The 72,089-nt window shown below is 39.8% G+C and overlaps 1 long non-coding RNA gene across 4 annotated transcripts; it reads left to right on the top strand.

Annotated features, from left to right (window-relative positions):
- Positions 1–3,640: 3,640 nt before the first annotated feature.
- LOC123329476 lies at positions 3,641–59,164 on the top strand. Of its 4 annotated transcripts, XR_006544953.2 has the most exons (5): positions 3,653–3,864; positions 9,110–9,335; positions 54,067–54,504; positions 55,935–56,011; positions 58,525–58,602. It is a non-coding gene; the product is annotated as an uncharacterized LOC123329476 (long non-coding RNA). The 4 variants fall into 4 exon arrangements; XR_006544954.1 differs by lacking the exons at positions 55,935–56,011; positions 58,525–58,602 and adding an exon at positions 59,115–59,164 and having other exon boundaries at positions 3,657–3,864; XR_006544951.1 differs by lacking the exons at positions 55,935–56,011; positions 58,525–58,602 and having other exon boundaries at positions 3,641–3,864.
- Positions 59,165–72,089: the final 12,925 nt, after the last annotated feature.

Here is a 72,089-nt window from a genome sequence, read left to right on the forward strand (position 1 = left end):
CATCAGAGATGTGTTCAAATAAGGCAAGAGTATAAATAAGGGAGCTGGAGATGGGGAACCATCAGAGTGAAGTAGGAAGAGATGGATGAGCCTGATCCACAGGTGGAAGTTATTTACCCTGATTCCCTTTGTCCACCTGTTAGGGGTAGTTGAGTCAAGCACAAAGGCCTGTAGACAGAGGACAATAACATCAACATATTCTGATTGAAACAGTTGCAAAGGGCCTAGACTTGGTTCAGAGACTTCTTGAAGTCCTGGCTCAGTAGTGAAGGTATAGAGGGTACTAACTATTAATTATAAACCTAGAATTGTGAACAAGTAAAATAAAATCTGCCTGCAATGTGGGAGGAGAAGGAAATGGCAACCCACTCCAGTATTCTTGCCTGGAGAATCCCAGGGACAGAGGAGCCTGGTGGCCTGCTGTCTATGGGGTCGCACAGAGTCAGACACGGCTGAAGCGACTCGGAGGCGGCAATGCCAGAGACCCAGGTTTGATCCCTGGGTAGGGAAGATCCCCTGGAGAAGGAAATGGCAACTGTCTTCAGTATTCCTGCCTGTAGAATTCCATGGACAGAGGAGCCTGACAGGCTACAGTCCATGGGGTCACAAAGAGTCAGACACAACTGAGTAAATAACACTTTCACTTTCAAAATAAGCCGAATTGTGGAGGAACCAGGGTTGGCCAATAGGCCAGATCAATAGGGGGAAAATATCTAAGGACTTAGCCTGTCCTTATGTAAGAGCAAAAATATTTGAATCAAAAGTTTGAGAATTAGCAGCCACTGATTCAGATGCTGGCTCTCATGACATAGTTTGGCATGGTGTAGAACAAACACCTGGGTAATTGAAAATTTGACTTCTCTCCCCCTTGTACAGCAAAGAGATCAAAGCAGCCAATCCTAAAAAAAATCAACCCTGAATATACATTGGAAGGACTAATGCTGAAGCTGAAGCTGCAATGCTTTGGCCACCTGATACGAAGAGCGGACTTATTGGAAAAGACCCTGATGCTGGGAAAGATTGAAAGCAGAAGGAGAAAGGGATGACAGCGGATGAGATGGTTGGATGGCATCATCAACTCAATGGACATGAGTCTGAGCAAATTCCGGGAGATGGTGAAGGACAAGGAAGCCTGGCGTGCTGTAGTCTATGGGATCACCAAGAGTCAGAGATGACTGAGCGACTGAACAACGACTATAACCTGGTTGTTTTGGTCTTTTGGAAAATAAAATCTCACTAAATCGTGTAGTCAAGAATTGGAAGGAAAAGTGACATGACAATGAATCAGAAAACAGACCAGATTGCCTACAGTAAGAGAAAGAGGTCCTTGCTAGGAGTGTGGTTTGTGGACCAGCATGAGCATCACCTGGGAAAGTATTGTCTAAACAGCCTCTCAGACGTATCACCAGTCCTACTGAATTAGAATTCATTCTAACTGCTTCTCCTTCAGGTGATTCATGTGAAATTAATGTGCAAAAGCTCCTCTAGAGCATTTGACATTATTACTACCTCCATCATAGCTAACATTTATTTAGCATTTGGCTTCCCTTGTGGCTCAAATGGTAAAGAATCTGTCTGCAATGCAGCAGACCTGGGTTTGATCCCTCGGTTAGGAAGATCCCCTGCAGAAGGAAATGGCAACCCACTCCAGTATTCTTGCCTGGAGAATTCCATGGATGGGCTACAATACATGGGCTTGCAGAGAGTCGGACATGACTGAGCGATAAACACACACATTTATCATTTACCATATGCTAATACTGTTTCTTCACATGAGTTCTTTCAATAGGACTATGCGAAGAAATTGCTATCATTATTCCCATTTTAGAGACGAGATAACTGCCATCCAAAATATTTTTAAACTGGAAAAGGTACATGGCTTGTAACTGGTGGATCTGGGATTTAAGCTCAGGTTCTCAGAACCCAAAAGTATGAACCTTAATTACAATTCTGTTATCCTCAGAAATGGTCATATGCATGAGTAGAAACCCCACTGATGCCATTATGTTTGATTATAAAGAATGAGTATATTCCAGAGACAAATGAAAGAAAGAAGGCAAGAGAAAGATACAGCATCACCACTAAAGAATTTTCAAAGTAAGACCAGATTTAAAAAAACAGTGAAGTCGAACAGGAAAGGCAGATCACCATAAAAACTGTTAGATGTCTTTCTTTACTGATTATTCTAACATTAAAAGAGTCCTTGTTCCACAGAAATATTTATCAGAGAGAAAAACAAAATTACCATTTTAGGTTTCATCTGTTTTTGACAAATACTTAACTGCCCTTAGCCTGGCAAAGATTTTCCCTGTTGTCCCAAATGAAAACTGACTAAATTTGACATGAGTTTAGAATTAATCCCTACTGTAGTTAGGAATTGCTACAAAGCAGCTGTTTCTTATTCTCATTTCTTGTGGATCATGCGCTGATTATGACAGACTTATTAGATGTCTTCAGGAGGCTATCTGTGAAGCTGTTTCTGGCTGTTTGTGAGTAGTTCCTGAGTTTTATCACAAAATTTCTGCCTGATTCTCTTGATCTAGGGGTGGTTTATATTAGGTAACCGAGAGATAATAATCAGAAAGAAATGGCATGTTTCAAAATCTGAAACAGGGCTATTTTAATCAGTACATTTTAATTTAAATTACTTTTAGCTTATTTTTCAAAGGGAGATCCCAGATTTCTGGTGTTTATAATTCTTTCTCTTTAAAATAGGACTTTGAAGTGTGGGCAAAACACAGACGATTGCTGCATCTGCATGATGCAATCATAGGTTTTTAAAAGAGGGTATTCAAGTCAAAATGACTTCCTGCCACTGTCCAAGGCAACTCAAAGTATCCCAAATAGCGCTGCCCTCCATCACAAGCTCATCTGCAGGGAGGTGCTTTTAAAGGTTTCTTCTGGTTCCCAAACCTTTTATCTCACTTTTTTCAACTCCCTATTACTAACTTTTTCACTTTAAATCCTTCCTTGTTTTTTTCCTCTACGAAGACCTTAATTTAGACTGTCCCCACTTAACTCACTAAGATGGTAAAGAATCTGCCTGCAGTGCAGGAGACTCTGGTTCAATCCCCAGGTCAGGAAGATCCCCTGGAGTGGGGAATGGCAACCGACTCCAGTATTCTTGCCAGGAGAATCCCATAGACAGAAGAGCCTGATGGCCTACAGTCCATGGGGTTGCAAAGAGTTGGACACAACTGAGCGACTGACACCTTAGTACAGAGACACCCCTTAACTCAGGGAGGCCCCCACATATTACTGGCACTAATTCGCCATTGTTTCTGCCATTGCATCTTGATAACATTTTACTTTTTGTTGTTGTTCAGTCCATAAGTCATGTCTGACTCTTTGTGACCCCATGAGCTACAGCACACCAGGTTTCCCTGCCCTTCACTATCTCCCGGAGTTTGCTCAAACTCATGTCCATTGAGTCAGTGATGCCATCCAACCATCCCATTCTCTGACACCCCCCTTCCCGTCTTGCCCTCAATCTTTCCCAACATCAGGGTCTTTTCCAATGAATTGGCTCTTTACATCAGGTGGCCCTGCATTTTCCTTACAAGAGGTGAAAAAACATGTTTGGTTAGTGGAGGCCACTACAGCATTTCAGTAGCTTCACTCCAGTTGAGCTGACCCCAACCCCCTTGGCCTGGCTGAGACCTTGTCCCCAACTTAGTACATGTACTCATAATTCTTTCCTTTTTCTGGTAGGGTAGTTCCAACAGAGCTCACCTAGTCCAATGGGGAGTGGGAATTATTTGCTCCAAAGTCTACCCTACAGGCCTGAAGATTCCCATAATCCATAGGCAGTATTCTTCAACCACTATGAAGCTAGAACAGACCTGGGAACCCAGTTGGTTACAGGTATGTCGTAGATCTCTCTTACTTGTTTATGTGCAAATTACATTTTTAAAATTTTAATGAGGTATAGTTTATACACCTCAGATCTTAAGTTTACACTATGAAAACACCCCTAACAAGTTTAAAATACCTTCTTGACAAAAATACCAACTTCATCTTTAGTATCAAGGATTGTCCGAAATGGTACCACAAATCTGTTAATATTCAACATATTTAGTAACCTGCTGCATAAAAGTGTATAGGAAGTATATTAAAAGTTTTTAAAATATTGAATTGCTTCATCTGAAATATAACTTCTAACATTTCTGCTCTGTAGTGGAGATTTATTTGTAAGGATGATAAGAGGCAAAGGATGTTAGAAACACAAAAAATGTTTTATGAATGAATTAATCTTTTAACTTTTAATGGCAACTATATGTGGTCCCATCACTTCATGGGAAATAGATGGGGAAACAGTGGAAACTGTGTCAGACTTTATTTTTTCGGGCTCCAAAATCATTGCGGATGGTGACTGCAGCCATGAAATTAAAAGACGCTTACTCCTTGGAAGAAAAGTTATGACCAACCTAGATAGCATATTGAAATGCAGAGACATTACTTTGCCAACAAAGGTTTGTCTAGTCAAGGCTATGGTTTTTCCAGTAGTCATGTATGGATGTGAGAGTTGGACTGTGAAGAAAGCTGAGCACTGAAGAATTGATGCTTTTGAACTGTGGTGTTGGAGAAGACTCTTGAGAGTCCCTTGGACTGCAAGGAGATCCAACCAGTCCATTCTAAAGGAGATCAGTCCTGGGTGTTCTTTGGAAGGAATGATGCTAAAGCTGAAACTCCAGTACTTTGGCCACCTCATGCAAAGAGTTGACTCATTGGAAAAGACTCTGATAGTGGGAGGGATTGGGGGCAGGAGGAGAAGGGGACGACAGAGGATGAGATGGCTGGATGGCATCACCAACTCGATAGATGTGAGTTTGAGTGAACTCCTGGAGTTGGTGATGGACAGGGAGGCCTGGCGTGCTGCAATTCATGGGGTCGCAAAGAGTCGGACACAACGGAAGGACTGAACTGAACTAATTGACAGATACATGGGTTGCTTCCAATTTTTCACTATTATAAATTATATACATCATGGGTAAGGCCTTTTGTGGACATCTGTTTTCATTGCTCTTGGGCCTATGAGTGGAATTGTTGAATCACACAATAGTTGTATGATTATCTTTATTAGAAACTGTCAAACTGTTTTCCAAAGTGGTTATATCATTTTTTTTAACTTCCAATAGCAAGGTTTGAGAGTTCTGATTGTTCCTTTTTCTTGTCAATACTTGGTACTGTCAGTGTTTTAAAATCTCAGCCATTCTAGTGGGTAGGTAATATTTTCTCATATGGTCTAAATTTTAATTCCCCTCATAAATAATGATTTTGTGTGCTTATTAGCATTTGTAGTCTTATTTGGTGAAGTGTCTATTTAGATCATTATTTTAAATTCAGGTTTCCTATCTCACATTCATAAAACTGATAGATATGCATTTCCTCTCAGAAATGCAGAGAGATCCTCTGCTTGAACTCCTTGAAGCTACTTTTTGCTTTTTTAATTGAATTGGAATTGATATAACATATTATATTAGTTTTATATGCACCATATAGTGATTCAATATTTTTATACATTACAAAATGATCACCACAATGTCTAGCTGCCATCTTTTACCATATAAAGATATTACAATATTATTGACTATATTCCTTATGCTGTACATTCCATCCTTGTGGTTTATTTACTTTGTAGCTGGAAGTTTGTACATACTAATCCCCTTTACCTATTTTAACCCTGTCCGCACTCCTCTCCTCTCTGGCAACCACCAGTTTGTTCTCTGTGTCTATGAGGCGGTTTCTCTTTTGTTTTGTTTTTTTAGATTCCCCAAATAAGTAAAATCATACAATATTTGTCTTTCTCTGTCTGACTTTTTTCACTTAGCATAATACCTTCTATGTCCATTCATGTTGTCACAAATGGAAAGATTTCAATCTTTTCATGGCTGGGTAATATTCCATTATTTTTATCTTGTATATTAAATATGAGATATATGGTGTCACATATAATATTATATATAATACATATCATATATCATATATATATATATATCACTTCTCCTTTATAATGGGAGAAACTTTGAATATACTTTTCCCCACTGTTACTCAGATCCCAGTACTTTTCTACCCCTAGGCTTCCTCCCCTTTGACCCCAGATATCATAAAACTGGCAGAGCCATTTGCTCAGGGCTCCCTAAAGAGTGAGCTGATGCCCACATCAGTATGGATCCACTGACCCTCAATTAGTATGCCCTTCCATGGGTAAGAGGGAGTCGGTGCTTTCTCTGGTTTTAGCCTCTTGCTTAGACCATCACAGGAAGTAGCGGAAGGCTTTACTTTTTCATTTTTGGCTTGTAACTTTAATTGGCTACTCTGACACCGGACAGCTTCCCTCACTCACTCCAGCTCAGTTGTGTTTTTAACAGAATGGCTTTCCAGAATTGTTTCTCATGGAGGGAAAGGGGGTTAGGCTGTACCCTCACATCAGTTGGTTATTGGCTATGGGCCACCCTCTGGGAAGGCAGGTCCCTGTGGTGGGGGGTCAGAGGGGGTTGGGGAGGGGGGCAATGCCCAGTGAAGGGCAAAGCTGTGAGGCATCAGCAGCCCATATTCACAGCAGCTTGGGATGGTTTTTTGGCCCCGAGGAAGAACCTTTTTGGAATACCATGGTATCAATTGGGCTTTCCCAGGTGGTACAGAAGTTAAGAATCCGCCTGCCAGTGCAGGAGACACAAGAGGTGTGGGTTTGATCCCTGGGTTGGTAAGACCTCCTGGAGGAGGAAATGGCAACCCACTCCAGTATTCTTGCCTGAAAAATTCCACAGACAGAGGAGCCTGGTGGGCTACAGTCCATGGTCGGTGTGTGGCGGGCGGTTGGGGAGGGGGGGCAGGGAGGCAGTCACAAAGAATCCAACACGACTAAACACAACACACACAATGGTATCAACTACAGTCACCTCTTGTACTGCCTGGACCTACTTTCCTCTTATAATAAGTTTATTATACCTGGGAACAGGGTTTCTAAAACTCTGATTGGGCCTATTTCCTGGGAAATTTGGGGTTAAGAGGATGAACTGTAGACCCCTCAGCCATTCTAATTAAAGCTGTAACTGAAACTCATCCTTCCTTCCCTTACCACCATTTCTGGATTCCTCTCCCCCTTGGCAAGCACCTCTACTAGACTAAGCAGTTAGCTGGGGTGTGGTAATCCAGACTTTGATCTTTGAGGGGTCTGAGCCCCCGGTTCCCAAGTGCCTAACAGGCTGTGATGACTGTACTCATCCATTTAACATTAAAACCAGGCCCAGGAGTGCCAAGAGATATACTTGGTATTTTGCTGAATACCAGACATCTTCTCTGTTCCCTGTGTCTGAAGGCAATTCTCAGCGAGCGGCACATCTGTGAGCTTTCAGCTTTCAACTCTCAAGAGTTAGGAGATGCATTAACTGGCCCTGAGGCAGGGATCTAATACCACAGTATCTACTGGAAAAAGAAGTCAGAATTTCCAGGACTCATGAATTCCAAAAATCTTAAGTTACTTCCTATTTTCACAACACTTTGTAGATGTTTAAAAGGTATATAAAGAGAAATATTTCCACCTCTGACCAAGATGGAGAGACAAGAACCAGAATTACCTTCCTGCCTAAAACAACCAACACACAAATCTGACAACATATATAAAACAATTGTTTTCAAGACCCTGGCCTCCAGGAAACAAATGATCTGCAGAGGGCCCTCCTCAAGTATGGATCAGCACATTTGTGTGAGGAAGGGAACTGGGGCTGTGGAAAGAACCACCAGGAAGGATTGGAGGCAACAGTGCCCAGCATTCACAGGAGGTTGGGATAGTGCTGCCAACAGTCAGACTGGAAACCTCATAACACATGGGCCATAAAGCACTCAGAAGGGTTTCCCTCAATAATGGGGAATATTCATTGGAAGAACTGATGCTGAAGCTGAAGCTTCTATACTTTGGCCACCTAATGGGAAGAGCTGACTCACTGGAAAAGACCCTGATGCTGGGAAAGATTGAAGGCAGAAGGAGAAGGGGACGACAGAGGATGAGATGGTTGGATGGCATCACCGACTCAATGGACATGAGTTTGAGCAAACTCCTGGAGATGGTGAAGGACAGGGAAGCCTGGCATGCTGGAGTCCATGGGGTCGCAAAGAGCTGGAAACAACCTTAGCGACTAGACAACAACAATAGTGGGAGAAAATCAGCTGTAGAACAAACGTTCTTCTAGTCCTGACTAATGAATCTTAAATGCAAAAACTGAAAGGATCACACTATTTCTAAATAATTTAATTGTATCTCTGAACAAATCCAAGGATGTTTACAGGCAGACAAAATACCCAGCACTCAACAAGGTAGGACTCACAATGTATGTTATATAATCAAAAATGACCAGGCATGCAAACTGCCAGGCAGGAAAATAAGACCCATAATGGGAAAAATCAATCACTCTAAACCAAACCAGAATAAACATACATGTTAGAACTAGTAAACAAGGACGTTAAGAGTGTTATAATTAACTGTATTCAGTATATTAAAAATTAAATAAGGACATGAGAGATACTTATAAAGACCCAAATCTAAATTCTAGAGCTGAAAACAATAATGTGTGAGATGAGAAACGCATTGATTAGGATTAAGGAATGATTATACGCTACAGTAGGAAAGGTTAGTAAACTTGAAGACATCACAATTGAAACTGTCCAAAATGAAATACAGTGAGAAGAATTTCTAACATGAATGGAGCATCTATGAGGTGTGGGACAACTTCAGACAGCCATGTAATCAGATTAGGGATCCTCATTTGTGAAAGGAAGACAACAGAGGCAAGATTGAGCGGTTAGAGATCTAATGGTGGTGCAGAGCTGAGAAAAACTTGGCCAGCATGGCAGGAAGCACTGGGTTGAATGTGCCCATCGAATGTTCTGAGTGGGGACTTCCCTGGTGGTCAGTGGTTAAGACTTCACTGTCCAATGAAGGGGGTTCAGGTTCAGTTCCTTACTGGGAAGCTAAGATCCCACGTGCCTCTTGGCCAAAAAGCCAAAATGTAAAACAGAAGCAATATTGCAACAAATCCAATAAAGACTTTAAAAAAAAAAGAAGAATGTTCTGAGTGATCTTTATAACCTCACATTGCTCACTCACTAGATCCACCCACCTCCCCCATGCCTCGGAAGTATATGATCCTGGGTAAGGGGTCTCTCTGCAGGAGAGAGAGTCCTTCGTCAGGTCAAGCTGGAGGCCTTCGGCTGCTGCTGATCAACAAGACATTGCTTAAAGAGGAATCTTGAAGCAAACCTCCAGATCAACCACAAAGAGCATGAGCTTCAGAATTAGACGACTCAGGTTTAAAGACCTGATTCTGCCATTTCAGGTAAGGTCTTAACTTCTCTGTTCTTTGTTTCCCCAAGTGTATGATGGAGTTGGTAACAAGTGTTCCTACTTCGTGGGGTTATGTGAAGATTAAGTAGAACCCGACTGGGCAAGTGTTAAGGATTCTACAAATATTTGCTATGATTGTTCTCATTGCCTCATTTAATATTCCCACTGTCCCTACAAAATAGGTATTCTTATCTTCATTTTGAAAATCAGAAAACAGATCTTTTATTTTTTAATTTGATCACATCCCTCGGCTTGCAAGATGTTAGTTTCCTGACCAGGGATTGAAGCCACGCCCTGGGCAGTGAAAGCATGGAGTCCTAACCACTGGGCTGCCAGGGAATTAGTTAAAAGGTCAAGTAAATTCCCTAAGGTCACCCAGATGGGACTAAGTAGGATCAGAATCCTAACCTGGGTCTCTTTGAGCCCAAAAGTTACCTGTATGCTTACCTTTTTTATGATTGTCATTATTATTTGTTTGTTGCCCCTGAATTATTTATGTAGACTGTATTTTGAGCTCTTTTTATGACTAAGACTCAGCATAATCTACAGCAGGGAACAGGCACTCAATAAATATTTGGTGACTTCTTTTACATATAGAGGGCTTCCCTGATGGCTCAGATGGTAAAGAATCCACCTGCAATGAAGGAAACCTGGGTGCAATCCCTGGATTGGGAAGATCCCCTGGAGAAGGGAATGGCTACCCACTCCAGTATTCTATCCTGGAGAATTCCATGGACAGAGGAACCTGGCAGGCAACAGTCCATGGGGTCGCAAAGAGTGACTTTCACTTCACTTTACTTATAGAGACTACTGAATTGTTCTACTCTTGATATGATTTTTTTTTTTTTTAATTGTTCAGGGGCTGCCCATTCTACACTGATATCATAACCCAGACAAACAAAACTGCTCTGTAAACTTAAATAAGGTACAAACATTTCTGGAACTTTGTTCTCTGCCTCCCTGATGAACTTCAAGCACACAATATAACTAAATTGATCTGCTTTTTTGCCACAACTATGTGTTTCAATTCATTTTTTGTCTTTATTCAACAGGTGTTATTAGAATAAAACTTTATTTTATATATACTTTGTGTATATAAAATATACACATATATATAACTTGTTTATTTGTAATAACTAAGATGAATAAGAGATTGAAGGGGTTCATCAAGTAGGTACTAATTTTCATCTAACCCCCCCAAAAATATCATGGCTAAAAAAATAGGTGAAAACACTGGGTGTGCTAAGAACAAACTGATTTTATAAACAGTGCAGGAAATATGAAACAGTTTAGCAGGGTTGTAGCACAGTGTGAAGGTAAGTATTTGAATAAGCTAAAATACTAGCACAACTTTGGTGGTAAAAAGCAAAATTTGGTCTATGTCACTCATTAACAATTTGATTAATAAATTCATCAGGGGTTAATGGGAGTCTCATGTGAATAATCAAGACAAGGATTTTCTCCCCTGGCTAGTTCACTGATCAATCTCAACAGTTTGGTAGCAATCAAATTTCCTGGGAAAACAAAGTCCCAAAAAATGATCTGGCTGAGTGAAATATCGTAGCAAACATCTGTGATTTCTGCTTATGTCTTATGATAATAGCACCATGATTTTCTCCTTAAAAATACCCATCCCCTATTCTTAGTTTATGTAGTCTGAGTAGAACTGATCCACGGGTGAGCATGTGACTTAAACAAGGTTCGAATAAAAATTGTGAACCAGTTGGAACCAGCTGGACTCAATAACAGGGCTTTTTGTGGGGAGGGGCTGTTAAAAATACAGAATCTCTCTTTCTCATGGGGTTAATGAGTAGATAGACTATAACATAGCTATTGCTGGCAATCATCATGCCATCATAAAGCAGCTGACTTCCAAGGTAAATGGGGCAACATGGGAGGGGAGCATGAAGCAAAAGCGAGAGAGAAAGAAAGGTAGGTAGGAAGACAGGAAAGAAAGGAGGGAGGCAGACTTGACAACATTGTGTAGCCCTTGGATTCAGGTGTACTTCAAGTTCACCCTGGTATTTTTCAATTACATGAACCAATGTATTTTCCTTTTACCTTAAGTCAGTTTGAGTTGGATTCTCCTCCACATATAATTGAAAGAGTCCTATGGCTCCTACCTTATATAAGCATCAGATTGCATTATGTTCTTAAGTCTTGGACAATAGCAAGTATATTTTCCGAGTACTTATTTTCCACACACCCCAAAAGCCCAGTTAAAAAGTGATATATTTCGTGGGTCTACCAGGGTGACTTATATTTCAATGTCATTAATAATTTAGTGTTTTGGAGTTACAGTACAATGTACGCTCTCTTGTTTGTTTTTGTGTTTGGTTTTTGTTGGTATAATTAAGTTATACTCAGTTCAGCCTAATGAACTTTCTAGGATAATACTTAAATAAAAATGACAAGATAATAGTGAATTTAAAAATTTAAACATTAGGAAATCACACAGAGAAAGGCGAGATAGCTGTATAGGAAATGAAACACAGAATTCTGGTACTGTCATTAAAAGATACCATTTAAGCGTATGCTTTCTAGTAACCAAGGCCAGAAGAAGATTGAAAGGGATTTCGTAACCTCTATCCTCTGTTAAAAGGAAGCTTGTCAGTTACTCAGAAGAGACAAAAAGTTAAGTTTTCTCAGAAAACTTCGAGTCATGTTTTTTAAAAAAAAAAAAAGTTGTTTTGGGATCTGGACTTTTGTTAGAAAAGTCTCATTTTGTTTGCTTTGTTTCTATTTTGTTTTTCCCATCCATTACTCGATGTGGTAGTGACTTTAACAAAATGCCATGATAACGTTTTCATGGCTTGCCTAATGCCTAATGATTAGAGAAGAAGAGATAGAAACCAGCTGGTTTCACCTTCCGCCAGGCTAAGACTGAAGCGATGTATCTTATCAGACAATTGAAACCACTTGCTCCAGCTCTGACCCTGTGCTCCAAAGGTCAAGGAGGTAATGTGCAAATTCGGGATGCTTCTGAAAGTCTTTTAAAAGACTTCTGGGTGGTAAAGCCTTGGCTGAAATGACTTCTTCATGTTCTCTGGAAACTCAAAGCCAGTATTTTTGCACAGTCTGGGCAGAAGTGGTTGGATTTGACCTTGTTACTTCAAAGCGTCCAATGCACTCTTAAAGATAAAGGAAAACATCGCTGCCTCAAAACAAATGGACCGCCGGCTCCAAGCAATCATTTGAAGGTACTTAAACAGTCAAAAGCCATTAATATTATCACAAAGTTGTACCCTTCTTCTTCGGAATCCTACAACTACAGTTCATTTTCCTTAACTGGAATCTATGTTTGGCTCTATTTCCCTTTTTGTCTTCAGTCACAAGTCCCTTGTCTTTATTTATTTTTTTTTTTTTAATTTTATTTTATTTTTAAACTTTACATAACTGTATTAGATTTGCCAAATATCAAAATGAATCCGCCACAGGTTTACATGTGTTCCCCATCCTGAACCCTCCTCCCTCCTCCCTCCCCATGCCATCCCTCTGGGTCGTCCCAGTGCACCAGCCCCAAGCATCCAGTATCGTGCATCGAACCTGGACTGGCAACTCATTTCATACATGATATTTACATGTTTCAATGCCATTCTCCCAAATCTTCCCACCCTCTCCAAGTGCTTCATCGAACAGTTTATGAGACAGTTCGTTCTGTTCTCATGCATGCTTCCAGCAATCTGTAGCCTCTTTTCAAAAATCCAGAAATAGCAAAATTAAAACCCTGTATCAGTAAGTAGTGTTTAATAAGAGTTTATTGTGCATAGAACAGTTCTCCAATCGCGAGCTTTTGAATTTAAAACCAATATGAAGCTCAGGGGTATGACATCACAGAGTGGCATATAAAGTGAAAATGAGAAAGCTGTTTAATCTTTATAATGATTGGTTATTAGAATGGGGTTTTTCAGAAAGCAGGGGATTGATTAAAAGGATTATCTCCTACCAATGTTAGAAAGACAATAAGTTTCTTTAATGATTATCAGAGGCATTAAGTTTTGCTTATGTTCATGAGTAACCTAGATTTAGCTTTGCTTACATGGCTTAGTTTTTGCCTGCACAAAGGATTTGCAAGTCTGGTCTCCATTTTGTATTTAGGTTTAATATCTGTGAGATCCCAACTTAATCAGTTTTCCCCTCAGTTTTTTTTTAAGGGTTTGCTTAATGCATCATTGATATTTATATATATTTTACACATATAATTGATATATATATATACACATTTATATTTCAAGGCCTGAATCATTTAGTCTATTTATTAATCATTTTATCAGAAAAGTCTCCTGAGATTAAGCATTTCAATCTCAGTGAAGTCCATGAGGCAATGATGCAGGAAGTAAAGACAAAATAAATTATATACAATTATATTTTCTTACGGAGAAGGCAATGGCACCCCACTCCAATACTCTTGCCTGGAAAATTCCATGGACGGAGGAGCCTGGTAGGCTGCAGTCCATGGGGTCGCACAGAGTCGGACACGACTGAAGCGACTTAGCAGCAGCAGAGTACATCATGAGAAATGCTGGACTGGGTAAAGACAAGCTGGAATCAAGATTGCAAGGAGAAATATCAACAACTTCAGATATGCAGATGACACCACCCTTATGGCAGATGTTGAAGAAGAACCAAGGAGCCTCTTGATAAAGCAAAAGAGGAGAGTGAAAAAGCTGGCTTAAAACTCAACATTCAGAAAACTAAGATCATGGCACCTGGCCCCATCACTTCATGGCAAATAGATGGGGAAACAATGGAAACAGTGACAGACTTTATTTTGGGGGGCTCCAAAATCACTGCAGATGGTGACTTCAGCCATGAAATTAAAAGACGTTTGTTCCTTGGAAGAAAAGTTATGATGAACCTAGACAGCATATTAAAAGCAGAGACATTACTTTTCCAACAAAGGTCCATCTAGTCAAAGCTTTGATTTTTCCAGTATCAGAGATATCATGTATGAATATGAGAGTTGGACTATAAAGAAAGCTGAGCACCGAAGAATTGATGCTTTTGAACTGTGGTGTTGGAGAAGACTCTTGAGAGTCCCTTGGACTGCAAGGAGATCCAACCAGTCCATCCTAAAGGAAATCAGTCCTGAATGTTCATTGGAAGGACTGATACTGAAGCTGAAACCCCAATACTTTGGCCACCTGCTGCAAAGAACTGACTCATTGGAAAAGACCCTGACGCTGGGAAAGATTGAAGGTGGGAGGAGAACGGGATGACAGAGAATGAGATGGTTGGATGGCATCACCAACTCGATGGACATGAGTTTGAGTAAGTTCTGGGAGTTGGTGATGGACAGAGAAGCCTGGCGTACTGCAATCTATGGGGTCACAAAGAGTTGATCACGACTGAGCAACTGAACTGAAAACTAGATGTTTTGCGTATGAGGATGATATCAGAGATCAGGATGATAGCAGAGATGAAGAGTTCACATCAGATAGGGAGAAAGACAAATTAGTCCAGAAGCACCATGGCTAAAGGTGCTGCCCGCAACTTTGTAAAAAGCTCCTTATAAACAAAGAAGACGGGCTTCCCGGGTGGTGCTAGTGGTGAAAAACCCAGGAAGATGCCCTGGAGAAGGAAATGGCAACCCACTCCAGTATTCTTGCCTGCAGAATCCCATGGACAGAGGAGCCTGGTGGGCTACAGTCCATAGGGCTGAAAGGAGTCGGACATGACTGAATCGACTTAGCATGCATGCGTTGAATTCTTAAGGCTTGCATCTATGTCTGATATATATTTCTTTTGCCATGCTGCGTTGCAATTAGTAGGAAGTCAGGAAATATGTTTACCAATTGAATTAATAACATTTGCTATCCTCCTTTGTAGGAATACTAAATCGAAGGAGTATCTAAGATTTTCTATTTTAAATATTACAAATCACATCTAGTCCAGAAATCTTAGAGATTCACATTGCATGGCATGTGTTGGTTTGATTTTCTTTACCAGTCTCTTTATGACCACACTCTTTTTTTTTTTTTTTTTTTTACCAGTCTCTTTGTATAGATGCAGCTGTTTTTTTCTCATCATTCATTTATCCTTCAAAGTTATTCATACGGAGACCTGAGTCTATCATCCAGTGTCTGCCAGCTCTGCTCCCTCATGCTTTCCTCTCTAGAGTATATCAGTCCATTTTGGACCAACACATATTCTTCATGAAAATCATTTCTTTGAAATGTCATAAACCCATTTACAATTGGTAAAGTATCAAAGCTGGGAAAGTACCAAAGTTGGGAACCTTTAGATACAAGCCAAGTAAGATAAGAATTCCTCTCTGGTAATTATTAAGTTGGTTGTTTAATTTTTTGATGATTTAATGCACACTTAAGTTCAGTATCTATTTCTGTTTATAAACATCCCCACCGGAGAATGTTACACCTCTATAATAGAGTCTTTGCATCTCTATGTGACCCCCATTTCCTGGTCCTTCCTTCCCAAAAGGTGGGATTCCATTTTGGTGCCTAATCGTCTCATAAGAGTTGGTGTTTCTCAGACCAACCCATCCCAGGTGGCCTGTGAGGCTAAGGGTTGTTGCATCTCATGTGATGCATGACCCAGGTGTGGACAATGAGATGAAAAGAAAGTTGGCTTAGTGGTAGTTTCTAGAGAAAATTTCTACACTAGTAAAGAAGGCCCTGAGCAGGAGTATTTCATCTTTCTTATTTCTCGGAATGTTGTTTTTGGACTGTGATCCCTTGGATGTGAAATCACAGTGGGCTCCCTCTCAGCCTGAGGAGGACAGACCTTTGAGAGAAAAGGATGGGTCCTCAGGACTAAGGCCCTGAATTGATTAACTCCCAAGAGTCCCATATTCAGGACTTCTTTATGAGACGTGAGATAAAAAATTTCCTTGTGTTGAACTTCAAGCCTTTTTGAGTTGGAATATCTGAAACCTGCAGCCCAAAGCATCCTGACTGGGCCTCTGAATTTAAGTACAACCTCTGGTCTCTGCCTCTGGTTTATTCGTTTCAGTTTCCTAAGCCTGGATGTTAGATTCATACTTTTAGTCTTATGCTTCTTTCCTCTTGATTTCCAGCATCCTTATTACAAACGTCCCTTCTGCCTTCCACATGCATTTATTGAGCAGATACTAGATGGTTTGATCCCTGGGTCAGGAAGAGCCCCTGGAGGAGGAAGTGGCAACCCACTGCAGTATTCTTGCTTGGGAAATCCCATGGACAGAGGAGTCTGGTGGGCTACTGTCCACAGGGTTGCAAAGAGACAGCCACGATGGAAGCGCGGCACTCACTAGATGCCAAGGCCTGTTCTAGGCAATGTAGGCCTCTAAATCACTGTCATAGTCACTCTCTGAGGGGCCGGCCAGCATGGTGGACAATGGCTCCCTTGTGCCTGGATGCATTTTGCAGTTTCACACTCTCATCTCTCACTATTATTTCCAGGATTGAAAAGTGCAGTTATCACTTCATTCAAGTCCCTTTGCTGCTCCATTTTCCCTTCTCTTTCTGGTACTGATTCTTCCCTCCACCTATTCTTGGGCCCATTTGTTTTTTTCTCTTTCCTCCCTTGTGTTTATCCTCTTGGGTCTTCCTCCTCTGAGCATGATGGAAGAAACTACTTAATCATCCCCTCAGGCCACTGTGCCTTTGGGAGAAAAACACTGGCTGTCAGACACTACAAATGATGCCAGATATACAGAGCCTTTTAAGATATCAGCAGCAAATCCGGGCATAGTGCTGCCACAGAGGCAGGAAAATGTTGTGAGATGAAAGTCTGGGGTTAAACACACAGACGCTAGATCCTGATGGTTCAGATGAAAACTGTAGCCCTAGCCTTTAGTAACTGTATGATTTTGACTTCACCTTTTTGGGCCTCAATTCCCTATAAAATGGAGATGATGATAATCTGTGCTACTCCTAGGGTTGTGATGAAGGTCAGTGTGTTAACATAAGTGTCAAGATCCATTCCCATTCCTAATGCTTATACGGCGGTCATTATCATTGAGCCTGCTCCCCTCACGCCTGCTGTGAGGCCCTTTATAGCCCAAGAATGTGGAGCCCCTGAGGAGGGACTTGCAGTAAAAGCAGAGAGACAGGCCAACAGCTTCTGGGTGGTGCCTCAGTACATGACTTGGCCCAGAGCTAACCAGTCTTCCAACAGAGGGCAAGGCCTTGTTCAAGACCACCCTGGCTTTTCCAGCCTCCTGTCTGGTGACCTGCAACCTGCAATGAGCTCCTGCGATGAGCTCTTCTGTGCCAAACCACAATTTCAATGCAAGTACCACCCCTTATAAGATTTGATAACAAAATCGCGTGTCAATCACGGCACAGACACATCTCTGGTAGATGCTTAACATAAACCACAATTCACTCCTTGGCTTTTAAGCCATCTGATTAAGTCCAACATGCTCATCCTTACAACTTCTCCATAACAAAACTGAATTCAATTAACTAAAGGCCTGTCTCTTCCAATTTGCTTCTCAACAGCACTCCCCTCCATGTAACATGGACAGTTACATGTTAACGGTAAAATTTACACTGCGTCTCAACATAACCCTTCCTTTCTTCCTTCTTTCCTCCTTCCGTCATTCTTTCCGTCCTTTTTCCCCAAGTAGTTCCAAAATGGATGTAAATTCAGCCTTCCTTGGTAATACCATGTTAAGAAGGAGGTGGGGAGAGGGCATCGTCATATGTTGCTACTAAAAGAAGAACCAGTGTAATATCTTACAAAGGGCAGCTGTTGAGATTACAAATGCACATCTTCTTTGACCTAGTGGTTTGACTTTCTGGAATTTATCCTACAGATAAGCTCTTGGGATCTAAACCAAAGAGGTACAAACTTATGTGTTGCAGTATTATTTGTAACAGCCAAAGATCAGAAGTAATTTCAGTGTTCATCAATACTTTACAGTACTTCAATCCATATGAAATCTCCAGTCCAGAAAAAGAATGAGGAGGCCTTTCGTGTATTGATATGAATCATTTCCCAAGACATATACACATTTACACACACACTCATATAAGTGTGTTTAGTCACTCAGTCATGTCCAAACTCTTTGTGACCCCATGGACTAGAGCCCACCAGGCTTCTCTGTCCATGGCATTCTCCATGCAAGAACACTGGAGTGGGTTGCCATGCCCTTCTCCAGGCGATCTTCCCAACCCAGGGATTGAAGCCAGGTCTCCTACACTGCGGTGGATGCTTTACTGTCTGAGGCACCAGGGAAGCTTACACTCATATATGCTGCTCCCTAAAATATCATTGGAAGAGGAGAATTACATTGTTTGGAGACTTGGTAAAAGACTTTTCATTACTCAAATTAGGCTTGGCTACATTTAAGAAAAAGAAAAATAGCAAAGGCTTAAGCAAGAAAGAGAAATGTATTTCTCATGTAAAAGAAGTCCAGAGGTAGGCACGCCAGCACTGAAGCTACAGTCCCATAAAGTTAGAACCAGCCAGCCTCCTTCAGGCTCCCCAGTCCCCCAGGTTGTGACTTGTGTCCTCAGAGCACCACCATCAGACCCCTTTCCAGGAAGCAGGATGCAAGAGGGGAAGAGAAGTCCCCTGCTGTCCAGGAGGCCTCCCAGAATTCCCTCCCAGCACTCCCACCACAGGTCATTGATTAGACTTTAGGGATGTGGCAACACCTCTTTTCAAAGGACCTCTGGGAAACACAGTTTAGGGCTGAAGTAAGGAAGAAAGCAAGAATGTACATTGGGAGGCTGCAATAGGTCCTTTAAGGCTTCCCAGGTGGCTCAATGGTAAAGAATCCACCTGCTAATGCAGGAGACATGAGTTTGATCCCTGGCTCAGGAAGATCCCCTGGAGAAGTAAATGGCAACACACTCCTGTATTCTTGTCTGGGAAATCCCATGGACAGAGGAGCCTGGTGGGCTACAGTCCATGGGGTCACAAAGAGTAGGTCACAACTTAGTGACTAAAAAGCAACAATAGGTCCTTTTGTCCTTTTGAATCACAGAATATATTACCTATTTGAAAACTAAGAAATCACATTTAGAATGTGAAATTTAAAAAGCCTAAATGTTAGAAACCCAACTTTGGATTAGATGGTAAAGAATCTGCCTGCAATGCAGGAGAACTGGGTTCAATCCCTGGGTTGGGAAGATCCCCTGGAGAAGGGAATGGCTACCCACTCCAGTATTCTTGCCTGGAGAATGCCATGGACAGAGGGCCCTGGCTGGCTACAGTCCATGGGGTCGCAAAGAATCAGACATGACTGAGGGACTAACATGTTACCTACCTTCCCTGGTGGCTCAGACAGTAAAGAATCTGCCTGCAATGCAGGAGACCTGGGTTTGATCCCTGGGTCAAAAAGATCCCCTGGTGAAGGGAATGGCTACCCACTCCAGTATTCTTGCCTGGAGAATGCCATGGACAGAGGAGCCTTGTGGGCTATGTGGGGTGGCAAAGAATCAGACACGACTAAGAAACTAACACTTTCACTTTCTAAAAGGATATATATAGATCAGACCAGCCTTCTTTGGAGGCTAATCTCTGATACCACATTTTAGCTGATCCCCTTCCTCAGATCCTGGCCAGGTGGACCCAGGGCTCCTCCAGTCTCTTAATCCCTCTTAAAGCCAGCGCCCCACCCCCCCCGCCCGCCAGTGGCCACCTCCGTGGTCCAGGATTCAGGAAGTACCCGTCAGATGCTTGCAAGTTTTCCATGAAGTGATATCTTCACAGCATCTCCCAAAGGTCATTTGCAGAATTGACTTTCAATCCACCAAACAAATTCAGAATCATTGCTCTTAGAGTATTACCTATAAATAATATTTTAATATTATTGATGAAACAAATGTCTTGCCATATACCTTCTTCATTATCTGGCTTAAAGCAGCTTCATGTATTCCTATAATAGGAAAACAAGAGTTCTAATTTCAAGTTCTATTTAATGTGCTTGGGTGAGGAGTACATAAGAGAAAATGTAGTTAGTTTGACCTTGGCATCCCAAATCCTAGAGAAGAATAATTTGTATTATTTTCAGTTCAGTTCGGTCACTCAGTCGTGTCCGACTCTGCAACCCCATGAATCGCAACACGCCAGGCCTCCCTGTCCATCACCAACTCCTGGAGTTCACTCAAACTCACGTCCATCGAGTCAGTGATGCCATCCAGCCGTCTCATCCTCTGTTGGCCCCTTCTCCTCCTGCCCCCAATCCCTCCCAGCATCAGAGTCTTTTCCAATGAGTCAACTCTTCGCATGAGGTGGCCAAAGTACTGGAGTTTCAGCTTTAGCATCATTCCTTCCAAAGAAATCCCAGGGCTGATCTCCTTCAGAATGGACTGGTTGGATGTCCTTGCAGTCCAAGGGACTCTCAAGAGTCTTCTCCAACACCACACTTCAAAAGCATCAATTCTTCGGCACTCAGCCTTCTTCACAGTCCAACTCTCACATCCATACATGACTACAGGAAAAACCATAGCCTTGACTAGACGGACCTTTGTTGGCAAAGTAATGTCTCTGCTTGTGAATATGCTATCTAGGTTGGTCATAACTTTCCTTCCAAGGAGTAAGCGTCTTTTAATTTCATGGCTGCAGTCACCATCTGCAGTGATTTTGGAGCCCCCCAAAATAAAGTCTGACACAGTTTCCACTGTTTCCCCATCTATTTGCCATGAAGTGATGGGACCAGATGCCATGATCTTCGTTTCCTGAATGTTGAGCTTTAAGCCAACTTTTTCACTCTCCACCTTCACTTTCATCAAGAAGCTTTTTAGTTCCTCTTCACTTTCTGCCATAAGTGTGGTGTCATCTGCATATCTGAGGTTATTGATATTTCTCCTAGCAATCTTGATTCCAGCTTGTGTTTCTTCCAGTCCAGCATTTCTCATGATGTACTCTGCATAGAAGTTAAATAAGCAGGGTGACAATCTACAGCCTTGACATATTCCTTTTCCTATTTGGAACCAGTCTGTTGTTCCATGTCCAGTTCTAACTGTTGCTTCCTGACCTGCATACAGATTTCTCAAGAGGCAGATCAGGTGGTCTGGTATTCCCATCTCTTGAAGAATTTTCCACAGTTTATTGTGATCCACACAGTCAAAGGCTTTGGCATAGTCAAGAAAGCAGAAATAGATGTTTTTCTGGAACTCTCTTGCTTTTTCAATGATCCAGTGGATGTTGGCAATTTGATCTGTAGTTCCTCTGTCTTTTCTAAAACCAGCTTGAACATCAGGAATTTCACGGTTCACATATTGCTGAAGCCTGGCTTAGAGAATATTGAGCATTACTTTACTAGCATGTGCTGCTACTGCTGCTAAGTCGCTTCAGTCGTGTTCGACTCTGTGCGACCCCATAGATGGCAGCCCACCAGGCTCCCCGGTCCCTGGGATTCTCCAGGCAAGAACACTGCAGTGGGCTGCCATTTCCTTCTCCAATGCATGAAAGTGAAAAGTGAAAGTGAAGTTGCTCAGTCGTGTCCGACTCTTAGCGACCCCATGGACTGCGGCCCACCAGGCTCCTCCGTCCATGGGATTTTCCAAGCAAGAGTGCTGGAGTGGGGTGCCATTGCCTTCTCCATGATGAGTGCAATTGTGCAGTAGTTTGAGCATTCTTTGGCATTGCCTTTCTTTGGGATTGGAATGAAAACTGACCTTTTCCAGTCCTGTGGCCACTGCTGAGTTTTCCAAATTTGCTGGCATATTGAGTGCAGCACTTTCACAGCATCATCTTTCAGGGTTTGAAGTAGCTCAACTGGAATTCCATCACCTCCACTAGCTTTGTTCGTAGTGATGCTTTCTAAGGCCCACTTGACTTCACATTCCAGGATGTCTGGCTCTAGGTCAGTGGTCACACCATCGTGATTATCTGGGTCGTGAAGATCTTTTATGTACAGTTCTTCTGTGTATTCTTGCCACCTCTTCTTAATATCTTCTGCTTCTGTTAGGTCCATACCATTTCTGTCCTTTATTGAGCCCATCTTTGCATGAAATGTTCCCTTGGTATCTCTAATTTTCTTGAAGAGATCTCTAGTCTTTCCCATTCTGTTGTTTTCCTCTATTTCTTTGCATTGATCGCTGAAGAAGGCTTTCTTATCTCTTCTTGCTATTCTTTGGAACTCTGCATTCAGATGCTTATGCTATGCTATGCTAAGTCACTTCAGTTGTGTCCGACTCTGTGTGACCCCATAGATGGCAGCCCACCAGGCTCCCCGGTCCCTGGGATTCTCCAGGCAAGAACACTGCAGTGGGCTGCCATTTCCTTCTCCAATGCATGAAAGTGAAAAGTGAAAGTGAAGTCGCTCAGTCGTGTCCGACTCTTAATGACCCCATGGACTGCAGCCCAACAGGCTCCTCCGTCCATGGGATTTTCCAAGCAAGAGTACTGGAGTGGGGTGCCATTGCCTTCTCCGTTAGATGCTTATATCTTTCCTTTTCTCCTTTGCTTTTCGCTTCTCTTCTTTTCACAACTATTTGTAAGACCTCCCCAGACAGCCATTTTGCTTTTTTGCATTTCTTTTCCGTGGGGATGGTCTTGATCCCTGTCTCCTGTAAAATATCACGAACCTCATTCCATAGTTCATCAGGCACTCTATCTGTCAGATCTAGGCCCTTAAATCTATTTCTCACTTCCACTGTATAATCATAAGGGATTTGATTTAGGTCATACCTGAATGGTCTAGTGGTTTTCCCTACTTTCTTCAATTTAAGTCTGAATTTGGCAATAAGGAGTGTTTATTAATACATGCAGTGTGCATTCAATGTAAGTTCGTTTAACCTCATTTATTGTAATATTTAATTTATTAAACAGACTTGTTTAGTACTCTATAAATAATTTCATAAATGAAAGCAAACTCTTTTGCCGTTGGAGTTGCAGCCATTAAAACTGAGTGGATTTATTTTAAAAGATTCCTAGTCCACACATTTTTCTTTATCTACTGACAACATCAATCGTAAACACTAAAAACCACTCTCTCCAACAATGATAATGATGATCAGGGGACTGTTTGCGTCTTGAAATGGAATCATCAGCCCACAGAAATTTAGGCTGGTATTCACTGCCCATACTTCCTAACTCTTCACAAGGCAAGGCTATTTACTAGAGTGTGTGCTTCATACTGTGACCCACCGCATCCTGCTGGCAGTCTAGGAAGAGTTCCTTGAGTCTTTAGACTTAGATATGAGTTCTGTGGGCAGGAGCCTCCTCCCCTCCAAAGAAATTATTCTCAGTTTTCCACATAAGATGAGGCTTTCACTACATTCCCCAGGAAAGGGCAATATTGGAGTGAAACTTGACTGTGAGATCCTTGTCAATCTAAGTGGGTTATTGTGCCTCAAAAACAGAAAGCAGACCCCCATCCCTGCCCTCACACTTTTGCACATCTTGGCCAGGATCCATCTCTTCCCATGCACTCTGGAGCTGCCCATTCAGCCTGCAGGCCAGGGCCTGGAAGGCAGGTGCCCAAGGACAAATGACAGGGCTGCTTCTAAGACCCAGCTCATCAGCAGAAGCGCCACTAGCTGGCTGAGATAGATAGAGGCCCAGCTCCCTCTTTCTACAATGGATCCTTTCCACATATTTGTAAATGAAGCTTACCCTTTGGGGCTAATATCTACTGGGAGAAATGCATAGGGAACCCCCAAATCCCCCCTTCCCTTGGAGTTTTCCCCATTTTATGGACTGACAACACCATTCAGAAACGTGGGGAGTCATCTTTGCCTCTTGCTTTAGCCTCACTTCTGCTACTGTTCAATCCATCACCAAGTCCTTTCTGCCCAGCATTCAAAATGTATCTTAAACATACCCACTTTCCTCCTCTTCCTGGCTCCAGCATCCCTCCCAGAAAACCACAATGGCTGTCTCGCTAGTCCTCCTACTTCAGCTTCCCCTCCGAGCCTGTCTCCATTCAGAAATCTTGAAACATGGAGGTCAGATCATGCTCTTCCCTTGCATCCAAGACTCCAATTGCATCTAACTGCATGGAGAATAAAACCCAAGCCCCTTTCCATGTCTTGCAAGTTTGGTGTGCTTCAGCTCTAGTCCCTGGTCACTTTTCTAACCTCACCTCATCAGTCTCCCTCTTGATAAGAAAGCTCTGGGACCTCCTTTCCATTCCCACCATGTGAACTGCTGGGTCCTGCCCAAGCACTCAATGCCTGAGATGTTCTTCCCTCCCCACTCCACAGGCCTGGAGGCTTCTCACCCTCACCTTAGATACCTTGACACAAATGTCCTAATGACATCTCTGGCTTAAGGAAGAAGGCTTACAGGGAAGCATTCTTAGACCAACTTGTCTTTACTCCCTTCATTTTATGTTATCAATAAATCTTGCTTTTTTTCTTCCTGGTGCTATTAACAAGATGTTATTATTACTATTATCATAATCATCTTATTGTCTGACTCCAAAGCAAAATAGTGTCCTTTTGTTCACTCTATCCCTGAAACCTACTGTTTTTCCTGGCATGTAGTAGCAACCTGATAAATATTTGCTATTTGAATAACTGAATAAAAGAGTAAGGCTGCTATTGATCTATCTATTCAAATTTTTAAACAATTTTGTTGAAGTATAGTTGATTTACAATGTGTTTATTTCTGCTGTTCAGCAAAGTGATTCAGTTATATGTGTATATATTCTTATTCTTTTCTATTATGACATCGTAGAATATCAAATATAGTACCCTGTGCTATACAGTAGGACCTTGTGGTTTATCCCTCCTATATATACTAGTTGGCATCTGCTGATTCCCAGCTCCCAGTCCTTCCCTCCCATACCACCTCCCCCTTGGTAACCACAAGTCTGTTCTCTGTGTCTGAGTTTGTTTCTGTTGCATGCATACATTCATGTGTCTCATATTTTAGATATGTTATACCACAAATGTGACATCATATGGTATTCGTCATTCCCTTTCTGACTTACTTTGCTTAGTAGGATAATCTCTAGATCCATCTATGTTGCTGCAAATGGCATTATTTCATTCCTTTTTATGGCTGAGCAATATTCCATTGTATATAAGCACCACATCTTCTTTATCCATTAGCTAATGGACATTTAGGTTGTTTCCATTATCTTGGGTGTTGCAAATAGTACTGTTATGAATATAGGATGTATGCTGCTGCTGCTGCTGCTGCTGCTGCTAAGTCGCTTCAGTCATGTCTGACTCTGTGCAACCCCCCACCAGGCTCCTCTGTCCCTGGGATTCTCCAGGCAAGAATACTGGAGTGGGTTGCCATCTTCTCCAATAGGATACATGTGTCTTTAAGAATTATAGTTTTGTTTGGGTTATGCCCAGAAATGGGATTGCTGGGTCATATGGTAGTTCTTTTTTTAGTTTTTTGAGGAACTTCCATACTGTTTTTCATAGTGGCTGCACAAATTTGTGTTCCCTCCAAAAGTGTAGGAAAGTTCCCTTTCCTGCACACCCTCTCTAGCATTTATTCTTTGTAGACTTTTTAATGATGGCCATTCTGATCAGTACAAGGTGTTACTCATTGTAGTTTTGATTTGCATTTTTCTAATAGTGTTGAGCATTTTCTCATGTGCCTATTGGCCATCTGTATGTCATTGTTGCTGAAATGTCTATTTAGGTCTTCTAAGCATGGCAAAGCATTTTGAGGCACTTGATTTAATATGATCCTCTTGGAAAAGTTTTGTTTACCACTAAGGCATTTAACAAAACAGCAGGGAGGACCCAAGGGAAGCAGTGTTAAAGCTAGAATATATGAGAGTTACTGATGATATCACCACCGCATGGATCAACGTTTTAAACATGAGCGGCTCACACATCTCTTGCAGTCACTTTCGTAGTCACAGTAGGATTCATCTCATTACCAAACATGGTGTCAGGCTGCCAGGCTGCTCCTGCCTGTGGCTTTGAACTTGTTCACTTGACCTGGAATGCTCTTCTCCCAGATACCTGGCAGTTCTTCACTTCCCTCAGATAATGCTCAGGTGTCATTTTTTTCAAGAAGACCACTTCTTTGACCATCCCATTGAAATTACAATCCTTCAACACCCATATAAAAACACACGTGCTCCCTCCCACCCTTCTATACCCTATTTTTTTCATGACACTGTAACTGTCTGATATGATATATGTGTATATGTCTGTATTTATTCATTCATTCATTCTCTATCACAATTCGGGAATTTTGTTTGTCTTATTCACTATGGTATCCCAGCCCCACAAAATGAATACCACCCTGTTGGTATTCAGCAAATACAGATAGTGGTATATTACAGGTGTGAGGAATTTGTTCGTTTTCCCAGTCTTCAGTTCCATCCATGTTTACCTTATGTGTGACGTATCAAAAAGCTGTGTGCCATCAAACCAGTTAAAAATGGACTGTCTTCACAGACTTCTGTATAAGGCTGTTCAGGCTGTGTACTGCTCAACTCCAGTGGCTCACGTTCACAGAGGCTCACCCCCTGGATCTGGATGGTCTCATATCCTGCACAGTCAGACACAGAGCCCCCAGGAGGAATGAATTCATGTCCCTGCGAAGGGGAGGAAAGAGAGAAATAGAAAAGGGGAAAAGAGAAAAATGTAAAATGGTGAAAGGAATAGAAGTGGGAAAGAAGAGGAGAGCAGGAAAGAAGTAAGTAGAAAGAGGAGGGGGGAAAGCTAGAGAAAAAGGAAGAAAAAGAAAGGGAGACCTGGAAAGGCCAATGGAGGAACACCATCCTGGCCCATACCTTAGTCCTCTCTAGTGATTCCAGCCACTCACCCAGGACCCTCCTACCACTCTTCAGCAATTCAAGTTTCATACATGAAATAATATATGTATATATAATAATTAGTATATATGTACTTCATACATGTATAAAAGTCACTAAACATCAGCTCCATTGATATCTATTATATTCACATATACCTAAATTGTCCACTTTAATTTTTAAAAGAACGCTTCCCTCCTGCAGTTGAATTTCAGTTCATTTACAGAAGGCCAACTCTTGATGTTTAAGGACTGCCAAGCCTGTAGCTGCGTGAACAATACATTAAGACAGATTCAGAGAGTAGAAAGGGGACCAGCTAAGAGAGTCAGTGTAATAAAGGTGGGAGTCTGGCAGTAAGGGAAGCTTGTGCAGGAGTAATGGCTATGGCAATGGGTGTGAAATATAAAATTGAGAGACTTGCATGAAGAAATAGCAAGGCTTTGTAATGAATAAATGCAGCAAGAGAAGGAATAAAATAGGATCCCAAGTTTAGGGACTCAATGCTGGCTCAATGTGATAAAACTGATATTTAAATAGGAGATTCTGTATGGAAGCCATTGGGTAGAAGATGGAAAATTCATTTTTAAATATGTTTAGAGGAAATTAATCCTTTGGAATGTAAAGCCAGTCCTACTGAATGGAAAGAGTTGTTAATAAAACAACATACTGTAATGTATCTGCACAATAAATTTCATTTTTATCCCTAATTATGTAAGGACAACTCAATTACACAAGAAAAAAACTTCGATTTAGACTGTATCCATTTTCAATTCCTCTTTGCTAATGAGGTTATACAGAAAAAAATAGCAAAAATACAAAAATTTGAACATAATTAGAAAAGGAAAATTTTAAACTAAACTTCACCAGTTTCCAGAGATGTTTAAAGAAGGAAAAGAATGAGGTTGCACATATTTTCTTTGGCTTATAGCCCAAAAAATTGTACTTCAAGCTTCATAAGAAATCAAAGTAGGGAAAATCTGGCAAAAGTAAAAATAAGACAGGGATTGGGAAATTTTCAGTAGATATAGCTTGGATAGATATTTAAAAACTTAAGGAAAAAAGCATTTTGTAAGAACTATACTAGGAGTGAAAATTTTAAGCCTCATTCATAAGAAAAAGGTAAAGAAATATAAGAATTTGACTGATATGGAAATAGAAAAGAATATGCCTTTTTCACTTTCTGTTGATAAATCTTAAATCAGCTTCTTGACTAACACATAACCGTGACATCAGACAATAAGAATATAAACCTCAAAGGCCCTTGTGAGAATTTAGTGAGATAACCCTCTGAAGGGCTTGGAATAGTGTCTGCCATTGACTAAGCTCTTCCATAAGCTACTGCTATTGCAACTCTCTGCTGATTCTACAATGAGACCATCTTTGTTCAAAGGTTAGATACTGACTTTCCCTTGATTTTCCCCATTCATTTAGGTCCTGGGCAAATACCTTTCTAGTTTTATAGCAGAGGGCAGGATAAATGTCTGGCTTCCAGACCAGTGCTTACTGGCTCCTGGGCATTTACCAAGAATAGTGATGCTTTTCTGGGTGTGATCATTGGCTCCCCTGCTCCTAGTTTCTAAAGCACTGAACCAAATGCTTAAAATATTTCCATCCATAGCATGTACATGTACATTACCATGGTCCTCTGCCTGCCTTTTCCTTCTCTACTGTATTGGGGGGACTATACCTCTTGAGAGCCAAGTGACCCCCTCAGTCTCCCTTTCTCCCACCTTACCCATCTGTACCCTTGATTTTTTTTCCTTACATTTTCTGGGTGTTTCAGTTTTCCAATGAATTTGGAAATGCTTGTGATTAAGTTGGCCAAGGATAACAATAGTAAGAAACAATGATACTGAGTACTTGCCATGTTCTATATATTTTATATACTCCCTGAAAATCTCATTAATTATCAGACCGACCCTATATGGCAGATTCTCTTATCATCCTTGATTTATAGATGAGGAAACAGGCACAGAAAGTCAAGCTCTTTGGGGCAGTTGGTGAGTAGTGGAGCCAGTACGTAGACCTGGAAAGTGTGGTTCTAAAGGCCACCGTCTTAACTGTATACTAGCCTACCTACCTGCAGGGAAATGCAACAGTCACAGCCCTGGGCTAGAGGCTGTAGACTCTACAAAATCAGGAGGCAGGTGCCCCACCCCTATTCTTTCAAGAGAAGCAAAGCACAGGCAGGCCACTTTGATTACTCTTCTTAGTGGAAACCTCTCTGTCTTACTATCAGAGGAAATTCCTCCTAGGCCTCCTCCACACTTTTTTATGGATTGGGTCCTTGGACTTTCTCTTGAAAATTGGAGCAGGGGCCCCTTCTTTGGTTCTCAGTAGCCTCCATTTTCCACATAGCTTCTTCTGCTACACAGTGTCCTCTCACACACAAGTTAGGCTCCCAATTCTGACATCAAGGGACTATCCAGTGATGAAGACATAGCATAGAGACCCTCAGCACAGCTTCCAAGGCTAGAATGGGGGCTGCCATATAGAGTTGTGCAGGTTGCTACTGCATGACCCAAGGGGCACCATATGCACTGTTGACATTGTGGATACACATATTTATTACAGCAAAGTTTTTGTCAGATGGCAGAAAAGTCTCTTGTTCTACCACAATGTGTACTATTCAAATTTTCTGACAGATGAAGATATTACCTTGAGGAAAGAATGCACCTTCCTCATTTTTTAAAGAGGACATTATGGGGGCTACTGATGGCCCTAACTGATGTCAGCAGTATTCAGGCTTCCTCTGAGCTCCCCAAAACACCCACAGCCCTTGACCCACTTCCACCCACCCTATTTAGACTAAACACACTAACTGTGTAGCTTCAAACTAACCTAGTCCTCAAAGAGAAGATATTATCTTCCAAGAAACTCTACTTCCACCTGGTCCTGAAATACAACTATCCCTTTGGTGAAAATTTGGCTAGTTCTTCCCAGGAAGAAAGGGGTTGGAATAACTGGTAAAAGAAACATATACTTTCATTTTTATTTTTCTTAAGTTAGCATAAAACAAGAAAAAATAAAGACCCAGTCAACCCTTTATCCCCTAAGGAATCCTTTTATTAGGTTAATATTTGCAATTCCCCTCTCTCTGGTCTTTAAAATAGGATGAGTCCAAAGAAATTACTCATTGATTGGCTGAAGGGTGAACTACATGAGGACGCAAATGAGGTAGATCTCTCAGCATTAATGAGCTTGCAAATACTTAGAAACAGAAAATATATGAGAGGGACAATGGGGAATGGGTACAGGGAACAGGTTAGAGAGAGATTTCTGATGATGTAATGAGGCACAGAAATTGGGGAAAGGGTGGAAAATATGTCTTTACTAAATATTGTTATTTAAAAACACTTGTTTCTAGAAACTCTGCTCAGATCAGATCAGTCGCTCAGTCGTGTTCGACTCTTTGTGACCCCATGGATCGCAGCACGCCAGGCCTCCCTGTCCATCACCAACTCCCGGAGTTCACTCAAACTCACGTCCATCGAGTCAGTGATGCCATCCAGCCATCTCATCCTCTGTTGGCCCCTTCTCCTCTTGCCCCCAATCCCTCCCACCATCAGAGTCTTTTCCAATGAGTCAACTCTTCGCATGAGGTGGCCAAAGTACTGGAGTTTCAGCTTTAGCATCATTCCTTCCAAAGAAATCCCAGGGCTGATCTCCTTCAGAATGGACTGGTTGGATGTCCTTGCAGTCCAAGGGACTCTTAAGAGTCTTCTCCAACACCACAGTTCAAAAGCATCAATTCTTCGGCACTCAGCCTTCTTCACAGTCCAACTCTCACATCCATACATGACCACTGGAAAAACCACAGCCTTGACCAGACGAACCTTTGTTGGCAAAGTAATGTCTCTGCTTATGAATATGCTATCTAGGTTGGTCATAACTTTCCTTCCAAGGAGTAAGCGTCTTTTAATTTCATGGCTGCAGTCACCATCTGCAGTGATTTTGGAGCCCAGAAAAATAAAGTCTGACAGTGTTTCCACTGTTTCCCCATCTATTTCCCATGAAGTGATGGGACCGGATGCCATGATCTTAGCTTTCTGAATGTTGAGCTTTAAGCCAACTTTTTCACTCTCCTCCTTCACTTTCATCAAGAGGCTTTTTAGTTCCTCTTCACTTTCTGCCATAAGGGTGGTGTCATCTGCATATCTGAGGTTATTGATATTTCTCCCGGCAATCTTGATTCCAGCTTGTGTTTCTTCCAGTCCAGCATTTCTCATGATGTATGCTTCATTTAAGTTAAATAAACAGGGTGACAATATACAGCCTTGATGTACTCCTTTTCCTATTTGGAACCAGTCTGTTGTTCCATGTCCAGTTCTAACTGTTGCTTCCTGACCTGCGTACAAATTTCTCAAGAGGCAGGTCAGGTGGGCTGGTATTCCCATCTCTTGAAGAATTTTCCACAGTTTATTGTGATCCACACAGTCAAAGGCTTTGGCATAGTCAATAAAGCAGAAATAGATGTTTTTCTGGAACTCTCTTGCTTTTTCCATGATCCAGCGGATGTTGGCAATTTGATCTTTGGTTCCTCTGCCTTTTCTAAAACCAGCTTGAACATCTGGAAGTTCACAGTTCACATATTGCTGAAGCCTGGCTTGGAGAATTTTGAGCATGACTTTACTAGCGTGTGAGATGAGTGCAATTGTGCAGTAGTTTGAGCATTCTTTGGCATTGCCTTTCTTTGGGATTGGAATGAAAACTGACCTTTTCCAGTCCTGTGGCCACTGCTGAGTTTTCCAAATTTGCTGGCATATTGAGTGCAGCACTTTCACAGCATCATCTTTCAGGATTTGAAATAGCTCAACTGGAATTCCATCACCTCCACTAGCTTTGTTCATAGTGATGCTTTCTAAGGCCCACTTGACATCACATTCCAGGATGTCTGGCTCTAGGTCAGTGATCACACCCTCGTGATTATCTGGGTCGTGAAGATCTTTTTTGTACAGTTCTTCTGTGTATTCTTGCCATCTCTTCTTAATATCTTCTGCTTCTGTTAGGTCCATACTGTTTCTGTCCTTTATTGAGCCCATCTTTGCATGAAATGTTCCTTTAGTATCTCGGATTTTCTTGAAGAGATCCCTAGTCTTTCCCATTCTGTTGTTTTCCTCTATTTCTTTGCATTGATCACTGAAGAAGGCTTTATGATCTCTTCTTGCTATTCTTTGGAAATCTGCATTCAGATGTTTATATCTTTCCTTTTCTCCTTTGCTTTTTGCTTCTCTTCTTTTCACAGCTATTTTTAAGGCCTCCCAGACAGCCATTTTGCTTTTTTGCATTTCTTTTCCATGGGGATGGTCTTGATCCCTGTCTCCTGCACAATGTCATGAACCTCATTCCATAGTTCATCAGGCACTCTATCTGTCAGATCTAGGCCCTTAAATCTATTTCTCACTTCCACTGTATAATCATAAGGGATTTGATTTAGGTCATACCTGAATGGTCTAGTGTTTTTCCCTACTTTCTTCAATTTAAGTCTGAATTTGGCAATAAGGCGTTCATGGTCTGAGCCACAGTCAGCTCCTGGTCTTGTTTTTGTTGACTGTATAGAGCTTCTCCATCTTTGGCTGCAAAGCATATAATCAATCTGATTTCTGTGTTGACCATCTGGTGATGTCCATGTATAGAGTCTTCTCTTGTGTTGTTAGAAGAGGGTGTTTGTTATGACCAGTGCATTTTCTTGGCAAAACTCTATTAGTCTTTGCCCTGCTTCATTCTGTATTCCAAGGCCAAATTTGCCTGTTACTCCAGGTGTTTCTTGACTTCCTACTTTTGCATTCCAGTCCCCTATAATGAAAAGGACATCTTTTTTGGGTGTTAGTTCTAAAAGGTCTTGTAGGTCTTCATAGAACCGTTCAACTTCAGCTTCTTCAGCATTACTGGTTGGGGCATAGACTTGGATTACTGTGATATTGCATGGTTTGCCTTGGAAATGAACAGAGATCATTCTGTCATTTTTGAGATTGCATCCAAGTACTGCATTTCGGACTCTTTTGTTGACCATCATGCCCACTCCATTTCTTCTGAAGCTGACAGCAAAGAAAAGCTGTAGTTAAATAAGTATAAAAATCTCGTACCATAGATTCCTCTGTTTCCTTTTATCACAATAAAGTTGTACAGATATCCTAGAGAAAACTCTGTAATGCTTATTACCATCCTGCAGAGTTCCATGGGATACTGATTCGGGGAATGTAATGGATACTGAATACAAAATAAATGTTACTCCACCGGGGACTGCTACCTGACACCATCTAAAATTGAAAGACAATTTTTTTAAACGTAGGGGTAATAGATTTTTTCAAAACATGAGGGCCAAAAATTGTTGACTCCAAGTTGTCACAGTAAATCAAATAAAAATGACTTTCAGAAATTTCAAAACATATTGCGTTGGAGACTAGGAAATAGTAGAGAATTATTATAATAGAGCTAAGTTTGGTTTCAATAGAAAGAAGCATAGTAAATTATCTGTGATTCTCTTAATCATATCTGCAATGATCAGGCTTGTTTCATTTCATATGTGACAATGCTTTCTCAATGGTACTTTTTAAAAATTAGTAGCAATGCAAAATAGTTTCAATTGGATCAGCATTCTATCCTAGGTAACAGGTTTTGACAAAGTTTGCTTGTTGATATTTTTAAATTGACTAGCACCCTTGGCTTTATTAATTTTGAATTTTCTGTGATCAGCAAGATCTATTAAGTTTCTGAGAAATTACTCCAGATTTACCTATAAATCCAAAATGTTTATGTGTCACTTAAAAGCATGTATGTGGGAGACAAAAGAAGGAGTAGAGGAAGGATAATGACCTTTGGGTTACAGACAACATTTAAGTTCATTTAAATCAATGGCTCCTGTTTATTTTCCTTCAGGACTGTGGGCTCTATCAGATTTCATCACATCACACACCTGCATCTCCTCGGTTTATTTACTTTCCACCCCTTGACTGCATTCAATAAACAGTACTCAGAGTGAATAACAGCAGAGATGGGACAGTGGAGAAAATCAGTGATAAAAAATCCATATTTTATTCTTTTAACTTGAGTAAATACAAAATTTCATTATCTTAATTTGGGGTAGTTAGTTGAAATCTCATATTTTACATATAAATTTTACAACATGTGACTTACAATGAAGATATTTTTATATATTATTTTGCAACAGAAAATAAGTGTGTCTGAGAGGGTGCTTCTAGATGATACTTTTTGCACAGAATCACTGTTTCATTTTAAAGAATAAAGGAATACCATGCTTTACTCATCTCAGCAGGAATCAGAAATCTGTCACCATTTTCATTTCTCCACAGTTTCTTAAAGAGACATCTTTTCATTTATTCCTTGAGACTTAGTGTTTTTAGGGTACCTTTGAATGGTTGTTTAGATTACTTCTTCAAGGAAGAAATGCACACCAAGATAACAGGTAACTATTTAGTGACATCAATCAGCACAGAGAGAACATCAGAACCCTTCCAGTTATAGACACTGTACATTTTGGAATGGGCTAGTTTTGGTTTTCCTCACAGTGTTAAAATCAGGTTGAGCATGTCCCTATTAACCAGGTATGTGCTGCCTTCCAGGCTGTGAGCCAAAACATTGCCTCCAGAATGCCAGATGGGACCAGTAGCACCCAAAGGCACTGGCTCATAGTGTTGTATCGACCTATATGTAGATATACAGAGGACTCGGAAGGGAATATGAGAACCCATACCCTACTGCTAACATTGGATTATGCAGAATACACATACATATGCACATACATGCAGTTGTATGCACAAATAAACACACACATGTGTACATACACAAAAACACATACATCTCTCCAATCACCCAGATTATCATAGAACTGGGGACAGGAGATAAAGAAAAATCCAAGAGGCTAGGCATTTTTCATAAAAAAGATGAGGATCTTCTTGTGCCAGCTGAGATGGAGTAAGCCCACCACCACCTATACCTTCTACTCATTTCAACTAACAACTCCAGATGGAATTTTAAAAAAGCAATTACATGAGCACTCTGAAAAGTGAACAATAGCATGCCAATTAGGGAAGGAAGGAAAACTGAAGAATGACCGGGATAACAATGAGTTTATTGGGTTCTTTTCCCTCCTTTATCTTTTGACTTTGACCTGAAGAGCAACAGATGTCCTGAAACAGAGTAGCAGGGTGAACAGTAAGACCTCCAAGGACACCTCTCTGTGTCCAAGAGGACAGGGAAAAGGGGAATCCTGTGACCTAGAGAGTGTGTGTAGGCAGGGGGATCTCCTCCCTCTCACACTATCTCCCTCTTTCCTTCTTCCCCTCTCTCTCTCCTTTAGTTCCTCTTTGAGAGCAGTGCCAGTCATGGATTTGCACTGCCAAGTGATGGTGGCAGTAAAAGGTACCTTGTGTAGTCATTCCATCATGCCCGACTTTTTGTGACCCTATGGACTGCAGCATGCCAGGCCTCTCTGTTCCTCACCATCTCCTGAAGTTTGTCCAAGCTTTCATTGCATTGGTGATGCCATCCAGCCATCTCATCCTCTGATGCCTTCTTCTCCTTCTGCCCTCAATCTTTCCCAGCATCAGGGACCAAAAGGCATCTATCATATCTAAAAGAAAATGGATCTTTTTGGTCAGAATGGGGATAAGGGGGTTCCTGCAGTCTGAAGAACATTGGGTCATCTCATCTTTGCTATTTTTGTCTCTCCTTTATCTCATTGCTTAGCACCAAGGGTGAAACCAGTGCTAGGAGCTAAACAGATGAGATAATTCCCAGATTTCTAGCCAGAGAGCTAGGAAAAGGGACTTCTGAAAGCCAGAGAGAGTGAAAGAAATTTCAGAGAGGAGAAAGCTAGAGAAAGGGATCCCCTATCTAGGGGATACCCAAGTTTCAAGCTCACTTTTCAGCTGCATTAGTAAGGAATATAGCAAAGACTTTAGGGTCTGAGCTATGATAAAAGCTATCACCTAAATCTTAGACTAACCACTAAATGATACATATGCAGAGCAGATATAAACAGCATAGCAAAGGCATGGAAATCCTAACTACAACCACTGCTGAGAGAACACAAGACAAAACCCAGCTGGGCTTATTGTCTCATAAAACACAAACAAACCAACATTCTCCAGAGGATTTTAGCAGATGCCAAAGTCTCACAAGGTTATATCCAAAATGCCCAGTATATAATCCAAGCTTATATACCAAAAGCAAGCCAATAAACAAAATCCCAGGAATATATGACAAATTCCCAAAGAAAAAGACAATGAACAGTTGCCAGTACCAAGAAGACCCAAATACTGAAACTATTAGAGTCTTTAAAAAGTGAGATAAAGGTGAACATGATTGATAGAAGTAGACAGATAAAATTCTCAACAGATGGAAACTATGAAAAAGAATCAAATGAAAATTTTAGATTTGAAAAATACAGTATTTAGAATAAGAAAATATACTTAATGGGCTCAATAACAAAATAGAGATAAGAAAGAGAAGTAATCTAACATGGAAAAAAAAGGGACAGAAAATATTGAAAAATATGAACAGATCTTGGGGACTTGTGGAACAATAACAAAAAGTCTAACACTTGTATCATTGGACTCTCAAGATAAAAAGTGGGGCTCAAAAAATATTTGAAGAAACTTTGGCCAAAAAGTTTCCAAAATTTGTGAAAGAAATCAACTTATAGATTAAAGATGCTCACCCCCCTAAAAGGAATACCCCAAAGAATACCATGCCCAGTCACATAATAATAAAACTGCTAAAAAACAATGATAAAGACAAATCCTGAAAACAGCTAGAGAATGATACATTACATAGTGGGGAACAGTTATTTGAATGACTGTGGATTTCTCATCAGAGGCCATGAAACCTAGAAGACAGTGGAACTGTATCTTTGAAGTGCTGAAAGAAAAGAACTGTCATTCTATGTTCAGCAAAAAATTGTCTTTCAGGAATGAAGACAAAGTAGACATTCTCAGATGACTTCAAATATTACCCACAGATATGACCTAAAATAAACACTAAAAGGAAATTTTTTTCAGGTGAAAGGGAAACAGATCATCAGGAATGAAGAAAAATATAACACAAATGATACATATCTGGATGAAAAAGGAGTATTTTTCCCCCCCAAAAGGTCTTTAAAATATGACTACAGAAATAAAAAATTATATTGCCAGGTTGGAGTTCTGTGTGCAAGACAAGTGACAGCTACAACCCAGAGAGACTGAGTATGTACCTAGGGGCATGGTGGCTCAGTCAGTAAAGAATCTGCCTGCAGTGCAGGAGACCTGAGTTTGATCCCTGGGTCGGGAAGATCTCCTGGAGAAGGAAATGGCAACCCACTCTAGTATGCATGCCTGGAGAATCCCATGGACAGAGGAGACTGGTAGGTTACAGTCCATGGAGTCACAAAAAGTCATATGCCTGAGTGGCTAACACTATGTTAATTACAGTATCAGGGCACTCTTCTGACTTTTCCCCTGCTGCTACCCATCAGGTTGGGTGCTTGAAGAAACCCAGAGCAGTTATAGAAAAAATAAATAATCTAAAGTTTCCTTACACATCTCAGTTGTCCATAAGTAAATTAAAGATCTTGTCACATGTATGCTTTTCCTCTTTTTGGAAGGAGAGAGACAAACGATTTGCATGATTACTATATTGTTTCTAATTTTTTTCATATTCCAAGTTGACAGCTCAATTCAAGACTTCCAAAAAGTTTAATACAGGTGGAAAAGTTTTCTGCATGCTACTCTCTTTTACCTGATCCCACTTTATCTCTCACTCCAAGAGACCATTTGTAAACTGGGAACTTGTTATTACCTGTTTTTTGTAAACTGAAAAACTTTTGTTAGATAACCTAAGCTCTGTTCTCCCTCCTGATTTTTTTAACTGACCTGTCCCAGATTCAGAACCACCCCTCCCCAGCCCTAGCTGAAGTGTATCTTATTCCCTGGGGGCATACTCCCTTTGGATCTTTAAAGCATGGACTCCTAAAAATTGCTGAAGATAAAATTTTTTTCCACATCTTTAGTAAGCTGCTGATGGTAGTAGCTAGGAACTCTTAGTCTTAAATTTTTTTCCTCTAATTTTCTAAAATTATATACTCATTTTTTAGAAGACTTCCTTTCACACAAGGACATATAAGGATGAATCTTTAGCTTCTTTCCCTGGTACTGTGTTTCTGAAGCACAAGGGTGGTAATTAGAAACCACATTGAAATATTCTTTTGCTAAATTTTATGTCATATAATTTTATTGGTTTCCTTATCAGCTTACTAGTGGTATTTTTACTTTTTCTCCTTTAGGTTGGGAGTAAAGGAGGCTCATTTTGTGAGGTATCAGGGGAGGAATTATTAGTGACCTGATTTTATTCTGCTGTGTCTACTCAAAAGCCTCAGCATGAGATAAAGCTTTTGGCTTCTACACAACATGTGTGTTTCCAAGTAACCAACTTCAAACCCTGGAAAATTGTACTAAAAACAACAGGTCTAAGAGAAAAAAAGAAAATTAGGTATAAATCACTCAAAATCTATGCAACTTTGTAATCACAGTATCAATAAAAAATAAGTCTAATAAAAATACTAGCACAGATAAAAGACATTGAATTTTTTTTTAATGATAAAGGTAGCTTGGTGGGAAAAAAACTGAGGAAAGGTTGAGGCTACTGAGTTATGGTGGCCTGGACAAAATGCCCACATGTTGGGAGGACATCACAGCAAGGACTGCAAGGACAGAGCACATGGCCAAATCCTGAAGGAAGGTTTTATGGTCAAGGGCACCCACGTGGTATTAGATGCCTCTGCAACTTGAGGTTAGTGGTACTTGTGTAGTTTGTGCTTTACTATTATTTGATGCTGTAAAACATGATCATGCTGGGGTAAAGTCCACTGGAAAGTTTCACATGAAAATTCTCAGTATATCCAGAGTATTCATTTCCCAGTTATCATGAGCTAGCTTGGATTACTCAGAGACACATGATAGTGAAACAGACTACCTATTCATATGTGCTGTTTCCTAAGAAGATCATTTTAGAAGAATCTCTAGCTATATACTAGCTTATAAAAATGATGCTGCATAACAGATTTTTTAAATGATCTGGTCAGGGTTTTAAAATGCTAAAACAAGAGCAGCTAAAGGCAGGAGAAAGTAACGAATATAATGCTTACTAAATGTGCTTACATTATCATTAAATATGGAAATCTTGGAAATAGTCCACACATGCAACAGGAAAAAAAATTGATGAACTAGGGTACAACAATTCACTGGACTATAATATATACATTAACAAAAATTTATACTTGTGTTATCAAGGAAGAATATTTTGTGAAAACGATGTAATACATGTAAGTCTGTGTGCATATGTACCAAAATGTTGGTTCTGGTTATCTCCGTGTCTCAATGTAATAGGATTCCAGTTGAATTTTATTTTGTTTTTTTTTTTTTCTCTCTTATCTGTATTTTCTTTTTTTCTGTAATAAACTTATATTACTCTTGCAATAAGATGAAAGGAAGTTACTATGAAAACTCACATCTGAAAATATTTTAGTTCTCTCAATGTTTTATAGCAGGAAACAGCAAGCAATATAATTTCAAAACCATAGGGGGCTAGTTTTAAAGAGCCTCTTCCGCTTCAACCTACTAGGCTGGTGGAGTTTGGTGATGTGTGGATGCGGCATGAAATGTGGGGCTGGGGTCTGGAGAGGTTATACCAACACTCAAAGGTCTGTTGGATTTGGTCTATTGCAACAGCCTCTACTTATCAACAAACTTTATTTTCAGGGACCATCCATCTCTTACCGAATCACTGTTTCCTCTGAGGCACACGTGTATGCAACACAATACAGATGCTTTACTTGGGGGGAAGGAGAAAGTGACTATAACAACAGGAAAGCAGGTTACTGCTACATCATGAATCAAGCCACCAAACAGGGAAAAAAATAAAAGGGTGCTTTCTTGTACTTGCAAGTGTAACCACATCATGGTTGGAGCCATTCAGAACAGGGACGATTCAGGTGGGTCTCCCTTAAATATTTCTGAAACCAAGCCAACAGAGCTAGATCCCAGAGGCTCTGAAACAGGTATGGGTCGTTGTGATGTAACATCTGCATCACAACGAGCCAATGACTTACCTCCTCTGGGCCTCAGCCATCCTACTTGGAAAATGTTTGTGATGGTTTCAGAGGTTCTCCTCTGGCTCTGAAATTCTACAGTTATAGTTTAAGGAAATTCAATGACTATTAGGGGAGCACCTACTATGCGCAAGATATTATGCCAGGTTCTCCAGTGGGTACGAAGTGAGTAATATGCTGTTTCTCTCCTCAGTCGGCTGATAGTCTAAGAGGTACAGATATAGAGATAATTAAAGCAAAATAAAAGTGCCACTCTTGTTATTTAGTCTCTGAGTTGGTGTCTGACTCTTTTGCCACCCCATGGACTGTAGACCACCAGGCCCTCTGTCCATGGGATTTTCCAGGCAAGAATACTGGAATAGGTTGCCATTTCTTTCTCCAGGGGATCTTCCTGACCCAGGGGTCAAACCCGCATCTGTCTCTTGCATTGGTAGGCGTATTCTTTACCACTGAGCCACCTGGGAAGCTTACAAAAGTGCCACTAAAGCAGACTAAATATGATGCCCTAAAAGTTAAAAAGAGCTAGAAGAGCCTCAATAAGAGTTCTAAAGCTATTCTCAATTTTTTGGCCATCTGGCTTTCTAAAATATGACCAAATTCTTTTCAAAAACTCCAAACTGTAACAAGCCAATATAAATAGGAATCTGCTTTATTACAAACACAAAAGGAATTCGCTCTATTAAAACAGAATGAATGAACCCTCAGTAATTCAGACCAAGGAAGGTAAGAATTGAGACTTAATGCATGGGATATGGGCATTATGTGATTTTAATGACTTCTAATTTTACTTTCAAGGGTATAAAGAAACATTGCCTAGAAATCTTTACAAAGTGACTTTTGTAGGATATAAACTCTGAAAGCCCCATATTTGTCTAGTCCAACCTTCTCAGTGTACAGGTGGGAAAACTCATACAAGTTGGTTATTCAAGGCCCCAAAGAGAGAAGTCATTTTAAATGACCCTGCAAGTGTTTGTAAACAGTTATTTGATGGGTTTAGAATTTCTTGAAAGGGCCTTGTTCTCCAATGTTCTCCACATTTCCTACAATCTTGTTCAGTCTACTCATTTGAACTTTAGGATTGTGAGAGAGATTTGGTAGCAAAAGTAAGCTTTCATCTATTTGTGTCTCTTTCCATTTGTCTTGGTGTCAAACAGGCAATTTCTAGCCTATATTGTTAATGTGAAACACATCAGAGGAGGAAAAAAGTCATCAGATATTAAGTGTCCTGGTGGTATGTTTCCAGGCAAGGGCCTGACCTTCTGCATTGCAGACTAGCTAAAATGTGAAGTCGCTCAGTCGGGTCTGACTCTTTGCGACCCCGTGGACTGTAGCCTACCAGGCTCCTCTGTCCATGGGATTTTCCAGGCAACAGTACTGGAGTGGATTGCCATTTCCTTCTCCAAGGGATCTTCCCAACCCAGGGATCGAACCCAGGTCTCCCGCATTGTAGACAGACGCTTTACCGTCTGAGCCACCAGGGAATTCATTGAGAGATGTCAAAGCATTTTAATGCCCAAAATATTTCCCCTGCTAGACTGCTAAAGCTAAATTACTTTGTTATGAATTCATTCCTCTGGAATATAATTTTGTGTCCCCAGCTGTCATGTGTGAGAGGTAATAAAATTTCACCTATCAGGTTAAATCATTTAAAAGTGCTATTTGGTAGGTCAAAAAAAAAAAGGCAATTTCATATGATTGTTAATTTCACATATGTGTAGTTAATTTCACAGAATTAACTAATTAGATATTAACCACCCTCTTATAGAACAGATAATAAGACTCTAAAGGAAAGAGGCACCGAGAAGCTACATATTGACAGAAAAAAGAAGAGTTAGAAACAAAAGGCATAAGATGGGAGGTTGCCAGGGTAGCTGATGGGGCTAGACTATCTAAAAGGGAAAGGATGAAGAGTACATGAACTTGGTCTGTGCTACACTATCTTCAATGCCAGTTGTGTTCAGAGATGCAAAATAAAGCAGAGACATGATCTCACTGCACTTCAAGAAAAGAATATACAAATTCCTAGTGAGCCGTACAAGCCTATATAAAATCAAGACCTGGATTGTTTTCAGACCACACATATTACAATAATTCCAAAAAGAGAAAGATCACTCTAGGTGGTCAGGCAAGAGGCTAAAGAGGTAATATCTACAGCTTAGCTCTGAAGAATCTGAGAAAGTAGGAGGACATGTACTCTATCTACTTATAGCAGATTTTATCCAAAAAAAGTTGGCAACTTCCAATATGGATACAAAAAGGAGTCTCCATCCTCCAGAGACTGCTGTTCTTCTTCCTCCCCTGGCTTGGGGTAGCCTAGCATTCCACCATTTGTGGAGAGAGAGGGATTCAATTTCACATGAATTAATTAAGTCTTCATCTTTGGATGCAAAAGAAAAAAAGGGATGTGGAGAGAGAGGGAAAACTCCCCCAGAAACAATGCTTATGTAATCCTGCCTCAATTTCTCTGTCATCAAGAAAGAAAACTCATGGGAACCAGAAGATGACAGAAAGTCCCATCTCTTAGACTGAGGAATTCAATTTCAGTTTGATTTGATTATTAGAAAATAAACAGAATGAAGGTAGGGCCAAGTCCTTAGCATTAGCACATTGAGGTTAAGCATGCAAAGGTTTTTAAGCATAAACAGAATACCCAAAGAGCTCAAGAGGGAAGAAAATCATGTATTTGGGCTCAGAACAATTGGTATGACTGGGCAACCAGGAAAAGGTAGAGATATCTGAGAAGAATTCATAGATGCTTCTACATAAAGACTACTAGTATTTCTGAGAATATATCACATGATGTAAATATTTAGAGCAAGTATTTTTAAAGCTGTTTGCCCATTTTTAACATTTGCAATCTTTATATTTCCAGTGGTTTTCTGTTTTGTTTTTAATCATATGCACTGAAATATCTTTAGGATATGTTTTTACTAAGGATCAGGTGTGGAAGTTATAAAGATAAGGTTTGGGCAATAAAATGTTTTAATAAATGACATCAGAACAAATCCAATAAACTGCAAGAACATTATATATTGCAATAGTTCCTAAACTTTTCACCATCAGGCACAACATTTATTATTCCTTCTCCTCACCCCAGGATTCATGTTTTATAAGATAGTTATTACTATCCAATAAAAATTTCATTCCATCTATGTTCCCACATTCTTTCTACTTTTGTTGTATTCCAGATGTTTAACAATCCACACTTATGAAATAGTCACAATATTAAGAAATCATGTATCTTAGCTTCACAAAAAATTAAACAATAACATGCTAACCATGCTATAGATCTGACTGTCCCTGTGTACTCACATCTGAGATCATGGCATCCTCAGCATTCATGTCATAATCTTCAAGAAATAATCAGTGGTTTTGATGAGGGAAGATTAACCTTTTTATTCCTTTTCCTCCCTCTTTACTTATTTCCATCCCTATTTTATTTATTTTCTTCCAGTTGAATTAAGATAAATAATTGACATACTGCACTATATAAGTTTAAGGTGTACAGCTTAATGATCTGACTCACATACATCATAAAATGATTATCATAATAGATTTAGTGGACATCCCTCGTCTCATATGGATACAAAATTAAGGAAATAGAAAAAAATGTTTTCCTTGTGATAAGAACTCTTAAAATTTACTGTTTTAATAACATTCATATATAATATAGCAGTATTCATTATATTTATCATGTTTTACATTAAATCCCTAGTACTTATTTTTTAACTAGAAGTTTGTACCTTTTGACTGCCTTTATCCAATCTCTCCCCTAACCCTGGCCCAATTCTGGTAACCATAAATCTGATCTCTTTTTCTATGAGTTTGTTTGCTTATTTGATCTGAAAGTACAGTTGACCTATATGCTATATTAGTTCCTGTTATACAACATAGCAGTTTGATATTTCTATGCATTTCAAAATGATCAACCAAGATAAGTTAGTTAAATACAAAGACACAGTTATTGACTATATTCCCCACACTGTATATTTTATACCAGTGAGTCGTGTGTATTGTAACTGGAAGTTTGTACTTCTTAATCTCTTTTACCTATTTCTTTCCTCCCCCAACCCCCTGTGTTCTGTCAACCACTTGTTTACTCTCTGTATCTATAACCGTTTTAGTTTTGTTATATTTGTTCATTTGTTTTGTTTTTTAGATTCCACATATAAATCACACAGTATTTATCTTTCTCTGTCTAACCTTATTCCACTAAACATAATACCCTATAGGTCCATCCATGTTGTCCTAAATGGCAAGATTTCATTCTCTTTGATGACCAAGTAATATTCCTTTATATACATATACCACATATTCTTTATGCATTTATCTATTGCTAGGCATCTAGGTTGTATCCATATCATTCAGTTATTCAGTGAACTTGCTCAGTCATGTCCAATTCTTTGCAACCCCATAGACTGTAGCCTACCAGGCTCCTCTGTCCATGGGATTTTCCAGGCAATAGTACTGGAGTGGATTGCCATTTCCTTCTCCAGGGGATCTTCCCAACCCAGGCCTCGAATCCGGGTCTCCCGCATTGTAGTCAGATGCTTTACCGTCTGAGCCACCAGGGAAGTCAGGTGGTGGCAAAATCCTGGAGTGGGTTGCCATTCCCTTCTCCAGGAGATCTTCCCGACCCAGGGATTGAAGCCAGGTCTCCCTCATTGTAGGCAGATGCTTTACCCTCTGAGCCACCAGGGAAGGTATCCATATCATAGCTATTGTATATAATCCTACAATGAACATAGAGATGCATAAATCATTTCTAATTAGTGTTTTTGTTTTCTTCCGTTAAATACCCAGGAGTGGAATCGCTGGGTCATATTGCAGTGTTGTTTTTAATTTTTTGAGGACTCTCCATACTTTATCCCTAGTGGCTGAACCAGTTTACATTCCTACCAATAGTGCATAAGTGTTCCCTTTTCTCCACATTCTCTCCAACACTTGTGTCAAATATATCTTCACTCATTCTTCACTCTTTCATTTGGTTATTTTTCCCCATTACTTAAAACTGTCAAATGTTATAACCTTTGGCTTCTCCAACCAGTCTTTTTCCTGAGAAGTAGTATAATTCTAGCAAAAAGTTTAAAAGTGTATTTATTTTTAGCAGTCTGAGTGGACTATTTGAAAATGAATGTACTATTTGTATTAATTTCTTTGAGATCATGGCATAATTCATGGCTCCACCACGACTATCATCCTCATAACCTGAGTCCGTAGTTAAGTCCATAATTCTCCTGAGACACTCCTTGCCCAAAAGTGGATACAACGTTCTTAAAGCTCAAAAGCAGTAAGATGTGGATGACAGATGCAACATCTCAGTAAAAACCAGACAGAAGAGGAAAGGTAATGTTAATTAATAGAAGGATTTGACTGCCAGGCTAAGCATTTTGAAATGCAATAGAAAAGAAGCTCAGTAAAGAAAAAAATATTTGGGGGTCAATGAGATCTAGTATTTTTGCATGTTTTTATTTTAGATTCAGTGTCTACTTTGTAGAAGGAATGTGTCTTTTGCTGCTGTTTGGCCTCATATTTAACTTGAAGCAGACTCTCCTAGTTTCCTATTGTGTCATCAAAGAGCCAGAATTAGTTTATAATTATACTGTTAGTTGCTCAGTTGGGCCCGACTCTTTGCGATTCTGTGGACTGTAGCCCACTAGGTTCCTCTCTCCATGGAATTTTCCAGGCAAGAATACTGGAGTGGGTTGCCATGTCCTCCAGGGGATCTTCCCAACCCAGGGATCGAACCTGGGTCTCCTGCACTGCAGGCAGATTCTTTACTGTCTGAGCCCCCATAAATCTCTTACGAATATCATGTATCACTGTGATATGTAACTACAGTGTTGTAAATACAGAGCTCTGATGGGAGTGGAATGAGAGCCCCACCACCCAGTGCAGGTGGTGGGAGGCAGGCAGAACATAGGCCTGCTTTGGACAGTTCTGACGTGGTGCTATTTCCCTACCTTGGCCACCCACCACCCCCTACCACCCACTTCCTCCCCTGTACTGCTGCAGCTCTCCCCCCTGCTTTCATGCATCCTTTGGCTTCTGAAAACTTGATACAACTTAATACTCCATGTCTGCAGTGGCCTTTTGATAGGACAACTTAGCTGGGCTACAGTCTCCAGTTATACAATCAACACTACACTAGGTATTGCAGTGAGGCATTTTGTGTGTGTGTATCCCTAGTTGCTAAGTCGTGTCCAACTCTTTGCAGCCCCATAGACTGAAGCCCGTCAGGCTCCTCTGTTCATGGGATTTACCAGGCAAGAATACTGGAGTGGGTTGCCAATTCCTTCTCAGGAGATCTTCCCAACCCAGGGATGTGACTAAAGCCCATAATTAGTTGACTTCAAGGGAGATTATCTGAAATAATCCAAGTGGGCCAGATTGAGCAGCTGAAAGGCCTTAAGAGAAGAGCTGATGAGGAAGAAATTCCACCTTTGGAAAGCAATGTCAGCCTATGCAGTGAGTTCCTTCCCTTTCTGACAGTCCTGAGCCAGCCTTCACCAGAACCTAAGCCAATGCCTTGTGGTATGTTCATGCGTTCATGCTAAATCGCTTCAGTCATGTCCAACTGTTTGCAACCTTATGGACTGTAGCTCACCAGGCTCCTCTGTCCATGGAATTTTCTTGGCAAGAATAACTAAAGTGGGTTGCCATGCTTTCCTCCAGGGGATCTTCCTGACCCAGGAATCGAACCCCCATCTCTTATGTCTCCTGCTTTGGCAGGTGGGGTTCTTTACCACTGGTGCCACCTGGGAAGCCCTCCTTGTGGTATGTGGCTTATATATTATCTCCTCCTGGATCTGGTTCTCTGGTTGGATGCTGACTGGCACAGTGTTCCAAAGTTTGCTCCAGATTGTATTTGGTCCCATAGTTTCCCTGGTGGCTCAGCTGGTAAAGAATCTGCTGGAGGAGAGTTAGGGTTTGTGTGTGAAAGGGCAGACTCATCATCAAGAAACAGTAGAGCAACCATTCAGAGAAGCTGTAGAAGCAAAAGATTTTGCAATGTTTTGCTAAAGAGTCCAGCTCACCCCAAGTTTAATTTAGGCACAGGTGATAGTAAATTCTGCTACCAAACTATATAGGGAAAAGGAGCAGAGACAGAAGAGGGAAGGCCTTTCATTCACAGACCACGTGCTAAGGAGACAAATTCTTTCAGAGACAGCTGAACCGAGCAAGAGACCAAGGCCCTTGAGCTGTCCCCTGTCTGAATTACCTCTGCCAGAGGACCTCCCTCACCTTGTGAGAGGGTTTTCGTATTTGTGGGACTATCTGATTACCTAACCTGTGCACAGTTGAGTCTCAAGGAGTCTGGGAATCCCCATATTTCCAGCTCTAACTTGGGAATTTAAGAGATAAAGTTGAACTGGGGAAGGGGAAATAGGAAAGCAGTGTTAACTGGTTGGCAATAACATTCGCCTTTGGGAAATACTTTTAGGTCCATGAAGTAAAAGGCATTAAGTACAGGCTTGAGAGCCACCCACACTAGGAGCTTTAGCAAGGTTTCTAGGCAAAGCCATGCACAGCTTTCCCATTTGTAGAACAGAGACGCTGTCTACTGTAGGCTTCAGAGCAAACAAAGTGTATTAAGTTCTGGGCACATGGAAATGATATTCCATAAACCTTAGCCCCTTTCTATATGCACAGACTCTCAGGGAAAATAAAACCGTTGCAGGAGCCTTAAAATGAAGATTTCCAGCTTCAGAACATATTCCTTCTTTCCTGTATATGTCTTTGTTAACGCTTTTAGATAATTGTTTGATTTCATATTATGTTCTTCCCACTTATCTGAAGGCAAACATCTATATACTTATATACTATATACTATATATATATATGCTCTGATGACAAATCCCTAGAGTCTGGGTGCTCAGTAAGCATCATTTATACCAAGTCTATGAGGATTGCCATGATGCAGTACAGTTTTGAAAAACAGATATATTGGACTTTCCCAGTCTCCTGAGTCAATGACAGAGTCAGAAATAGATTCTAAAACTGCTGATCCATTGTCCCGTGGTCTGCTAGCTCAAGGTATCTGTCTTTTAATACCTCTATATGTAGTTAAGTGTTCAGTTCTTCAATCATGTATTTTCCCTTTGCCTGTAACTTTTTTGCTGATGGCCAAGGGCATTAACTCCGTCCTTCCTTAGACAGTAGAGTCTTGGGAAAAAACTCAAAGAGAAACTCTATAACCCTGGGAATGCATCACAAAAATGTGATGAAGGAGATGTTTATTGGCTAATGATAGAAAGAGTTACTCAACAGGTTTGAAACTGAAGATGGGCCTCTAATCTCAGTGATACATCAAATACAAAAGTTAACTTTTCCAAATTCCTGGAATTATCACAGTTCCTCATGGTCTTCCACTGCTTTTTTTCCCTAGAGATTGTTTTTCTCTATTTCTTAAAATGAGTTTGCTTTTCTCCTGAGGATCTTCATAAAATTGCAGTGTTGTTTCACAATAGAATAGAAAAGTCTCTAAGCAGGAGGGTGGAAAGAACAATATATCACATACCTACTCAAATCCCATTGAATTCCTCAATATGAAATAGTAAAATCAAGACAGATACACAATGGATTCTTTTTTTTCCATGTTCTCCTCTAGTGGGTTATTTTCCACATTCTCCTCAAGTTCCAGCTCAGATCACATTCAAAAGTGTGTTGTGATTATACCAGGGAAGAGTCTTCAAATTCTGCCAAAGGCATTAATCCATTGTGCTGAGGTATTTGAATTAAGGGATGAACCAGCAGTTGAATACCTTTGAGAATTTTGGTTGATTCTAGCAGTCACTAGGTTGGCTACTTTGTCCAAAACAGAAAGGGAGAAATTAAAAATGTATTCCAAGTGGATGACTATAGGAAAGCTTTTCTTCCTTTGTTGGTGTTTCTGGCATTACGTGTTCATCTCTGCTAAGCAGTACGGCCTTGTTGGAACTGGAAGCAACACAGAACTCTCTCTCCCCAGTGAACCCAAATTCCCTAGCTGTGGAAGTGATCGTGGTCCTTGTTGCTAAGATTCCCTCTGAGCAGCCGGAAGAGATCATTAGATGTAAAATTCACCTTGGGCCTGGTCTTGAAGAGCAAGCAAATGGCAACAATTTGTACCATCCCCTTAGTGTTTCTGTTTCTATTCACAGTACAGAGTGGTTTTTCTCAGCAGGATATGAACAATGATACCAAACACCCAACACAACAAACTTATTCTATTGAGAAATTGGCCATGAAAATTAAAAGCAAACATGTGTTAGGAAATTAAAAGTAGAGCTTATTAGGAATGCTTTCAGCAAAATCAATAGAAAACCCAACTAAGAGCAATTTAAGCAATAAAAACATTGAATTAACTCACATTAAATGTTGGGAGGTGGATGGGAAATTCCACATTTGGTGTGAGAGCTCAGTAACATCATCAGGTTTGGTGTTGGCTTTTTGCTTTATGGTCATAAAATGGTTGCTGCAGCTCCAGTCATTGTGACCTTCTTCTAGTATCCCAATCAAGGAAAAAAGGGATAAGAACAAAAAGCTGTTTCACTGAGGTCTAATTTTTAGCCCCAACAGAATCTTTATTATATCTCTTTGATGAAACTGAATGTGGCATTCACACATAAACTGGCTAAGGGGTATAGGTGGCTCCAACTCATTATACCAGTGTTGATTAAACCAGTCATACCTTTTTCCCCCTAGGACTGAGGACGGTATACTTTCACTGAGATCAAGGGGCTCCATTTACTACCTGAATAAAACCTAGAGTTCTCTTAGATAGGAAGAATGAGTATTACAATATGTCCTTCCTCTCCTGCTGCTTCTGCTGCTGCTAAGTCGCTTCAGTCATGTCCGACTCTGTGTGACCCCATAGACGGCAGCCCACCAGGTTCCCCCGTCCCTGGGATTCTCCAGGCAAGAACACTGGAGTGGGTCCTCCCTCTCCTATTAGACTGATGCTGCTGCTGCTAAGTCGCTTCAGTCGTGTCCAACTCTGTGCGACCCCATAGACGGCAGCCCACCAGGCTTCCCCGTCCCTGGGATTCTCCAGGCAAGAACACTGGAGTGGGTTGCCATTTCCTTCTCCAATGCATGAAAGTGAAAAGTGAAAGTGAAGTTGCTCAGTCATGTCAGACTCTAGCGACCCCATGGACTGCAGCCTACCAGGCTCCTCCGTCCATGGGATTTTCCAGGCAAAAGTACTGGAGTGGGGTGCCATTGCCTTCTCCGCCTATTAGACTGAAAAAAGAAAAAATGGTGAAATAGTACATTCCTCTAAAGTTATTCCTTTAGATTCCTCTAAAGTTATTCAATCATATACCCAAAATCAAGAGAACTGGATTCATTTCTTTTCAAATAATTCCTAAGATGAAGATCATCAGAAAAAAACTTTTCTAGCACTAATTTTTTTTTTTTTTTTTGGAGATATGTATTTACTGTCCCTTTGAATTTTTCAAAATTTATTTAAAAATATGAGTTGACACAGGTGGTTAGGCTTGTTTAGCAAAATTCAACACTTTTGAAACATACAACTATGAATTTTTTTAAGAAAAGAGGGTCTATTTCAAATGTGGTTGAATAAACGTGATATTTGTTACACTATGAAATGGTGACAAATGACACAGCTAAAATGTTGTTCTGATCTTCTCAAAGGATTCTTTGTTCTATATCTGGATGTAGGTGATGTTTCGAGGAATGGTTTTTTAAGATATTTAGGTATAAATTTGAGATGATATTAACCAAACTCTCTCCAGAGAAAATATTAAGTTATCTTCATGTTACTTTTATTTTCCCTCATCTCCTTATGGAATATTTAATTGTGTGGCATAAAAATTGGAGATATTTCTTCTTAGGTATGACTCACAGTTTTTCCCACAGTGCATAGTACTTTGTACATTAAAAATACATGAGACTTTGAGAAGTCTATATATGTCCAGAAATGCCATAGTTGTTTTTTTTTTTTTTTCCCTGACAACCATTTGACCTGGTAGGTGAGTTGCTTTTTATAAAATTGAAAGTTGAGTTTCACAAATTTTTTTCCTTGAAAATTGCAGTACAGAAAAAGCAGATTGATCAGAGGCACAAAGTAGATTATCTCTCATGGGCGTTAACAAATGTAGTAAAGAAAATTAATCATGTGAAACTTCTGGAATTCTTATTTTTCGAACACCTGAATAGGAACCTTTAAGATATTTTTCAGATTTCTTTATGTTTTAGTCATTGAGCAATACAGCATTTAGGAGCTTGGATTTAGAATCAAACATGTAAGTTCAAATTTTGCTTCTATCAGTTACTACTTGTCTAGTAAGGTAGTAGTGAAAGTCACTCAGTCGTGTCCAACTCTCTGCAACCCCATGGACTGTAGCCCACCAGGCTCCTCTGTCCATGGGATTCTCCAGGCAAGAATACTGGAGTGGGCTGCCATTCTCTTCTCCAGGGGATCTTCTCAACCCATTGATTGAATCTGGGTCTCCGGCACTGCATGCAGATTCTTTAACATCTGAGCCACCAGTCTAACTTGGGCAATTTGATGAGTTTCTTTAAATATTAAACCCCTTAGCAGTTAAAGAATGAATGTTTAAAAAGTAAAATAATTCTCATACAAATATAAAATGAATGCATAACAAAAATTCTTAAACTCAGTAATTAATAAGGAAAATGTTTAGCTGTTATAACTGGCACAAAGGAGAATTAATATTCACCCTCATACTATGCTATTACAGATGCTGAAGTGAATTTGCTAACAGATGCAAAGTGGTCAGTAGGCATTAATTGGTTGTGTCTTCACCAGACAAATCTTACTTGCATTTAATTTAACAAGAATCATTTACATTGTATCAGTTTTCTACAACTTGCTGAGTTGTAAAATAATTAAGACAATGAAAGACAATAGTAATCCACTCACATGGAAGAAGGTACTAGAAGGGAGGTACTAGACTCTGCGGTTGCCTACCTAAGGCATCCATTAACTGCTTCTAGGGAGAATGAATGCAATTGAAAATACAAATTCTATTCTAGACAATAACCAGGTACCTGAGTTTGAAATCAGAGATCTTCTGATTTGCAAGAGCTTGGCTTTGTAGAGTAAAAGTTCTTCCTGAGTTCCAAACACTTCCTTTAAACTTCAAAAAATGGTCTTTAAACCAGTGTGATGGAAAGCACAGGGGGAGCAATGTCATTTTCTCATCCTTCCCAAGTATGAATGGAGGAGGCTGGAGGGAAAGGAAACCCAGACAGTGACCTAACATGTTCCCTGGCACCTCTGGGTGGTTTCCTACAAAGGGCAAGAGATGCTCCAAGATGGAGATCCAGATAAGGATGCTGAGAGCAGAGGAGCCTGACCAGGTTTCCCACTTGGGATTCTGGGAGGAGGCAGCCTCACAGTATTTCCAACTTTTGTATGGGATGATTGTGATAGAAATAAAAATATGGCAGCATGGAATATGCAGGGTGAGAAACAGCCCAACCTCCATAACAACCTCCATCCCTGATTTCCTAGACTTCCTAGTTTGGTGGAGATTCCACAGGTGGGATATTCTAAGTGCTGGGTGAGGTAAAGAAGGTACAGAGAACTCACACCTCCGGAACTTAGGGCTCAGACAGCAGGAGATTCTGGCACTCCCCACAGGCAGACAAAGCTGGGTACAGCAGCTGCAGACACTGCAGGACAGGAACCAGGGCTATGGATCACAGGGGAGAGGACATCTCAGCAGAGACCAGAGAGAAAAGAGGCAGCAGTCAGACAACCAGACACCACCCCGCTACACTCAAACAACCTTCTGAGTTTCCTTGAGAGAGGAGAAAGTTCTATGTGAAGTTTGACCTTTCCAATAACTGACCCTGAACCCTGAGTCAATTATTCACCCGAAAGTGTCTATACTCCAACCCACAGTGACTGAATTGACCTGAACTGGACAACTTCCATTATTTCCACTATGGCATTAAGCATTAGGTACAACAGTGACACACGTGAGACAGTACATCATGGATGTTTTACAAAAATAATGTAGAATAAACCCATCTGCCATAGTACCTTACTACTGCAAGCACCTCTACTAGAAGCATCTCACCCTCTTTCATATATTTTAGTTAGTTATTTATAAAGTATTTCTCACTAGATTCTGGTGAAGCCCACTAGCTTCTGGCCAGACCTATGTTTTGTGAATTGTTTTGTAACACCTAGCTTGTACATAGTAGGTGCTCAATAAATGTTTAGTGAACTGAGCTGTGTTTTTTTTTCTTAAAGTTTCAGGATTTCTTTTTCAAAGGATAAACATATTCTCCACTCTGCAACAATTTCAGAGCTGAAAGGGTATTAGTGGTTTTAATTTTATTTCTATCATATATCTTCATTTTATTTTTTATTGAAGTATGGTTGATTTACAATATTGTGTTAGTTTCAGGTGTACAGCAAAGTGATTCAGATATATATATAAACAGATATTCTTTTTTAGATTCTTTTTCATTATAGATTATTACAAAGTATTTAATACAGTTCTTTGTGTTTATCATGTATTTTCTAATTACAGAATCATTAAAAGTATGTGCATATACCCATACCATATATATATATGTATATATACATATGTGTGAACATACATGTATAGTGATGATATCACATGGCTCTTAAATGCCTTGATTCCTCTATACTGACTAGTGTGCCTTCACCATACAGGTCATGGTCATGGTCTTGTGTTCTGCTGGAGTATTTGGGCAGTAGTGACTATCATGTGGGCATCCACGCCTCTCCTGAAGCAAAGGAGCACCTGGCTCCCCCTTCACGCAGCTGACCATGGTTGGGTTGCTGCCAGCCGCTACATACTGGACCTCCATCAAACTATCAAAGTTGTTTTATCATGCGTGGCTAGATCGTATTTTTCCTGACATGTTGAAATTAACCCAGAACTCAGCATTGTGTAAAGTTGCTAAATTGTTCTTTCCAATAGACATTTCCTTTTACTTAACAGTCTTGTTTTTACCTGCCTGAAATTGCAGTGTCTGGCATGGAAAAGTGCAAGCTGCATGAGTACAAGGATGACAGAAGCTCACAAATCTCAGCATTGTAGAGTGGCTGCTTGTCCCAGGGTGTCACCTGACCCCAAGGACAAGTCCCTGAGTACCTCCTAGGAAGAGAACCTAGCCAAGCACACCAAGACATCTGGTGTGTTGGGAGGTGAGACCCTGATGTTGCCTTGAGACCTCTGAGCATGACATCAAGTACTACCCCTCTCTCCTGTGATGTCTTCCCATTCTTGGTGACTCTTGCCTTACTACCGATTCTGCACGCTGACTTGGCACCCTTGCTCCGTTTGCTGATACTCATCATTGCTCTTTTAAACTACTCTCCACGATACTTGAATGCATCCTGATAAGCATTATCCTGTTCTACCCAACTCATCTCCCACTTGCTGAAGGTGGTCTTAGGCTACAGACGTGAGTACCCTTCTGCCTTGCCTTTAACTCTCTTCCTGATTATTTATGAGATGTCTGAAGTGCTAGCTCTGTTAATTGCCGGCTCAAGGAAGATATCATGACCTGTCGTGTCACCTCTGATGGCACCTTTGAGCATTCATTAAGAAATGTGCTTAAGTGTGCCTCACCAAATGGCCTGAGATAGCGACAACTTTTGGTAGACCATTCTTAACACCTGTTGCTGCTAAGTCGAGTCAGTCGTGTCCGACTATGTGCGACCCCATAGATGGCAGCCCAACAGGCTCCTCTGTCCCTGGGATTCTCCAAGCAAGAACACTGGAGTGGGTTGCCATTTCCTTCTCCAATGCATGAAAGTGAAAAGTGAAAGTGAAGTCGCTCAGTTGTGTCCAACTCTTAGTGACCCCATGGACTGCAGCCCACCAGGCTCCTCCATCCATGGGATTTTCCATGCAAGAGTACTGGAGTGGGGTGCCATTGCCTTCTCCGTTAACACCTGTTAATGGATTTTATTTTTACTCTGGATGGCTAAAATGTGAACTTTTATAACTAATGAAAAGTTCTAAGTCTTTGTAGTCCAAAATATGAGGTCTTCATAAAATCTTCCTGACTTCTAAACTGCAACAACTTAAGTTTAAACTGCACAATAATGTTCAAGTATTGTTCAAAACAGATTTATTTAAGTTTCAGACCATATAACACAACTATGCACAACATACTCTTATTTCAGATTCTATTACAAAAGATGGCTACCATGCAAGGAGAGGTTAGCTGCCCCCTTGGCTTATAGAACGTAAGTGCAGTCCAACTGTGAGAAAGAAATTCACTGCTTACAACCAGGAAGATACAGATGGTTTATATCATTTCTGTAGTCTAAATTATTAAAGTTAAAATGTTTAAAACAGCACCTGGACTTTATAAAAGCTCTATGCTACAGATAGATTCCAAATTGTTGAGCAGTACAATCATAATGGCTTATGTTATTTTCTAAGAAATTTTCTTTTGAAATTGCATTACTGTTTGATGCTTCTCAAAGTTGATTTGTGGGTGGGGTCTCGTCTGAGAGAAATCTGCTTTTATTTTTGACTGATAGCAAAATGAAAGAAACATAGTTTTACCTTTTTTGCCTCTTTTTCTTTTGAATTACTCAAAAACATCTAAACCTTAGAACACTAGGCAATCTTTAAAGATTGAGTTCGATGAGAAAAGCAAATTGGAGAAAGTTCTCCAAAATGTAATAAAGTGATTAAAAAAGTGGTTAAAGCAGTAAAGATTTTAGCCCAGTCAATTACAGCAAATCAAAACATTCACCAATGGTTCCTCCCTAGATATGAGTGCAGCAACAGCCGATTTAGATAACCAGTCAATTTGGACTGTTAAAAAATTAAACAGAACATTTGATTGAAATGGTTGCTGGACAAATTCTTTTTCAGTGCCTCTCTGGCTGTGCCCCAAAGGTCATGAATTGTGTGTGGAAGAAAAGCTGTACGGCAACCAGTAACTTACCTAGGTAATACATGTTACACTGAACCCCAAGTCTGCAGTTCCAGGAGTACAGATTCAATAGAGGTTCTGTCAAAATAGTGAAAAGAATATATAGAAATGTGCTATGAGACTCACTTAATGCTCACTGTTTTATTTTGCATAATTTCCTTAAATTTTGTCAAATCATATGAAATTGACTTTTAAATAAGTAAAATGGTAGGAGATAATTCTAGCCGATTCATTTTCAAAAAGATTTTGCTGTTTTTGTTTTTCCCTTTGTTTATGACTCTTTATACAACAGAATAGGGTCTTTATTTCATTCAGGGTCTCATGCTCCTAATTCTGGACTTGAGTTCTCTTTCAAAACACCACATGTATATGTGAAATGGAAATGATGGGGCTGAACGTGAACTATCTCTAGGATTTGGGGTGGAAATCGCTTTGGTTTTCCTTATTCTATGGTATGAGTTTCTTTCCATCTCATTCCCTTCTTTCCTTTAAAATGAATGTAGTGTACAATCAATTATATAAGCCTCTCAAAAAAGAGGCTTTCCTGTCCTATTATTTGTATATATATATATATATATATATATACACACACACACACACACATATTCATGTGTGTGTGTGTGTGCGTATGAATAATATGACAGGAAAGCCTCTTTTTTGAGAGGCTCATAGGGTCGGGAAGATCCACTGGAGAAGGGATAGGCTACCCACTCCAGTATTCTCGGGTTTCCCTTGTGGCTCAGCTGGTAAAGAATCTGCCTGCAATGCAGGAGACCTGGGTTCCATCCCTGGCTTGGGAAGATCCCCTGGAGAAGAGAATAGCTACCCACTCCAGCATTCTGGCCTGGAGAATTCCATTGACTGTATACTCCGTGGGGTCGCAAAGAATCAGACACGACTGAGCGACTTTCACTTCACTTCATGTAACTGTGCACTATAATTCATATGGGCTCCTCTGGTGGCTCAGTGGTACAGAACCCATCTGTCAATGCAGGAGACATAAGAGAGTGGGTTCAGTCTCTGAGTCTGGAAGATCCTCTGGAGGAGGGCATGGCAACCCATATCAGTATTCTTACCTGGAGAATCCCATGGACAGAGGAGCCTGGCAGGTTACAGTCCATGAGATCACAAAGAGTTGGACAGAACTGAAGTGACTTAGCACATACACACACACACACACACACACACACACACACACACACACATATATATATATATATCTTTATACATCAGTTTCAGGTAGCATAATCAATTTTACCAATATTTTATTCAGTCTAACAAATCACATTCAGCCTGTGGAAACAGGCTTTCAAGACTACAGGCTGAGAGTACACAAAATTTGGAAAATACCTAAGTTAGAATTTTGTTGCTAATATTTGAACAACTGCAATAGGCTCGCAGAGAACGTTATTACAATTTGCTTACTTATATGTGCCTAAAATAATGATTCCAAAAGAGTTTAGGGCAGAGTGGGAAGCATGGCACTGATGCAGAGTCTTCTGACTAGAGATGTTGTTCCAGTTATAAAACTACCAAATTGGACAGAAGACAAGCAGTCTATCATATCAGCAAAGTAGTCAAGCTGAGGTTGCTCTGTGTTCCAGTGGTCTTTGAACATCATTCATCATATAATGATTGAGAGCCTGTTGGATGCCAGACAAGGGCTGGGTACTGGAATACAAGATTAAATAAGACATCATTCCCATCTTCCAGAGCTGCAGGAAAAAAGGATAAAAGAACAGATCAGTCAGTTCAGTTGCTCAGTCATGTCTGACTCTTTGAGACCCCATGGACTGCAGCATGCCAGGCTTCCTTGTCCAACAGCAAATCCTGCAGCTTGCTCAAACTTGTGTCCATTGAGGCAGTGATGCCATTCAGCCATCTCATCCTCTCATCTGCTTCTCCTCCTGCCTTCAATCTTTCCCAGCATTAGGGTCTTTTCCAATGGGTCAGTTCTTCGCATCAGGTAGCCAAAGTATTAGACTTTCAACTTCAGCATCAGTCCTTCCAATGAATAGTCAGGACTGAAATGGATAGATAAAGGCAGACAAATGAGTAAGTCACTACTAAATATGATAGCTCTGAAATTAGAAATATCGACTTGGTGAGTATGTACACACCCACACACGTAAACACATACACAATCTACCTGGTGTGTCTTTAACTCCAAGTTTTTTGTGTGCTTTAACCATAGAGTTCTTCAAAAGGTGAATCTAATTACATCATCATCACTCATCCCTGATTAAAACCCTTTTATAGTCTTCTACCCCTTTGAGAATAAGAACAAAGCTTCTTAATATGGCAGCCTCCAAGACCCCACATCACCCTGCTCTGGTGTCCTTTCACGTCTCCTTCACAATATGGGTTCCAGCTGTGCAGGCTTTTGATTTTTCTGGAATACTTTATTGAAATACAATCTACATACCATAGAAGTCACTCTTCACCTGTTTTAAGTGTACAATTGAAAAAATTTAGAGTTTTACAAACATCATCTCAATCTAAATAGAGAACATTTCCATCACCCTGCAGGGAAACCTTGCATCCATATACAGTTACTCTTTGGTCTGAAAACCCCAACTCCATACTTGCGTTTTCTGGATGTTTTATGTAAGTATAATCACATAATAAGCATCCTTCTGTGACTGGATTTTTTCTCTGAGTATTATGTTTTTGAAGGTCATCCATGTTGCAAGCATGTTTCAGTACTTCATTTCTTTTTATTGTACAGTAGTATTCTGTTGTATGGGTAGACCACATTTTATTTATCCATTCCTCAGCTGATGGACATTCAGGTTGTCACTATTTTAGAGGTGTCATGAATAATGCTGCCATGGACATTCATGCACAATCTTTGGGTGGACATATATCTTTTGCGGCTCTCGGATAGATATCTAGAAGAGGAACTGCTAGATCATATGATGTCTATTTTTTTTAATGAAAAACTATTTTCCAGTACCTCCACAGTTTCCACAGTTTCATATATTCCCTCCAGCCATGTAGGTTACAGTTTTCTACATTCTTGTCAACCTTTATTTCTATCTACCTATTATAGCCATCTTTGTGGGTATGAAATGGTATCTTATCATAATTTTGGTTTGTATTTTCCTAATAACATTCAGAAAACAAAGATAATGGCATCCAGTCCCAACACTTCATTGCAAATAGATGGGGAAACAATGGAAACAGTGACAGACTTTATTTTCATGGACTCCAAAATCACTGCAGATGGTGACGGCAGCCATGAAATTAAAAGATGCTTGCTCCTTGGAATAAAAGCTATGATCAACCTTTTTAATATGACAGCATATTAAAAAGCAGAGACATTACTTTGCCAACAAAGGTCCATCTAGTCAAGGCTATGGTTTTTCCAGTGTTCATGTATGGATGTGAGAGCTGGACTATAAAGAAAGCTGAGTGCCGAAGAATTGATGCTTTTGAACTGTGGTGTTGGAGAAGACTCTTGAGAGTCCCTTGGACTGCAAGGAGATCCAACCAGTCCATCCTAAAGGAGATCAGTCCTGGGTGTTCACTGGAAGGACTGATGCCGAAGCTAAAACTCTAGTACTTTGGCCACCTGATGGAAAGAGCTGACTCATTGGAAAAGACCCTGATGATGGGAAAGATTGAAGACAGGAGGAGAAGGGGATGATAGAGGATCAGATGGTTGGATGGCATCACTGACTTGATGAACATGAGTTTGAGCGAGCTCCTGGAGATGCTGAAGGACAGGCAAGGCTGGTGTGCTGTGGTCCATGGGGTCACAAAGTGTTATACATGGCTGAGTGACTGAACAACAACAACTAATGAAATTTAATATCTTTTCATATGTTTACTGAATATTTGTATAACTTCTTTGGAGAAATGTTTGATCAAATTGTTTGCCTACTTTTATTGGATTGTATTTTCATTGTTGAGTTATAAGAGCTTTTTATATATTCTGGATATAAGCCATTCATCAGATATACGACTTGCAACTATTTTCTTCCTTTCTATGGATTATCTTTTCACTTTTTTGATGGTGTCTTTTGAAATGCAAGAGATTTTAATTTTTGTGAGTTTAGTATATCTATCTTTTTCTTTTATTTTATACACTTTTAATGATTCAACTAAGGAATCATTGCATAATTCAATTCTGGCTTATTTCTACTCTCTTCTTTTTGCTGTAATCCCTCCCATCCCAACCTTTGTACAGGCTATTCCCTCAGCCTAGAACACTGGAATCCCCTCCTCCTTACGTGCTAAATTGTATCCATCCTTCAACTCTCCACACAAACTTTACCTCTTCAGATAATCATGGCAATGAAAAACTCTTCCATACCACTAACACAGGTACAGAATCTCATTTGTTTGTATGTATTCAGTGAATATTGGTCTCTCTACTGGGCTTCCCTCATAGTTCAGTTGGTAAAGAATCTGCCTGCAATGCAGGAGACCCCAGTTTGATTCCTGGGTCAGGAGGATCCTCTGGAGAAGGGAAAGGCTACCTACTCCAGTATTCTGGCCTGAAGAATTGCATGGACTGTATAGTCAGTGGGGTTTGCAAAGAGTCAGGCACAGACTGAGTGACTTTCACTTTCACTTTGTCTCTCCACTATACCTTAAGCTTATCAAAAATTTGGTCTATTTTTGCTTACCACTAAAATCCTCACACCAAACGCTCTTCTTGGCAAATGGGAGGTACCCAATAAATAATTCTTGAATAAATAATAAATGAATGTCTTAGAAAGATTTCACTGGGAAAATGTCATTTGAACTGGATCTTAAAGGACAAAGTAGGAGTTTAACAAGCAAAAAACAAAAACAAAAACAAGGAACTGCAGGGAGAAGAAAACAAGCCTATACGCAGGAGTTAGGAAGTGATTCACTGGCTCAGATGGTAAAAGATCCACTTGCAATGCAGGAGACCCAGGTACTATCCCTGGGTTGGGAAGATCCCCTATGCTATGCTATGCTAAGTCGCTTCAGTCGTGTCCGACTCTGTGTGACCCCATAGACAGCAGCCTACCAGGCTCCCCTGTCCCTGGGATTCTCCAGGCAAGAACACTGGAGTGGGTTGCCATTTCCTTTTCCAATGCATGAAAGTGAAAAGTGAAAGTGAAGTCACTCAGTTCTGTCCGACTCTTAGCGACCCCATGGTCTGCAGCCTACCAGGCTCCTCCGTCCATGGGATTTTCCAGGCAAGAGTACTGGAGTGGGGTGCCAGGAAGATCCCCTAAAGAAGGGAATAGCTACCCACTCCAGTATTCTTGCCTGGAGAATTCGATGGACAGAGGAGCCTACTAGGATACAGTCCATGGATCACAAAGAGTCGGACACGACTGAATGACGAACACACACACACACACACACACACACAGAATGATGAAAGAACTTGGCATAATGAAAAGTTCATTAAAACTGTAATACATGCATGAGTGTGTGTGTGTAAGAGAGAGAAAGTGAAAGTTTAAGCAGCTATGCAGGGCATGGTGAAAGATCAGGGGTGGTATGAAATGTTTCCATGCCTGTAGCAGAATGACTGGCGATAGTCTGGGAAGTGGAGAGAAGGGGCTGGAGTGGGAGGAGCCTCTATACATGGAGAGATCCTTGAAGAGGTCATGCAATATCCTTCCGCATTCCCTACCTCGCCCTAGCATCTTGGCTATGCTACCAGCATGTATTGTACCTCCCAAGAATTATGCTTTGTAAAAGCAGTGTCAAAGAGAAGAATCCAAAAGGAATCTTGTGATAGAATGTCAAACACCATCGCCCCTGTTTAGGGGAGACATTTTTGTTAGTAAGGCTCTTGTATTCAGATTACAGCCTGTTAGGGAACCTGGAACAAGAGTACTCAGGTATCCTTGACTCAACCAGTTCAGTGTTGAACTCTGCAAACAATGCAATTTACAAATGGCAAACTCAGACAGATTTTAACATGAGAAGAAGATCTCATCTAATGAGGAGCTACAATACCAAGGAAGTTGGGCTTTGAAAGCAGGACTCTGCATGCACTAAATTAAGCTCCAAAAGAGACTGTCAAATGGCGGTTTGTAGAATAATTTGGGGAATCACGTATTTCCACAGTCTGTTTCTGTTTGTGTGTGTGTGTGTGTTTGGTTTTCTGATCGTATTTGGAAAAAGAAGTTGTGTTTATAGTTTTAGAAAAAAGAAAAGATTGTGTTTGCAAAGTGTTTAATCCTTCCCGTTTACACTCTGGCAAAACTTTTTTTAGGTTTACCTTCTTAAATTGGGTCTTTTTGGCTCATTGCAATGGTTTATTTATATTTTTTTGTTTCTATTGACATTTTAAGGATTGGATTTTTAAGGTGATTAACATAAAATAAACTCAAACACTGATAAGTTTGGAGCCCAGCAAAATTTCAAAGCCAAATGTTCACAGTGAAACAGGGAGAGCTTCAAAATTCACAAATCCAAGTCATGCTTGGGATGAAACCAGAAATGTTGCAGAAATATCTCTGTGTTCAGGAGTTGGAGTCTGTGTGTATTAGTTTGCCTTCTTTCACTTATGTGATGAAAAATTCCGAAAGCTACCAAATGAGGTCATATGAAGAAATGAACACTTCCTGAAATTAAAGGCTTCCATCTGAGTATCCTTTCTGGTTACTGTCCCCCTTGCCTATCTTCTTCTGCATTTTATGAGAATATTTTCCCTTTAAAAATATACACCAGACTCAACCCCTTCTCATATTTGGCAGCTAATTTGTAGGGGGTGTGGGAGGAAGACTTTGCTAATAATACCTGTGTAACAAAGTTTACTTCTGTGTTTTCTTTTGATTTGTATTAATCTTAAGCTGAGTTATTTGTTCAGCTTTAGTTTAAAATAAATATTTCTGCAGATCTTTGCAAGTTTGCATTTAAAAAAATATAATGCTCTCCAGACATTTTTCCAGACCTAATGGTTCATAAATTGTAGACTAGCATTTTTAGCCTTATTGTATGGTAAAAAATAAGTCTTTGTTGATATCTTGGACATGATTTAAAGCTACTATCTTTTATTTTTAACATTGTTGAAAATGATTCCTTTTATCTGCCGTCATCCGGGTTTGTTTCATATATGTGAAACTTAAGGGAAACACGTGCATTTTCTATTCTGGCCACTTGAGGGAATCAGGCTTTAGAAATGGCAGATAATTTAGCTCTTTATTTCAAAAGCTAGGAGAATAAATATTTATTTGTTGACAAAATGGTTCTCTTGTCACTCAGACATCAAGAAGATCACAGAGCCCAAGTTCTGAGATAAATTACTCTTCATATATTTATATCCAGATGGAAAAGAAGAATTACTGATAAATGAGAGTCCTGGGAGGTACTTAGTGAGGGCCCCGCATACAATTTATGATCAGTACACTTGGACTTCAGAATGATTAATACCGTCAATTCTCACTGGAATAAGAGCTGTTTTAGCCCAGGAGAGGACTGTATATTACTGTTTATAGAAGCAGATAACATCAAAGTAACCCACGGCTTGTGTTAAGCAAATACAAAATTCTGGGTCAGTGCAAATTAATCCTAAAGGAATAACGGAAAGTTCTTAATGACTGTGAGATCTATACATTATCACTTTTCATTCAAGTGGTGGAAACCAGTGAAACTATTGATGAGATTTGCAACTGGCCTCCGCATTGTGCTAACAGCTGCCCAATAGCATAGTCTCCGATCTAGAGCCTTATTATCTAACATCTGTCGTTTGTTAATGAAGTGTAGAAGTCTATGCAATTTTAAAATTACATTTGGGAGCTTCTGAACCATTTTAATATTATGTTTCACAACAAAAATGCAGCAAATCACATTATACTTTACATATTCTTAGACTTTAAGTGGCTGTGTGGATGGACGAATTAAAGATTGTTCTTCTACCTACCTTATACTAAACAGATGTTATTTCAAGGGCATTTCATACAGAGATTTTTTTTTTCCCCCAAATAATGTTACTCAGTGAATAATTATATATTCCTTTGATTTTTAAGATGGGAAATTTGTAAACAAAAGAAAAATATATATGCAGCCATTAACTTAAATATTTAAATGCTTTTTGTACACATTTTTAAAAACATCTTGGGGATTTTGAGTACAATTCAAAGAAACTGTGGATAAAGTAAACTCCTCAGCAAACATTTTTGTATTTCTCACTCTATATGGTTGGTTTCTCCTTTAACATATTTTTACCCAAACATTTTAAATTACTTCATTGCCTTATGTGGGTTATGTCATGTACCCATATTATTATTTCCAAATGAATTACAGAATGCCAATCTTCAGATAAGATAGTAATGAATTTAAATTTATTAAAGTCCGTATCACATCCTCTGCCTGACATAAAATATTTGTTAACTTTTTTCACCCCCAACTGCTTAAAGTCTTTTACTAATTTCAAAAAGGAAGCAATCCGACTTGAATTTCACATCCTTTTCCCCCTTGTAAAGATTTTGCTAAGAGTTGAAATAGATAATTGGCAGCCTGAGTAATTTGCTAATTACTTAATCCAATCTCTAATAGATTAAGTTGATTTCCTTTGGAAAACACTCAGGAAAAATAAATTAGTCAATGAAATTACACTGTAGTAAAATATATTATTTAAATATTTAAAATTAATTCACTTAAATTAGTGGCTTGAATTCAGATTCCTAAGATTAGTATTTGATCATAGATTTTATTATACAATTTAGAGCAAAAAGATTCCTTTAGTCTAAATGATACCAAGAGAAATTATATTATCCCAATGAAGCTTTCATATAGCAGTCTTATTATTCAATGTTTACTGATTTGTGTGTTTCCAACATGTCATGTAAAATTAGGACTCCCTTTGTTCTGCTTAATCATGAAATAGTCCAGACTTACCCAACCCTGGATTTGAGCATTCAAACAGTAGTCTCTAAGTCACTGATTGCTCACACTTAAAAAGGCTACATCCTTTCACAGAATCCTAAATATGTGTCTTTGCTGATGTGATTTTCTTGGAAACTTAGGCCATAATGTAAAAGATTTTCTCCCACTACGTTGTTTTTGTCCTTCCTCTGATAGGCCACATTTTCTGTGTCCCAATCCAAATCCTCGTAGATGCTTTTAACAACTGACAAACAACTAATCAGGTTAGACCACTAATCCAACGCAGCCAATGAAATCTTTTTGACAAAGGGTTATAGTTACATTAATTTGCCCTTGGTATACCATTTTGTCCTTTCAAAGCTATTTCTCTTTTCTGGGATTTTGGATTTGTTTTTTAACTTTGGATTTTTGAAATGGTGTGAGCCAATCAGGGAAGATAAAGGTCCATTTAACACATGAAAAACCCGAGTTGTAAAGGTCCAAAATGAAGCCTCCATCGTTGAGTCCAAGGTCAAGCGGCAAGTTACTGAGCTTCAGGAGCCATGTAGGAGTATCATGACACCTATACACCTATTCTTTTTGTAAGCCAGTTGCTCAAAGGAGTTGCACAGTTTTAAAGAAGCTATTTTCCAAAGCCCCATTTGAGTAACAGAGTATTTCAACGTATCTATAAACATCACTCACATTACATAAGTGACTTAGCCACTGGGAGTCTGCCTGACTGTTGTTGATGGTCATCCTTGATGGAGATGCTGCCCCAGAAAGAATAAGCAGTGTATTGGACTACAGGATGATGTTTTGTTGCTGTTTTATATACAGGAAGGAAAGAAATTCATTCTAATATCTATCTGCTTTTTCAAAAAAAAAGAAACTTTTTAAACCCGTATTTATATACATATTTCCCTACCATATACATTTCCAAACCAATATCTTTAAGGAAGAGCATTTTACCTATCAACTGTGACATGATACGATTTCAGCTTTTCCCAAGCATTTTCCCATTATTTCTCCTCCATCTAAATGAATGTATTATATTTTTCTATCATTTATAAGGGGCAATAAAAACACTAACCCCTTGACTGGATGTGGGCCTGCCATTTATTAAAATGGAGTTTATCTCACCTCTGGTTAGAATTTGTAGCCATCACTTTTCTGGGGTTCATATCAGTCATTTTAATACGTACTAGCCACTTGGGCTAACCTGAGGGTTGTGAGTTTATAGTAACTGTAAATCTATTAAGCCACAATTTGCACATAATAAAATGAAACAGCAAGCAGTTAAATGAAAAAGGCCCAATTCTGAGCTGCAGGAACATTTTCCAGGAAAAGTCCCCGAAAAGCCTCCTGCTACTGCCTCTCTGCCTTTGAGAAATTCAATCACGCTGATTGAGGAAACCTGGAGAGAGTTGGCTGTTCCTTCCTCCAGTTCATAATTGCCCTGTAGACCATTTAATCATCTGTAGATGAAACAAAGCAAGTGCTGTAGAGGGCCGGAAGCAAAGGCATGCGCTTATCAATTGCTTCCTACCACCCTGGAGAGCCAGCACCCAAGTGCTGAGCATCCTGCCGGCAGGCGGGGGAGCTGCAGGCAGACTGGATCTTCCGGTTGTCAGTACGGTGGCCTTCCTGAATGCCTTGATTTTATTACAGTAAAGCACACACCAGCCAAGTTTTTAAGAGCTCAGTTCACAGTAGAGAATGAACTCTTTCTACTTGCTGGAGAATGCAGATGGGCCTGGATAAGACTAGAAAGACCAGAACTTGCTGGGGACAGATATGACAAGAAGAAGCTGAAGAAATCCTGGCATTGACTAAGCAAAACAAAATGATTGTGTTCCTCTGAATGACCATCTGCAAATAACTTTCAATATCAGTAGAACGTATATCTAGACTACAAATATTACCTGTAATGTAAACAATCTGGTGCTCATATATGCGTATTTGGGCACATCCCCAGAGAAACTGAGCTTTTTTGTTAGTGGTGGGTTTCATTGTCCTGTGTTGGTGGGTGACCCTGGCCTAGCACACAAAAGGTCTGGTCAGAAACCACATGCCCGATATTATTAAGTAAGAAAAGAAGACAGACTGGCGAATGGAGACACACTGAAAACCAGAAAACCTGATACATCATGCTAATTGACTTGGAATATTAGTCTTTTGTAGAGCCATGGAATTTGTTTCCTCCTGAATATCGACAATGTTCCCAGCATAACATTAAGCCCTATAGGTAACTCTGTGAAGTTGTCATAAACCTCAATACTTAATTTAAAGGATGAATTTGGGTGAACAAAATGTTTACAAAAGAATTCCAGAAAGAATAGTTCCCTTGTTTGAAGCTGTCCATTGGATAATCACAAAATAATCTTCTGTGTTTTTTTCTTTTCTAAGCTTTTCTTGTCAGTGGGAAATTTTGAAAGAATTTTAATTCGGAAAAACACTCACTTCTGGCTAATGTGTGCCAATTAAGTTCTATTCATTGAGTCAACAGTTTTCTGTTACCTGTTCCTTCAGGTAGAACAGAGTCTGATAGTCCTGCCCTTTCCCAGGCTTCTGTGCAGAGCCCTTTGCTGCCTGCAAACAGTAGGGGCACCTGTTTTCTGAGCAAGGAAGGCCAGCATCTGAAATCTTAGGAATGGGCCTGCTTTTGAAAAAGGGGTGCTTGATAAGGCAGTCACGGTGATAGGCAGCAGAAATTTGATAATGAAAGGAGATGCCTAATAGATTAATCTGGTGAGATTTCCCAAAACACAGGGTTTTCTGGAAGATTATCCACACTCCCAACAGGAAGCTCTTTGTTTTGTGAAAAGTCCCCACTTATCATTGTATTCTTTATCTCAATAAGAAACATAATGGTTTGCTTGTTTACATGTATGGTAAGATATATTCAGAGCTGGGCTGTAGGGCTGTGAACTCCCTTTCATTTGAAATGTTTCCACCATGCAGGTTATTAACTAAGGGGGAACGAGCACTTGGACACATATAAAATTTAAATCTGCCTTGCTTAGATTGGCAGAAACGACTGTTATTTCATCCACTGGGAAAAGATTTTATTTCCTGCTCAAATACTTTCAGAGGAAAATCACAAGCTTATTTGTAGCCATCATATATGAATGTGTATATGTTTTGAGAGCTAAGTGGTTTGTCTACAGAAATGGACTTCTTGATGTCAACCGGTCCTTTTCCACTAATTTTAATTATTTCATTAGCTTGTCTGACTCCTTTTATTTGGTTCGGCTTACCGTGAAGTGTGACTTGTGCCTTTACATTATTTACATTGACCATGTAGTTCAAATCTGGCCCTTGATGCATCTTGAACAGTACCACTTTGGTCTCTGGAATTGATTTTTAAATATCTCACACATCCGGCAGGATAGGACTCCCAAAGCCCAGTGCTCCTGCTCTGAAAATAAACAAAAAATATCCCCATGCCTGAGCACAACTTGATTAAAGCTCTCCTTACTCTTTTGTTTTTTTGAAAGTAAGCCCCTCTATCGATAGAACTCTTTTTGTATATGTGCTCATACAAAATAAAGCTTGCCAGAGCAAATAAATATCAGTAGAAATACAGAATTTTTGTATGCCATGCTCCCAGTATCTCCCGGCTGAGGTTCAAATGATTGCATCTGACTTTTAGTAAGACTAGCTAATATTTATTGGCTGATTATAATATTGTGGGCATTGTGCAGGGAAATTTTTAGGCCATTTTTTTTTCATGTAATCCTCACAATTACTCTCCCTTTTACAGCAGGGAAAAGGAATATGAGATGGTTGGTAATTGCCTAGGATTGCAAGTCTAGCAGTGACAAAATTAGGGCTTGAACCTAGGTGCTGGATCATTCCCAGTGTGTCTCTAACTCCTCCACTGGTTTACTTCTTAGGTCACCTGATTTCCCTTGGGACTCACTATTTTAGGAAACGGGGATTCAGGTAGGGGATGGTTATTCTTATGGTTGCTGAGGAAGGAATGATTCCCAACAGGAAAGTTTGGCGGGTGTGCAGAATCCACTATAGACTGTTCTTTTCTTCTGATCTTTCTGCTGATGTCGAAGGCTTTAGGCCACTGAATGATCTTCACCAACCAATAAATGTCATTACATCACATGTGCAAGCAGGAGAGATAGGAGTATGTAGAAAATTGTAAAGGAAAAATGAAGCTGGAAATCTGATAAACTTATCAAAAGAGAGTGAATCTCTAAAGAATTGTCTGTCTAGACCAAGTGACGGCTGCAAACAAAAGTGACTGGTTTGTGCAGCTGAAAATGTATCTAGTGCTGGGAAAATGACCACCAGATAACACATGGCCAGGTAACATATGAAAATGGTATCTGCCTTCTTCAAATAGGTTGCAGAAGTTGAAAGCACTGGAAACCTAGTCTTTACATTTATAGTTTTTGTTTCATATTTTACTATTGGTGGAGGCACATGTGGCTTTTCTCTTCTTTTCCAGTCCTCTAGTTAATCCAAATTGGGGCTATTCTTGTCAAAAAAATAACTTTTCATGGGGGTATAAATCTATATTGCATATTTTGAAGTTACATTCAAGTGGTCAACGTGAGTCTATGACTTCAGATTTTTCAACTGCTTTCTAAGATCTTTCTTGATTAAAATCTTTACTTAAGGGTAAGATCCTGATATATTCTCATTTATTCAGCATTTGCCATATATATATATATATATATATATATATATATATATATGTTTTTAAAGTCCTTCTAATATTGAGTCATTTTGATCAATCGAAAATGGTAATTGTCAGTCATTTTATCTCATGGACAGCCACACATATTTTCAGTCAGTTTATTTATTTAAGGAATACACCCCTCCCAGTTGTTTCTGAATGGAAACGTATGGCTGCGTGACCAGACCTGAAACCCGTGGTATTTCCTTTTCATAGATGTTAAAACACCATGAATAAGCAGGATTCCTCACCATCAAGCACCTTCATGGTTAATTAAATCTCCGCACAGAGACACACAGAAGACCCATGTCTCTGTGGTGTAGTAATGGAGTCCTAGGATAAACACAGGAACAAAATTGCTTGTTGGGCTTGGAATGTTTTCACTAGAAGCTGACTACTTCAAATAACTTATTTTCCTTGACCATAATTATTTACTTCGACTAGACTGATTTTATTTTCAGGACTAGAAATGGTCATGTGCCCTCCAAAATATCTTAGCTATGAGGAGTCCCATAAAAACACACACAAACACACACAAACCTTCACATTACATTCTGGCTGCACATTTATAGAAAGCTTTGAAGCACATGAGCATCTCCATTTTAAAAGTCTTCTCTATTCAGTTTAAGTATTCAACACAAACTACATGAGATAGGATTGTTTTGGTACTGTGAGGATTCAGTAGTTCTGCCTAGTGCAATGTCTTAGATGGCTTATTTTTACTATTGTTTATTATTTAAATTGTTTTTTTATTTGCCATATTTTCATAAATAAATGTCTTTTCCTGCTCTGTGTTAATATATACATATTAACTCTATAGTAACAAAAACAAATTCAAAATACATTAAATGTAAGAACTGAAACCATAAAACTCTTAGAAGAGAACATAGGCAGAACATTCTTAGGCATAAATCATAGCAAAATTTTTTTTTGGATCTGCCTCCTAAGGCAAAAGAAATAAAGGCAAAAATAAACAAATGGGACCTAAGTAAGCTTAACATCTTTTACACCAAAAAGGAAGCCATCAACAAAACAAAAAGACTAATAAACTGGAGGAAATATTTGCAAATAATGGCTCATAACAGGTTAATATGCCAAATATATAATAGCTCATACAGCTTAAAGTCAAAAAACCTCAACATGAATCTGCCACAGGTAATAATAAAAAAAAAAATCAAAAAACCAAACATATCAATCAAAAAAGTGGACAGAATACCTGAATAGAAAAATTTTAAGGGGAATATACACATGGCTAAGAGGCACATGGAAAGATACTTAACATTGCTGATCATCAGGGAAATGCAAATAAATCAAAATCACAGGACGATATCATCTTATACCTGTCAGAATGGCCATCCCAAGTAAATAATATAAATAACAAATGTTGGCAAGGATGTGAAGAAAACAGAAACTTTGTACACTATTGGTGGGAATGTAAATTGGTGCAGCCACTATGGAACAGTGTGGCGTTTCCTCAAAAAACTGGGAATAAACCACCATATGATCCAGCTATCCCACTCCTAAGTATATTCTGAAAAAAATAGAAAACACTAATTTGAAAAGATATGCACACCCAAATGTTCACAGTAGTAGTATTTACAATAGCTAAAATGTGGAAGAACACAAGTATCCATCAACAGGTGAATGAATAGAGAAGATATATACATGAATATATATACACAATGGAATATTACTCAGTCATAAAAAGAATAAAATTCTGCTATTTGCACCAATGTGGATGGACCTAGAGAGTACTATGCTTAGTGAAATAAATCAGAGAAAGACAAATACTGTATATTATCACTTATATGTGAAACCTAAAAAATACAACAAACTAGTGAATATAACAACAACAAAAGAAGAAATGGACTCACAGATAAAGAGAATGAACTAATGGGTAACAGTGGGGAGAGGGAGGAGGGGAAGGGCAAGATTGGGGTATGGGATTAAGAGATATAATCACTTTGTATAAAATAGATAAGCAACAAAGATATACAGCACAGGGAACTATAACCATTATTTTGAAATAAATGTAAATGGGGTATAATCTAAAAAAATATTGAATCACTATGCTATACACCTAAAACTAATATAATATTGTAAATCACCTACACTTCAGTGAAAATAATAGAATGTTAGATTTTCCTAATATATTTGAAGTAAGTTCCCAAGTGCCCTAGACAACCTGAGCTGACATTTCTTTTCAGTACCAAGAATAAGAGATCAGTCTTTTCTCAAAGATAGTGATATCTGAGGCATAGTAAGCAGATGGTTAAGTACAATAGAGTAAATATCCCTCTTGTATGTCAGTCTAGAGCTTGGGAGCCCACTAATACCATTTAAGTCAGGCAAATTTCTCAGTCCTTCTCAGGCATGAGTCCTATTTCTCCCAGTTCACAGACCCCTGAGGGCACATACACTACACTTTTCAAATATATAAACACCCAAATTGTGTTAACGGGTGAGTAAGCAATGAGTAAGCATGAGTAAGCAATGGGTGAGTAAGAAATATTCTTTATGAAATTATGCTCTACTGTCTTTTATTTATTCAATAAATTGGCTATATGCACACTGTGTGCCTTATAGTGAA

Source organism: Bubalus bubalis, chromosome 15 (genome assembly GCF_019923935.1).
Source record: "Bubalus bubalis isolate 160015118507 breed Murrah chromosome 15, NDDB_SH_1, whole genome shotgun sequence".
Classification (NCBI taxonomy): Eukaryota; Metazoa; Chordata; class Mammalia; order Artiodactyla; family Bovidae; genus Bubalus; species Bubalus bubalis.